The sequence below is a fragment of the Balaenoptera physalus genome (assembly GCF_965194825.1).
Source record: "Balaenoptera physalus genome assembly, contig: HAP1_SCAFFOLD_386, whole genome shotgun sequence".
Lineage (NCBI taxonomy): Eukaryota > Metazoa > Chordata > Mammalia > Artiodactyla > Balaenopteridae > Balaenoptera > Balaenoptera physalus.
The window spans coordinates 716561-788649 of NW_028126299.1; positions in this window are offsets into that span (position 1 = coordinate 716561).

Consider the following 72089-nt stretch of genomic DNA (forward strand, 5'->3'; position numbering starts at 1 on the left):
CATTGTGATGACAGGGGTCATGGAGCTTTGTGATGACAAGGGTCATGGAGCATTGTGATGACACGGTCAAGGAACATTGCGATGACAAGAATTATGGAGCATTGTGATGAAAGGACATGGAGCATTGTGATGAAAGGTGACAAGGAGCATTGAGATGATATGGGCAGAGAACTTTGTGATGACAGGGGTCATGGAGCATTGTGATGAAAAGTGTCATCGAACATTGTACTGACAGGGATCATGGAGCTTTTTGGTAAGAGAGGCCTTGGAGATTTGTGGTGGCAGGCGTCATGGGGCATTGTAATGACAGCGGTCTTGGATCATTGTGATGAAAGGGGTCATGGAGCACTGTGATTACAGGGGCCATGGAGCATTGTGAATACAAAGGCTAGGGAGCATTGAGGTGACAGGTTTCATGGAGCATTGTGATGAAAGTGATCATGGATCATTGTGATGACAAGAGTCCTGGAACCTTGTGATGGCAAGGTTCATGGAGCATTGTGATGACAAGGACCATGGCGAATTGTTATGACATCTGTCATGGGGCATGGTGATGACAGTGGTCATCTAGAATTGTGATGAAAGGTATAATGGAGCACTGTGATGACAGGGGCCATGGAACATTGTGATGACAAAGGCCATGGAGCATTGTGATGACAAGTGTCATGGGGCATTTTGATGACATTGGCATGGAGCATTATGATGACAAGAGTTCTGGAGCATTTTGATGAAAAGGGCATGGAGCATTGTGATGACAGGGGCCATGGAACATTGTGATGGCATAAGCCATGGAGCATTGTGATGACAAGTGTCATGGGACATTTTGATGACATTGGCATGGAGCATTATGATGACAAGAGTTCTGGAGCACTTTGATGACAAGGGCATGGAGCATTGTGATCACAGGGCCCATGGGGCATTGTGATGAAAAGAGCAATGGAGCATTGAGATGACAGGCGTCTTGAGGTGTGGTGATGACAGTGGTCATGGAGCATTGTGATGAAAGAGATCATGGAGCAATATGATAACAGGGGCCATGGAGCATTGTGATGACAGGTGTATTGGAGCATTGTGATGAAAATAGTCATGGATCATTGTGATGACATGTGTCCTGGAACACTGTGATGACACGGTTCATCGAGTATTGTGATGACAAGGGTCATAGCGAATTGTGATGACAGGTGTCATTGGGCATTGTGATGACATTGATCATCTAGGAATTGTGATGAAAGGTATCATGGAGCACTGTGATGACTGGGGGCATGAAGCATTGTTATGAAAATTGTCCTGGATTATTGTGATGACAGCAATCATGGAGAATTGTGATGACAGGGATTATGCAGCATTGTGTTGACAAGGCTATGGACTATTGTGATGACAATGGTCAATGAGCAATGTGATGAAAATTTTCATGGAACATCTTGATGAAAAGTGCCTGGGAGCATTGTGACGATAAAGGCCATGGAGCATTGTGATGACAAGTGTCACGGAGCATTGTAATGAAAGCTTTCATTATGCACTGTGATGACAAGGGGGATGGAGTATTGTGATGAAACTGGTCCTGGCGCATTGTGATAACAAAAGCCATGGAGCATTGTGATGACAGGCATCATGGAGCATGGTGAAGAAAGGGGCCATGGGGAATTGTAATGACAATAGAGAAATGTGATGAAAATGGTCAGCGAGCATAGTGATTAAAGTGGTCATTGAGAATTGTGATGAATAGTGACATAGAGCATTGTGATGACAAAGGTCATGGAGAACTGTGATGACCAGGGTCATGTAGCTTTGTGATGACATGTCCATGGAACATTGTGATGACAAGAATTCTGGAGCATTGTGATGACAAGGGCCGTGGAGCATTGTGATGCCACGGTCATGGAACATTGTGATGACAAAATTCTGGAGCATTGTGAGGAAAAAGGCTTGGAGCATTGTGATTATAGGGGACATGGAGCATTGTGATGACATGGGCAGGGAACACTGTGATGACAGTTGTTATGGAGCAATGTGATGACAGGTGTCATGGAGCATTGTGATGAGAGGGGCCTTGGAGAATTGTGATGACAGGCGTCATGAGGCATTGAGATGGCTGTGTTCATGGAGCATTATGATGAAAGGTGTTATGGAGCACTGTGATTACAGGGGCCATGGAGCATTGTGAATACAAAGGCCATGGGGCATTGAGATGACAGTGGTCATGGAGCATTGTGATGAAAGTGGTAATGGATCATTGTGATGACAAGTGTCCTGGGACCCTGTGATGACATGGTTCATGGAGCATTGTGATGACAATGGTCATGGCGAATTGTGATGACAATGTCATGGGGCATTGTGATGGCACTGGTCATCTAGAAATGTGATTCAAGTTATTATGGAGCACAGTAATGAGAGGGGCCATGGAGCATTGTGATGACAAGTGTCATGGAGCCTTGTGATGACAGGTGTCATGGAGCATCGTGATGACAAATGCCATGGAGAATTGTGATGAGAGGTGGCATTGGGCATTGTGATGAAAGGGGTCATGGAGTACTGGGATTACAGGGGGCATGGAGCATTGTGAAAACAAGTGACATGGTGAATAGTGATGACAGGCTTCATATAGCATTGTGATGACAAGTGCCATTTAGCATTTGGATTTCAGGTTTCATCAGGCATTGTGTTGACGGGAGTCACGTGTCATTGTGATGACAAAGGCCATAGAGCATTGTGATCACAGGGGTCATGGAGCATTGTGATGACATGGGCCATGGAGCATTGTGATGACACTGGCATGAAGCATGGTGATGACAACAGAACTGGAGCATTGTGATGACAAGAGCATGGAGCATTGTGATTACAGGAGACATGGAGCATTGTGATGACATTGGCAGGGATCATTGTGATGACAGGGATCATGGAGCTTTGTGATGACAAAGACCAAGGAACATTTTGATGACAAGTGTCATTGAGCAATGTGATGACACGGGAATGGAGCATTATGATGACAAATGTTCTGGAGCATTGTGATGACAAGCGCATGGAGTATTGTGATTACAGGGGCCATGGAGCATTGTGATGACAATGGCATGGAGCATTGTGATGACAGTGGTCATTGAGCATTGTGATTACAAAGACCATGAGGCATTGTGATGACAGGGAGCTTGGAGCATTGTGATGACAATGGTCATCAAGCATTGTGATGACAGGGGTCATAGAGCATTGTGATGAGAAAGACCATGGAGCATGGTGATGACAGAGGCCATGGAACATTGTGATGACAAGGCCATGTACCATTGTGATGACAAGGGCAGGGAACCTTGTGGTGACCGGGGTCATGGAGCATTTTGATGACAACTTTCATGGAACATTGTGATGACAGGGGTCATGGAGCATCGTGTTGAAAAGGAACATGGAGCAGTGTGATTACAGGGTCCCTGGAACAATGTGAATACATAGGCCATGGAACAATGTGATGACAGGGGTCATGTAGCATTGTGATGACAGGGTCATGGAGCATTGGGATTACAGGGCTTATGGGGCACTGTGATGACAGGGGGCATGGAGCATTGTGATGAAAATTGTCCTGGAGCATTATGATGACAGCAGTCACAGAGGATTGGGATGAAAGGTATCATGCAGCATTGTGATGACAACGGTCATGGATCATTTTGATGACAGGGGTCATGGAACATTGTGATAAGAATGTTCATAAAGCATTTTGATGACAGGGGTCATGAAGCATTGTGTTGACACGGGCATGGAGCATTGTAATGATAGGATATCTGGAGCATTGTGATGAAAAGGGGATGGAGCATTTTGATGACAGGGTCCAAGGAGCATTGTGGTGACAATGGCATGGAGCATTGTGATGAAAAGGGTACTGGAGCACTGTGAGGAAAGGAATCATGGATCATTGTGATGACAGGGGTCATGGAGCTTTGTGATGACAAGGGTCATGGAACATTGTAATGACACGGTCAAGGATCATTGCGATGAGAAGAATTATGGAGCATTGTGATGAAAGGACATGGAGCATTGTGATGAAAGGTGACAAGGAGCATTGTGATGATATGGGCAGAGAACTTTGTGATGACAGGGGTCATGGAGCATTGTGATGAAAAGTGTCATCGAACATTGTACTGACAGGGATCATGGAGCTTTTTGGTAAGAGAGGCCTTGGAGATTTGTGGTGGCAGGCGTCATGGGGCATTGTAATGACAGCAGTCTTGGATCATTGTGATGAAAGGGGTCATGGAGCACTGTGATTACAGGGGCCATGGAGCATTGTGAATACAAAGGCTATGGAGCATTGAGGTGACAGGTTTCATGGAGCATTGTGATGAAAGTGATCATGGATCATTGTGATGACAAGAGTCCTGGAACCTTGTGATGACAAGGTTCATGGAGCATTGTGATGACAAGGACCATGGCGAATTGTTATGACATCTGTCATGGGGCATGGTGATGACAGTGGTCATCTAGAATTGTGATGAAAGGTATAATGGAGCACTGTGATGACAGGGGCCATGGAACATTGTGATGACAAAGGCCATGGAGCATTGTGATGACAAGTGTCATTTTGATGACATTGGCATGGAGCATTATGATGACAAGAGTTCTGGAGCATTTTGATGAAAAGGGCATGGAGCATTGTGATGACAGGGGCCATGGAACATTGTGATGGCATAAGCCATGGAGCATTGTGATGACAAGTGTCATGGGACATTTTGATGACATTGGCATGGAGCATTATGATGACAAGAGTTCTGGAGCACTTTGATGACAAGGGCATGGGGCATTGTGATCACAGGGCCCATGGGGCATTGTGATGAAAAGAGCCATGGAGCATTGAGATGACAGGCGTCTTGAGGTATGGTGATGACAGTGGTCATGGAGCATTGTGATGAAAGAGATCATGGAGCAATATGATAACAGGGGCCATGGAGCATTGTGATGACAGGTGTATTGGAGCATTGTGATGAAAATAGTCATGGATCATTGTGATGACATGTGTCCTGGAACACTGTGATGACACGGTTCATCGAGTATTGTGATGACAAGGGTCATAGCGAATTGTGATGACAGGTGTCATTGGGCATTGTGATGACATTGATCATCTAGGAATTGTGATGAAAGGTATCATGGAGCACTGTGATGACTGGGGGCATGAAGCATTGTTATGAAAATTGTCCTGGATTATTGTGATGACAGCAATCATGGAGAATTGTGATGACAGGGATTATGCAGCATTGTGTTGACAAGGCTATGGACTATTGTGATGACAATGGTCAATGAGCAATGTGATGAAAATTTTCATGGAACATCTTGATGAAAAGTGCCTGGGAGCATTGTGACGATAAAGGCCATGGAGCATTGTGATGACAAGTGTCACGGAGCATTGTAATGAAAGCTTTCATTATGCACTGTGATGACAAGGGGGATGGAGTATTGTGATGAAACTGGTCCTGGCGCATTGTGATAACAAAAGCCATGGAGCATTGTGATGACAGGCATCATGGAGCATGGTGAAGAAAGGGGCCATGGGGAATTGTAATGACAATAGAGAAATGTGATGAAAATGGTCAGCGAGCATAGTGATTAAAGTGGTCATTGAGAATTGTGATGAATAGTGACATAGAGCATTGTGATGACAAAGGTCATGGAGAACTGTGATGACCAGGGTCATGTAGCTTTGTGATGACATGTCCATGGAACATTGTGATGACAAGAATTCTGGAGCATTGTGATGACAAGGGCCGTGGAGCATTGTGATGCCACGGTCATGGAACATTGTGATGACAAAATTCTGGAGCATTGTGAGGAAAAAGGCTTGGAGCATTGTGATTATAGGGGACATGGAGCATTGTGATGACATGGGCAGGGAACACTGTGATGACAGTTGTTATGGAGCAATGTGATGACAGGTGTCATGGAGCATTGTGATGAGAGGGGCCTTGGAGAATTGTGATGACAGGCGTCATGAGGCATTGAGATGGCTGTGTTCATGGAGCATTATGATGAAAGGTGTTATGGAGCACTGTGATTACAGGGGCCATGGAGCATTGTGAATACAAAGGCCATGGGGCATTGAGATGACAGTGGTCATGGAGCATTGTGATGAAAGTGGTAATGGATCATTGTGATGACAAGTGTCCTGGGACCCTGTGATGACATGGTTCATGGAGCATTGTGATGACAATGGTCATGGCGAATTGTGATGACAATGTCATGGGGCATTGTGATGGCACTGGTCATCTAGAAATGTGATTCAAGTTATTATGGAGCACAGTAATGAGAGGGGCCATGGAGCATTGTGATGACAAGTGTCATGGAGCCTTGTGATGACAGGTGTCATGGAGCATCGTGATGACAAATGCCATGGAGAATTGTGATGAGAGGTGGCATTGGGCATTGTGATGAAAGGGGTCATGGAGTACTGGGATTACAGGGGGCATGGAGCATTGTGAAAACAAGTGACACGGTGAATAGTGATGACAGCCTTCATATAGCAATGTGATGACAAGTGCCATTTAGCATTTTGATGTCAGGGTTCATCAGGCATTGTGTTGACGGGGGTCACTTGTCATTGTGATGACAAAGGCCATAGAGCATTGTGATCACAGGGGTCATGGAGCATTGTGATGACATGGGCCATGGAGCATTGTGAAGACAAGATTCATGGAGCATTGTGATGACACTGGCATGAAGCATGGTGATGACAACAGTATTGGAGCATTGTGATGACAAGGGCATGGAGCATTGTGATTACACGAGACATGGAGCATTGTGATGACATTGGCAGGGATCATTGTGATGACAGGGATCATGGAGCATTGTGATGAGAAAGACCAAGGAACATTTTGATGACAAGTGTCATTGAGCAATGTGATGACACGGGAATGGAGCATTATGATGACAAATGTTCTGGAGCATTGTGATGACAAGCGCATGGAGTACTGTGATTACAGGGGCCATGGAGCATTGTGATGACAATGGCATGGAGCATTGTGATGACAGTGGTCATTGAGCATTGTGATTACAAAGACCTTGAGGCATTGTGATGACAGGGAGCTTGGAGCATTGTGATGACAATGGTCATCAAGCATTGTGATGACAGGGGTCATAGAGCATTGTGATGAGAAAGACCATGGAGCATGGTGATGACAGAGGCCATGGAACATTGTGATGACAAGGCCATGTACCATTGTGATGACAAGGGCAGGGAACCTTGTTGTGACCGGGGTCATGGAACATTTTGATGACAACTTTCATGGAACATTGTGATGACAGGGGTCATGGAGCATTGTGTTGAAAAGGAACATGGAGCAGTGTGATTACAGGGTCCCTGGAACAATGTGAATACATAGGCCATGGAACAATGTGATGACAGGGGTCATGTAGCATTGTGATGAGAGGGTCATGGAGCATTGGGATTACAGGGCTTATGGGGCACTGTGATGACAGGGGGCATGGAGCATTGTGATGAAAATTGTCCTGGAGCATTATGATGACAGCAGTCACAGAGGATTGGGATGAAAGGTATCATGCAGCATTGTGATGACAACGGTCATGGATCATTTTGATGACAGGGGTCATGGAACATTGTGATAAGAATGTTCATAAAGCATTTTGATGACAGGGGTCATGAAGCATTGTGTTGACACGGGCATGGAGCATTGTAATGATAGGATATCTGGAGCATTGTGATGAAAAGGGGATGGAGCATTTTGATGACAGGGTCCAAGGAGCATTGTGGTGACAATGGCATGGAGCATTGTGATGAAAAGGGTACTGGAGCACTGTGAGGAAAGGAATCATGGATCATTGTGATGACAGGGGTCATGGAGCTTTGTGATGACAAGGGTCATGGAGCATTGTAATGACACGGTCAAGGATCATTGCGATGACAAGAATTATGGAGCATTGTGATGAAAGGACATGGAGCATTGTGATGAAAGGTGACAAGGAGCATTGTGATGATATGGGCAGAGAACTTTGTGATGACAGGGGTCATGGAGCATTGTGATGAAAAGTGTCATCGAACATTGTACTGACAGGGATCATGGAGCTTTTTGGTAAGAGAGGCCTTGGAGATTTGTGGTGGCTGGCGTCATGGGGCATTGTAATGACAGCGGTCTTGGATCATTGTGATGAAAGGGGTCATGGAGCACTGTGATTACAGGGGCCATGGAGCATTGTGAATACAAAGGCTATGGAGCATTGAGGTGACAGGTTTCATGGAGCATTGTGATGAAAGTGATCATGGATCATTGTGATGACAAGAGTCCTGGAACCTTGTGATGACAAGGTTCATGGAGCATTGTGATGACAAGGACCATGGCGAATTGTTATGACATCTGTCATGGGGCATGGTGATGACAGTGGTCATGTAGAATTGTGATGAAAGGTATAATGGAGCACTGTGATGACAGGGGCCATGGAACATTGTGATGACAAAGGCCATGGAGCATTGTGATGACAAGTGTCATGGGGCATTTTGATGACATTGGCATGGAGCATTATGATGACAAGAGTTCTGGAGCATTTTGATGAAAAGGGCATGGAGCATTGTGATGACAGGGGCCATGGAACATTGTGATGGCATAAGCCATGGAGCATTGTGATGACAAGTGTCATGGGACATTTTGATGACATTGGCATGGAGCATTATGATGACAAGAGTTCTGGAGCACTTTGATGACAAGGGCATGGAGCATTGTGATCACAGGGCCCGTGGGGCATTGTGATGAAAAGAGCCATGGAGCATTGAGATGACAGGCGTCTTGAGGTATGGTGATGACAGTGGTCATGGAGCATTGTGATGAAAGAGATCATGGAGCAATATGATAACAGGGGCCATGGAGCATTGTGATGACAGGTGTATTGGAGCATTGTGATGAAAATAGTAATGGATCATTGTGATGACATGTGTCCTGGAACACTGTGATGACACGGTTCATCGAGTATTGTGATGACAAGGGTCATAGCGAATTGTGATGACAGGTGTCATTGGGCATTGTGATGACATTGATCATCTAGGAATTGTGATGAAAGGTATCATGGAGCACTGTGATGACTGGGGGCATGAAGCATTGTTATGAAAATTGTCCTGGGTTATTGTGATGACAGCAGTCATGGAGAATTGTGATGACGGGGATTATGCAGCATTGTGTTGACAAGGCTATGGACTATTGTGATGACAATGGTCATGGAGCAATGTGATGAAGGTTTTCATGGAACATCATGATGAAAAGTGTCTGGGAGCATTGTGACGATAAAGGCCATGGAGCATTGTGATGACAAGTGTCACGGAGCATTGTAATGAAAGCTTTCATTATGCACTGTGATGACAAGGGGGATGGAGTATTGTGATGAAACTGGTCCTGGCGCATTGTGATAACAAAAGCCATGGAGCATTGTGATGACAGGCATCATGGAGCATGGTGAAGAAAGGGGCCATGGGGAATTGTAATGACAATAGAGAAATGTGATGAAAATGGTCAGCGAGCATTTTGATTAAAGTGGTCATTGAGAATTGTGATGAATAGTGACATAGAGCATTGTGATGACAAAGGTCATGGAGAACTGTGATGACCAGGGTCATGTAGCTTTGTGATGACACGTCCATGGAACATTGTGATGACAAGAATTCTGCAGCATTGTGATGACAAGGGCCATGGAGCACTGTGATGCCACGGTCATGGAACATTGTGATGACAAAATTCTGGAGCATTGTGAGGAAAAAGGCTTGGAGCATTGTGATTATAGGGGACATGGAGCATTGTGATGACATGGGCAGGGAACACTGTGATGACAGTTGTTATGGAGCAATGTGATGACAAGTGTCATGGAGCATTGTGATGAGAGGGGCCTTGGAGAATTGTGATGACAGGCGTCATGAGGCATTGAGATGGCAGTGGTCATGGAGCATTATGATGAAAGGTGTTATGGAGCACTGTGATTACAGGGGCCATGGAGCATTGTGAATACAAAGGCCATGGGGCATTGAGATGACAGTGGTCATGGAGCATTGTGATGAAAGTGGTAATGGATCATTGTGATGACAAGTGTCCTGGGACCCTGTGATGACATGGTTCATGGAGCATTGTGATGACAATGGTCATGGCGAATTGTGATGACAATGTCATGGGGCATTGTGATGGCACTGGTCATCTAGAAATGTGATTCAAGTTATTATGGAGCACAGTAATGAGAGGGGCCATGGAGCATTGTGATGACAAGTGTCATGGAGCATTGTGATGACAGGTGTCATGGAGCATCGTGATGACAAATGCCATGGAGAATTGTGATGAGAGGTGGCATTGGGCATTGTGATGAAAGGGGTCATGGAGTACTGGGATTACAGGGGGCATGGAGCATTGTGAAAACAAGTGACACGGTGAATAGTGATGACAGCCTTCATATAGCATTGTGATGACAAGTGCCATTTAGCATTTTGATGTCAGGGTTCATCAGGCATTGTGTTGACGGGGGTCACGTGTCACTGTGATGACAAAGGCCATAGAGCATTGTGATCACAGGGGTCATGGAGCATTGTGATGACATGGGACATAGAGCATTGTGAAGACAAGATTCATGGAGCATTGGGATGACACTGGCATGAAGCATGGTGATGACAACAGAACTGGAGCATTGTGATGACAAGGGCATGGAGCATTGTGATTACAGGAGACATGGAGCATTGTGATGACATTGGCAGGGATCATTGTGATGACAGGGATCATGGAGCATTGTGATGAGAAAGACCAAGGAACATTTTGATGACAAGTGTCATTGAGCAATGTGATGACACGGGAATGGAGCATTATGATGACAAATGTTCTGGAGCATTGTGATGACAAGCGCATGGAGTATTATGATTACAGGGGCCATGGAGCATTGTGATGACAATGGCATGGAGCATTGTGATGACAGTGGTCATTGAGCATTGTGATTACAAAGACCTTGAGGCATTGTGATGACAGGGAGCTTGGAGCATTGTGATGACAATGGTCATCAAGCATTGTGATGACAGGGGTCATAGAGCATTGTGATGAGAAAGACCATGGAGCATGGTGATGACAGAGGCCATGGAACATTGTGATGACAAGGCCATGTACCATTGTGATGACAAGGGCAGGGAACCTTGTGGTGACCGGGGTCATGGAGCATTTTGATGACAACTTTCATGGAACATTGTGATGACAGGGGTCATGGAGCATTGTGTTGAAAAGGAACATGGAGCAGTGTGATTACAGGGTCCATGGAACAATGTGAATACATAGGCCATGGAACAATGTGATGACAGGGGTCATGTAGCATTGTGATGACAGGGTCATGGAGCATTGGGATTACAGGGCTTATGGGGCACTGTGATGACAGGGGGCATGGAGCATTGTGATGAAAATTGTCCTGGAGCATTATGATGACAGCAGTCACAGAGGATTGGGATGAAAGGTATCATGCAGCATTGTGATGACAACGGTCATGGATCATTTTGATGACAGGGGTCATGGAACATTGTGATAAGAATGTTCATAAAGCATTTTGATGACAGGGGTCATGAAGCATTGTGTTGACACGGGCATGGAGCATTGTAATGATAGGATATCTGGAGCATTGTGATGAAAAGGGGATGGAGCATTTTGATGACAGGGTCCAAGGAGCATTGTGGTGACAATGGCATGGAGCATTGTGATGAAAAGGGTACTGGAGCACTGTGAGGAAAGGAATCATGGATCATTGTGATGACAGGGGTCATGGAGCTTTGTGATGACAAGGGTCATGGAGCATTGTAATGACACGGTCAAGGATCATTGCGATGACAAGAATTATGGAGCATTGTGATGAAAGGACATGGAGCATTGTGATGAAAGGTGACAAGGAGCATTGTGATGATATGGGCAGAGAACTTTGTGATGACATGGGTCATGGAGCATTGTGATGAAAAGTGTCATCGAACATTGTACTGACAGGGATCATGGAGCTTTTTGGTAAGAGAGGCCTTGGAGATTTGTGGTGGCTGGCGTCATGGGGCATTGTAATGACAGCGGTCTTGGATCATTGTGATGAAAGGGGTCATGGAGCACTGTGATTACAGGGGCCATGGAGCATTGTGAATACAAAGGCTATGGAGCATTGAGGTGACAGGTTTCATGGAGCATTGTGATGAAAGTGATCATGGATCATTGTGATGACAAGAGTCCTGGAACCTTGTGATGACAAGGTTCATGGAGCATTGTGATGACAAGGACCATGGCGAATTGTTATGACATCTGTCATGGGGCATGGTGATGACAGTGGTCATCTAGAATTGTGATGAAAGGTATAATGGAGCACTGTGATGACAGGGGCCATGGAACATTGTGATGACAAAGGCCATGGAGCATTGTGATGACAAGTGTCATGGGGCATTTTGATGACATTGGCATGGAGCATTATGATGACAAGAGTTCTGGAGCATTTTGATGAAAAGGGCATGGAGCATTGTGATGACAGGGGCCATGGAACATTGTGATGGCATAAGCCATGGAGCATTGTGATGACAAGTGTCATGGGACATTTTGATGACATTGGCATGGAGCATTATGATGACAAGAGTTCTGGAGCACTTTGATGACAAGGGCATGGAGCATTGTGATCACAGGGCCCGTGGGGCATTGTGATGAAAAGAGCCATGGAGCATTGAGATGACAGGCGTCTTGAGGTATGGTGATGACAGTGGTCATGGAGCATTGTGATGAAAGAGATCATGGAGCAATATGATAACAGGGGCCATGGAGCATTGTGATGACAGGTGTATTGGAGCATTGTGATGAAAATAGTAATGGATCATTGTGATGACATGTGTCCTAGAACACTGTGATGACACGGTTCATCGAGTATTGTGATGACAAGGGTCATAGCGAATTGTGATGACAGGTGTCATTGGGCATTGTGATGACATTGATCATCTAGGAATTGTGATGAAAGGTATCATGGAGCACTGTGATGACTGGGGGCATGAAGCATTGTTATGAAAATTGTCCTGGATTATTGTGATGACAGCAGTCATGGAGAATTGTGATGACAGGGATTATGCAGCATTGTGTTGACAAGGCTATGGAATATTGTGATGACAATGGTCATGGAGCAATGTGATGAAAGTTTTCATGGAACATCGTGATGAAAAGTGCCTGGGAGCATTGTGACGATAAAGGCCATGGAGCATTGTGATTACAAGTGTCACGGAGCATTGTAATGAAAGCTTTCATTATGCACTGTGATGACAAGGGGGATGGAGTATTGTGATGAAACTGGTCCTGGCGCATTGTGATAACAAAAGCCATGGAGCATTGTGATGACAGGCATCATGGAGCATGGTGAAGAAAGGGGCCATGGGGAATTGTAATGACAAGAGAGAAATGTGATGAAAATGGTCAGCGAGCATAGTGATTAAAGTGGTCATTGAGAATTGTGATGAATAGTGACATAGAGCATTGTGATGACAAAGGTCATGGAGAACTGTGATGACCAGGGTCATGTAGCTTTGTGATGACACGTCCATGGAACATTGTGATGACAAGAATTCTGCAGCATTGTGATGACAAGGGCCATGGAGCACTGTGATGCCACGGTCATGGAACATTGTGATGACAAAATTCTGGAGCATTGTGAGGAAAAAGGCTTGGAGCATTGTGATTATAGGGGACATGGAGCATTGTGATGACATGGGCAGGGAACACTGTGATGACAGTTGTTATGGAGCAATGTGATGACAAGTGTCATGGAGCATTGTGATGAGAGGGGCCTTGGAGAATTGTGATGACAGGCGTCATGAGGCATTGAGATGGCAGTGGTCATGGAGCATTATGATGAAAGGTGTTATGGAGCACTGTGATTACAGGGGCCATGGAGCATTGTGAATACAAAGGCCATGGGGCATTGAGATGACAGTGGTCATGAAGCATTGTGATGAAAGTGGTAATGGATCATTGTGATGACAAGTGTCCTGGGACCCTGTGATGACATGGTTCATGGAGCATTGTGATGACAATGGTCATGGCGAATTGTGATGACAATGTCATGGGGCATTGTGATGGCACTGGTCATCTAGAAATGTGATTCAAGTTATTATGGAGCACAGTAATGAGAGGGGCCATGGAGCATTGTGATGACAAGTGTCATGGAGCATTGTGATGACAGGTGTCATGGAGCATCGTGATGACAAATGCCATGGAGAATTGTGATGAGAGGTGGCATTGGGCATTGTGATGAAAGGGGTCATGGAGTACTGGGATTACAGGGGGCATGGAGCATTGTGAAAACAAGTGACATGGTGAATAGTGATGACAGGCTTCATATAGCATTGTGATGACAAGTGCCATTTAGCATTTTGATGTCAGGCTTCATCAGGCATTGTGTTGACGGTGGTCACGTGTCATTGTGATGACAAAGGCCATAGAGCATTGTGATCACAGGGGTCATGGAACATTGTGACGACATGGGCCATGGAGCATTGTGAAGACAAGATTCATGGAGCATTGTGATGACACTGGCATGAAGCATGGTGATGACAACAGAACTGGAGCATTGTGATGACAAGGGCATGGAGCATTGTGATTACAGGAGACATGGAGCATTGTGATGACATTGGCAGGGATCATTGTGATGACAGGGATCATGGAGCATTGTGATGAGAAAGACCAAGGAACATTTTGATGACAAGTGTCATTGAGCAATGTGATGACACGGGAATGGAGCATTATGATGACAAATGTTCTGGAGCATTGTGATGACAAGCGCATGGAGCATTGTGATTACAGGGGCCATGGAGCATTGTGATGACAACGGCATGGAGCATTGTGATGACAGTGGTCATTGAGCATTGTGATTACAAAGACCATGAGGCATTGTGATGACAGGGACCTTGGAGCATTGTGATGACAATGGTCATCAAGCATTGTGATGACAGGGTTCATAGAGCATTGTGATGAGAAAGACCATGGAGCATGGTGATGACAGAGGCCCTCGAACATTGTGATGACAAGGCCATGTACCATTGTGATGACAAGGGCAGGGAACCTCGTGGTGACCGGGGTCATGGAGCATTTTGATGACAACTTTCATGGAATGTTGTGATGACAGGGGTCATGGAGCATTGTGTTGAAAAGGAACATGGAGTAGTGTGATTACAGGGTCCATGGAACATTGTGAATACATAGGCCATGGAACAATGTGATGACAGGGGTCATGTAGCATTGTGATGACAGGGTCATGGAGCATTGGGATTACAGGGCTTATGGGGCACTGTGATGACAGGGGGCATGGAGCATTGTGATGAAAATTGTCCTGGAGCATTATGATGACAGCAGTCACAGAGGATTGGGATGAAAGGTATCATGCAGCATTGTGATGACAACGGTCATGGATCATTTTGATGACAGGGGTCATGGAAAATTGTGATAAGAATGTTCATAAAGCATTTTGATGACAGGGGTCATGAAGCATTGTGTTGACACGGGCATGGAGCATTGTAATGATAGGATATCTTGAGCATTGTGATGAAAAGGGGATGGAGCATTTTGATGACAGGGTCCAAGGAGCATTGTGCTGACAATGGCATGGAGCATTGTGATGAAAAGGGTACTGGAGCACTGTGAGGAAAGGAATCATGGATCATTGTGATGACAGGGGTCATGGAGCTTTGTGATGACAAGGGTCATGGAGCATTGTGATGACACGGTCAAGGAACATTGCGATGACAAGAATTATGCAGCATTGTGATGAAAGGACATGGAGCATTGTGATGAAAGGTGACAAGGAGCATTGTGATGATATGGGCAGAGAACTTTGTGATGACAGGGGTCATGGAGCATTGTGATGAAAAGTGTCATCGAACATTGTACTGACAGGGATCATGGAGCTTTTTGGTAAGAGAGGCCTTGGAGATTTGTGGATGCAGGCGTCATGGGGCATTGTAATGACAGCGGTCTTGGATCATTGTGATGAAAGGGGTCATGGAGCACTGTGATTACAGGGGCCATGGAGCATTGTGAATACAAAGGCTATGGAGCATTGAGGTGACAGGTTTCATGGAGCATTGTGATGAAAGTGATCATGGATCATTGTGATGACAAGAGTCCTGGAACCTTGTGATGACAAGGTTCATGGAGCATGGTGATGACAAGGACCATGGCGAATTTTTATGACAGCTGTCATGGGGCATGGTGATGACAGTGTTCATCTAGAATTGTGATGAAAGTTGTAATGGAGCACTGTGATGACAGGGGCCATGGAACATTGTGATGACAAAGGCCATGGAGCATTGTGATGACAAGTGTCATGGGGCATTTTGATGACATTGGCATGGAGCATTATGATGACAAGAGTTCTGGAGCATTTTGATGAAAAGGGCATGGAGCATTGTGATGACAGGGGCCATGGAAAATTGTGATGGCATAAGCCATGGAGCATTGTGATGACAAGTGTCATGGGACATTTTGATGACATTGGCATGGAGCATTATGATGACAAGAGTTCTGGTGCACTTTGATGACAAGGGCATGGAGCATTGTGATCACAGGGCCCATGGGGCATTTTGATGAAAAGAGCCATAGAGCATTGAGATGACAGGCGTCTTGAGGTATGGTGATGAGAGTGTTCATGGAGCATTGTGATGAAAGTGATCATGGAGCAATATGATAACAGGTGCCATGGAGCATTGTGATGACAGGTGTATTGGAGCAATGTGATGAAAATAGTCATGGATCATTGTGATGACATGTGTCCTGGAACACTGTGATGACACGGTTCATCGAGTATTGTGATGACAAGGGTCATAGCGAATTGTGATGACAGGTGTCATTGGGCATTGTGATGACATTGATCATCTAGGAATTGTGATGAAAGGTATCATGGAGCACTGTGCTGACTGGGGGCATGAAGCATTGTTATGAAAACTGTCCTGGGTTATTGTGATGACAGCAGTCATGGAGAATTGTGATGACAGGGATTATGCAGCATTGTGTTGACAAGGCTATGGACTATTGTGATGACAATGGTCATGGAGCAATGTGATGAAAGTTTTCATGGAACATCGTGATGAAAAGTACCTGGGAGCATTGTGACGATAAAGGCCATGGAGCATTGTGATGACAAGTGTCACGGAGCATTGTAATGAAAGCTTTCATTATGCACTGTGATGACAAGTGGGATGGAGTATTGTGATGAAACTGGTCGTGGCGCAATGTGATAACAAAAGCCATGGAGCATTGTGATGACAGGCATCATGGAGCATGGTGAAGAAAGGGGCCATGGGGAATTGTAATGACAATAGAGAAATGTGATGAAAATGGTCAGCGAGCATAGTAATTAAAGTGGTCATTGAGAATTGTGATGAATAGTGACATAGAGCATTGTGATGACAAAGGTCATGGAGAACTGTGATGACCAGGGTCATGTAGCTTTGTGATGACACGTCCATGGAACATTGTGATGACAAGAATTCTGGAGCATTGTGATGACAAGGGCCGTGGAGCATTGTGATGCCACGGTCATGCAACATTGTGATGACAAAATTCTGGAGCATTGTGAGGAAAAAGGCTTGGAGCATTGTGATTATAGGGGACATGGAGCATTGTTATGACATGGGCAGGGAACACTGTGATGACAGTTGTTATGGAGCAATGTGATGACAAGTGTCATAGAGCATTGTGATGAGAGGGGCCTTGGAGAATTGTGATGACAGGCGTCATGAGGCATTGAGATGGCAGTGGTCATGGAGCATTATGATGAAAGGTGTTATGGAGCACTGTGATTACAGGGGCCATGGAGCATTGTGAATACAAAGGCCATGGGGCATTGAGATGACAGTGGTCATGGAGCATTGTGATGAAAGTGGTAATGGATCATTGTGATGACAAGTGTCCTGGGACCCTGGGATGACATGGTTCATGGAGCATTGTGATGACAATGGTCATGGCGAATTGTGATGACAATGTCATGGGGCATTGTGATGGCACTGGTCATCTAGAAATGTGATTCAAGTTATTATGGAGCACAGTAATGAGAGGGGCCATGGAGCATTGTGATGATAAGTGTCATGGAGCATTGTGATGACAGGTGTCATGGAGCATCGTGATGACAAATGCCATGGAGAATTGTGATGAGAGGTGGCATTGGGCATTGTGATGAAAGGGGTAATGGAGTACTGGGATTACAGGGGGCATGGAGCATTGTGAAAACAAGTGAATGGTGAATAGTGATGACAGGCTTCATATAGCATTGTGAAGACAAGCGCCATTTAGCATTTTGATGTCAGGGTTCATCAGGCATTGTGTTGACAGGGGTCAGGTGTCATTGTGATGACAAAGGCCATAGAGCATTGTGATCACAGGGGTCATGGAGCATTGTGATGACATGGGCCATGGAGCATTGTGAAGACAAGATTCATGGAGCATTGTGATGACACTGGCATGAAGCATGGTGATGACAACAGAACTGGAGCATTGTGATGACAAGGGCATGGAGCATTGTGATTACAGGAGACATGGAACATTGTGATGACATTGGCAGGGATAATTGTGATGACAGGGATCATGGAGCATTGTGATGAGAAAGACCAAGGAACATTTTGATGACAAGTGTCATTGAGCAAAGTGATGACACGGGAATGGAGCATTATGATGACAAATGTTCTGGAGCTTTGTGATGACAAGCGCATGGAGCATTGTGATTACAGGGGCCATGGAACATTGTGATGACAACGGCATGGAGCATTGTGATGACAGTGGTCATTGAGCCTTGTGATTACAAAGACCATGAGGCATTGTGATGACAGGGACCTTGGAGCATTGTGATGAGAAAGACCATGGAGCATGGTGATGACAGAGGCCATGGAACATTGTGAATGCAAGGCCATGTACCATTGTGATGACAAGGGCAGGGATCCTTGTGGTGACCGGGGTCATGGAGCATTTTGATGACAACTTTCATGGAACATTGTGATGACAGGGGTCATGGAGCATTGTGTTGAAAAGGAACATGGAGCAGTGCGATTACAGGGTCCATGGAACATTGTGAATACATAGGCCATGGAACAATGTGATGACAGGGGTCATGTAGCATTGTGATGACAGGGTCATGCAGCATTGGGATTACAGGGCTTATGGGTCACTGTGATGACAGGGGGCATGGAGCATTGTGATGAAAATTGTCCTGGAGCATTATGATGACAGCAGTCACAGAGGATTGGGATGAAAGGTATCATGCAGCATTGTGATGACAACGGTCATGGATCATTTTGATGACAGGGGTCATGGAACATTGTGATAAGAATGTTCATAAAGCATTTTGATGACAGGGTTCATGAAGCATTGTGTTGACACGGGCATGGAGCATTGTAATGATAGGATATCTGGAGCATTGTGATGAAAAGGGGATGGAGCATTTTGATGACAGGGTCCAAGGAGCACTGTGCTGACAATGACATGGAGCATTGTGATGAAAAGGGTACTGGAGCACTGTGAGGAAAGGAATCATGGATCATTGTGATGACAGGGGTCATGGAGCTTTGTGATGATAAGGGTCATGGAGCATTGTGATGACACGGTCAAGGAACATTGCGATGACAAGTATTATGGAGCATTGTGATGAAAGGACATGGAGCATTGTGATGAAAGGTGACAAGGAGCATTGTGATGATATGGGCAGAGAACTTTGTGATGACAGGGGTCATGGAGCATTGTGATGAAAAGTGTCATCGAACATTGTACTGACAGGGATCATGGAGCTTTTTGGTAAGAGAGGCCTTGGAGATTTGTGGTGGCAGGCGTCATGGGGCATTGTAATGACAGCAGTCTTGGATCATTGTGATAAAAAGGGTCATGGAGCACTGAGATTACAGGGGCCATGGAGCATTGTGAATACAAAGGCTATGGAGCATTGAGGTGACAGGTTTCATGGAGAATTTTGATGAAAGTGATCATGGATCATTGTGATGACAAGAGTCCTGGAACCTTGTGATGACAAGGTTCATGGAGCATTGTGATGACAAGGATCATGGCGAATTGTTATGACATCTGTCATGGGGCATGGTGATGACAGTGGTCATCTAGAATTGTGATGAAAGGTATAATGGAGCACTGTGATGACAGGGGCCATGGAACATTGTGATGACAAAGGCCATGGAGCATTGGGATGACAAGTGTCATGGGGCATTTTGATGACATTGGCATGGAGCATTATGATGACAAGAGTTCTGGAGCGTTTTGATAAAAAGGGCATGGAGCATTGTGATGACAGGGGCCATGGAAAATTGTGATGGCATAAGCCATGGAGCATTGTGATGACAAGTGTCATGGGACATTTTGATGACATTGGCATGGAGCATTATGATGACAAGAGCTCTGGCCACTTTGATGACAAGGGCATGGAGCATTGTGATCACAGGGCCCATGGGGCATTGTGATGAAAAGAGCCATGGAGCATTGAGATGACAGGCGTCTTGAGGTATGGTGATGACAGTGGTCATGGAGCATTGTGATGAAAGAGATCATGGAGCAATATGATAACAGGGGCCATGGAGCATTGTGATGACAGGTGTATTGGAGCATTGTGATGAAAATAGTAATGGATCATTGTGGTGACATGTGTCCTGGAACACTGTGATAACACGGTTCATCGAGTATTGTGATGACAAGGGTCATAGCGAATTGTGATGACAGGTGTCATTGGGCATTGTGATGACATTGATCATCTAGGAATTGTGATGAAAGGTATCATGGAGCACTGTGATGACTGGAGGCATGAAGCATTGTTATGAAAATTGTCCTGGGTTATTGTGATGACAGCAGTCATGGAGAATTGTGATTACAGGGATTATGCAGCATTGTGTTGACAAGGCTATAGACTATTGTGATGACAATGGTCATGGAGCAATGTGATGAAAATTTTCATGGAACATCCTGATGAAAACTGCCTGGGAGCATTGTGACGATAAAGGCCATGGAGCATTGTGATGACAAGTGTCACGGAGCATTGTAATGAAAGCTTTCATTATGCACTGTGATGACAAGGGGGATGGAGTATTGTGATGAAACTGGTCCTGGCGCATTGTGATAACAAAAGCCATGGAGCATTGTGATGACAGGCATCATGGAGCATTGTGAAGAAAGGGGCCATGGGGAATTGTAATGACAATAGAGAAATGTGATGAAAATGGTCAGCGAGCATAGTGATTAAAGTGGTCATTGAGAATTGTGATGAATAGTGACATAGAGCATTGTGATGACAAAGGTCATGGAGAACGGTGATGACCAGGGTCATGTAGCTTTGTGATGACACGTCCATGGAACATTGTGATGACAAGAATTCTGGAGCATTGTGATGACAAGGGCCGTGGAGCATTGTGATGCCACGGTCATGGAACATTGTGATGACAAAATTCTGGAGCATTGTGAGGAAAAAGGCTTGGAGCATTGTGATTATAGGGGACATGGAGCATTGTGATGACATGGGCAGGGAACACTGTGATGACAGTTGTTATGGAGCAATGTGATGACAAGTGTCATGGAGCATTGTGATGAGAGGGGCCTTGGAGAATTGTGATGACAGGCGTCATGAGGCATTGAGAAGGCAGTGGTCATGGAGCATTATGATGAAAGGTGTTATGGAGCACTGTGATTACAGGGGCCATGGAGCATTGTGAATACAAAGGCCATGGGGCATTGAGATGACAGTGGTCATGGAGCATTGTGATGAAAGTGGTAATGGATCATTGTGATGACAAGTGTCCTGGGACCCTGTGATGACATGGTTCATGGAGCATTGTGATGACAATGGTCATGGCGAATTGTGATGACAATGTCATGGGGCATTGTGATGGCACTGGTCATCTAGAAATGTGATTCAAGTTATTATGGAGCACAGTAATGAGAGGGGCCATGGAGCATTGTGATGACAAGTGTCATGGAGCATTGTGATGACAGGTGTCATGGAGCATCGTGATGAAAAATGCCATGGAGAATTGTGATGAGAGGTGGCATTGGGCATTGTGATGAAAGGGGTCATGGAGTACTGGGATTACAGGGGGCATGGAGCATTGTGAAAACAAGTGACATGGTGAATAGTGATGACAGGCTTCATATAGCATTGTGATGACAAGTGCCATTTAGCATTTTGATGTCAGGGTTCATCAGGCATTGTGTTGATGGGGGTCACGTTTCATTGTGATGACAAAGGCCATAGAGCATTGTGATCACAGGGGTCATGGAGCATTGTGATGACATGGACCATGGAGCATTGAGAAGACAAGTTTCATGGAGCTTTGTGATGACACTGTCATGAAGCATGGTGATGACAACAGAACTGGAGCATTGTGATGACAAGGGCATGGAGCATTGTGATTACAGGAGACATGGAGCATTGTGATGACATTGGCAGGGATAATTGTGATGACAGGGATCATGGAACATTGTGATGACAAAGACCAAGGAACATTTTGATGACAAGTGTCATTGAGCAATGTGATGACACGGGAATGGAGCATTATGATGACAAATGTTCTGGAGCATTGTGATGACAAGCGCATGGAGCATTGTGATTACAGGGGCCATGAATCATTGTGATGACAACGGCATGGAGCATTGTGATGACAGTGGTCATTGAGCATTGTGATTACAAAGACCATGAGGCATTGTGATGACAGGGACCTTGGAGCATTGTGATGACAATGGTCATCAAGCATTGTGATGACAGGGGTCATAGAGCATTGTGATGAGAAAGACCATGGAGCATGGTGATGACAGAGGCCATGGAACATTGTGATGACAAGGCCATGTACCATTGTGATGACAAGGGCAGGGAACCTTGTGGTGACCGGGGTCATGGAGCATTTTGATGACAACTTTCATGGAACATTGTGATGACAGGGGTCATGGAGCATTGTGTTGAAAAGGAACATGGAGCAGTGTGATTACAGGGTCCATGGAACATTGTGAATACATAGGCCATGGAACAATGTGATGACAGGGGTCATGTAGCATTGTGATGACAGGGTCATGCAGCATTGGGATTACAGGGCTTATGGGGCACTGTGATGACAGGGGGCATGGAGCATTGTGATGAAAATTGTCCTGGAGCATTATGATGACAGCAGTCACAGAGGATTGGGATGAAAGGTATCATGCAGCATTTTGATGACAACGGTCATGGATCATTTTGATGACAGGGGTCATGGAACATTGTGATAAGAATGTTCATAAAGCATTTTGATGACAGGGGTCATGAAGCATTGTGTTGACACGGGCATGGAGCATTGTAATGATAGGATATCTGGAGCATTGTGATGAAAAGGGGATGGAGCATTTTGATGACAGGGTCCAAGGAGCATTGTGCTGACAATGACATGGAGCATTGTGATGAAAAGGGTACTGGAGCACTGTGAGGAAAGGAATCATGGATCATTGTGATGACAGGGGTCATGGAGCTTTGTGATGACAAGGGTCATGGAGCATTGTGATGACACGGTCAAGGAACATTGCGATGACAAATATTATGGAGCATTGTGATGAAAGGACATGGAGCATTGTGATGAAAGGTGACAAGGAGCATTGTGATGATATGGGCAGAGAACTTTGTGATGACAGGGGTCATGGAGTATTGTGATGAAAAGTGTCATCGAACATTGTACTGACAGGGATCATGGAGCTTTTTGGTAAGAGAGGCCTTGGAGATTTGTGGTGGCAGGCGTTATGGGGCATTGTAATGACAGCAGTCTTGGATCATTGTGATGAAAAGGGTCATGGAGCACTGAGATTACAGGGGCCATGGAGCATTGTGAATACAAAGGCTATGGAGCATTGAGGTGACAGGTTTCATGGAGAATTGTGATGAAAGTGATCATGGATCATTGTGATGACAAGAGTCCTGGAACCTTGTGATGACAAGGTTCATGGAGCATTGTGATGACAAGGACCATGGCGAATTGTTATGACATCTGTCATGGGGCATGGTGATGACAGTGGTCATCTAGAATTGTGATGAAAGGTATAATGGAGCACTGTGATGACAGGGGCCATGGAACATTGTGATGACAAAGGCCATGGAGCATTGGGATGACAAGTGTCATGGGGCATTTTGATGACATTGGCATGGAGCATTATGATGACAAGAGTTCTGGAGCGTTTTGATAAAAAGTGCATGGAGCATTGTGATGACAGGGGCCATGGAAAATTGTGAGGGCATAAGCCATGGAGCCTGGTGATGACAAGTGTCATGGGACATTTTGATGATATTGGCATGGAGCATTATGATGACAAGAGCTCTGGCCACTTTGATGACAAGGGCATGGAGCATTGTGATCACAGGGCCCATGGGGCATTGTGATGAAAAGAGCCATGGAGCATTGAGATGACAGGCGTCTTGAGGTATGGTGATGACAGTGGTCATGGAGCATTGTGATGAAAGAGATCATGGAGCAATATGATAACAGGGGCCATGGAGCATTGTGATGACAGGTGTATTGGAGCATTGTGATGAAAATAGTAATGGATCATTGTGATTACATGTGTCCTGGAACACTGTGATAACACGGTTCATCGAGTATTGTGATGACAAGGGTCATAGCGAATTGTGATGACAGGTGTCATTGGGCATTGTGATGACATTGATAATCTAGGAATTGTGATGAAAGGTATCATGGAGCACTGTGATGACTGGAGGCATGAAGCACTGTTATCAAAATTGTCCTGGGTTATTGTGATGACAGCAGTCATGGAGAATTGTGATGACAGGGATTATGCAGCATTGTGTTGACAAGGCTATGGACTATTGTGATGACAATGGTCATGGAGCAATGTGATGAAAGTTTTCATGGAACATCGTGATGAAAACTGCCTGGGAGCATTGTGACGATAAAGGCCATGGAGCATTGTGATGACAAGTGTCACGGAGCATTGTAATGAAAGCTTTCATTATGCACTGTGATGACAAGGGGGATGGAGTATTGTGATGAAACTGGTCCTGGCGCATTGTGATAACAAAAGCCATGGAGCATTGTGATGACAGGCATCATGGAGCATTGTGAAGAAAGGGGCCATGGGGAATTGTAATGACAATAGAGAAATGTGATGAAAATGGTCAGCGAGCATAGTGATTAAAGTGGTCATTGAGAATTGTGATGAATAGTGACATAGAGCATTGTGATGACAAAGGTCATGGAGAACTGTGATGACCAGGGTCATGTAGCTTTGTGATGACACGTCCATGGAACATTGTGATGACAAGAATTCTGGAGCATTGTGATGACAAGGGCCGTGGAGCATTGTGATGCCACGGTCATGGAACATTGTGATGACAAAATTCTGGAGCATTGTGAGGAAAAAGGCTTGGAGCATTGTGATTATAGGGGACATGGAGCATTGTGATGACATGGGCAGGGAACACTGTGATGACAGTTGTTATGGAGCAATGTGATGACAAGTGTCATGGAGCATTGTGATGAGAGGGGCCTTGGAGAATTGTGATGACAGGCGTCATGAGGCATTGAGATGGCAGTGGTCATGGAGCATTATGATGAAAGGTGTTATGGAGCACTGTGATTACAGGGGCCATGGAGCATTGTGAATACAAAGGCCATGGGGCATTGAGATGACAGTGGTCATGGAGCATTGTGACGAAAGTGGTAATGGATCATTGTGATGACAAGTGTCCTGGGACCCTGTGATGACATGGTTCATGGAGCATTGTGAGGACAATGGTCATGGCGAATTGTGATGACAATGTCATGGGGCATTGTGATGACACTGGTCATCTAGAAATGTGATTCAAGTTATTATGGAGCACAGTAATGAGAGGAGCCATGGAGCATTGTGATGACAGGTGTCATGGAGCATCGTGATGACAAATGCCATGGAGAATTGTGATGAGAGGTGGCATTGGGCATTGTGATGAAAGGGGTCATGGAGTACTGGGATTACAGGGGGCATGGAGCATTGTGAAAACAAGTGACATGGTGAATAGTGATGACAGGCTTCATATAGCATTGTGATGACAAGTGCCATTTAGCATTTTGATGTCAGGGTTCATCAGGCATTGTGTTGACGGGGGTCACGTGTCATTGTGATGACAAAGGCCATAGAGCATTGTGATCACAGGGGTCATGGAGCATTGTGATGACATGGGCCATGGAGCATTGTGAAGACAAGAGGCATGGAGCATTGTGATGACACTGGCATGAAGCATGGTGATGACAACAGAACTGGAGCATTGTGATGACAAGGGTATGGAGCATTGTGATTACAGGAGACATGGAGCATTGTGATGACATTGGCAGGGATCATTGTGATGACAGGGATCATGGAGCATTGTGATGACAAAGACCAAGGAACATTTTGATGACAAGTGTCATTGAGCAATGTGATGACACGGGAATGGAGCATTATTATGATACATGTTCTGGAGCATTGTGATGACAAGCGCATGGAGCATTGTGATTACAGGGGCCATGGAGCATTGTGATGACAACGGCATGGAGCATTGTGATGACAGTGGTCATTGAGCATTGTGATTACAAAGACCATGAGGCATTGTGATGACAGGGACCTTGGAGCATTGTGATGACAATGGTCATCAAGCATTGTGATGACAGGGGTCATAGAGCATTGTGATGAGAAAGACCATGGCGCATGGTGATGACAGAGGCCATGGAACATTGTGATGACAAGGCCATGTACCATTGTGATGACAAGGGCAGGGAACCTTGTGGTGACCGGGGTCATGGAGCATTTTGATGACAACTTTCATGGAACATGGTGATGACAGGGGTCATGGAGCATTGTGTTGAAAAGGAACATGGAGCAGTGTGATTACAGGGTCCATGGAACATTGTGAATACATAGGCCATGGAACAATGTGATGACAGGGGTCATGTAGCATTGTGATGACAGGGTCATGGAGCATTGGGATTACAGGGCTTATGGGGCACTGTGATGACAGGGGGCATGGAGCATTGTGATGAAAATTGTCCTGGAGCATTATGATGACAGCAGTCACAGAGGATTGGGATGAAAGGTATCATGCAGCATTGTGATGACAACGGTCATGGATCATTTTGATGACAGGGGTCATGGAACATTGTGATAAGAATGTTCATAAAGCATTTTGATGACAGGGGTCATGAAGCATTGTGTTGACACGGGCATGGAGCATTGTAATGATAGGATATCTGGAGCATTGTGATGAAAAGGGGATGGAGCATTTTGATGACAGGGTCCAAGGAGCATTGTGGTGACAATGGCATGGAGCATTGTGATGAAAAGGGTACTGGAGCACTGTGAGGAAAGGAATCATGGATCATTGTGATGACAGGGGTCATGGAGCATTGTGATGAAAGAGATCATGGAGCAATATGATAACAGGGGCCATGGAGCATTGTGATGACAGGTGTATTGGAGCATTGTGATGAAAATAGTAATGGATCATTGTGATGACATGTGTCCTGGAACACTGTGATGACACGGTTCATCGAGTATTGTGATGACAAGGGTAATAGCGAATTGTGATGACAGGTGTCATTGGGCATTGTGATGACATTGATCATCTAGGAATTGTGATGAAAGGTATCATGGAGCACTGTGATGACTGGGGGCATGAAGCATTGTTATGAAAATTGTCCTGGATTATTGTGATGACAGCAGTCATGGAGAATTGTGATGACAGGGATTATGCAGCATTGTGTTGACAAGGCTATGGACTATTGTGATGACAATGGTCATGGAGCAATGTGATGAAAGTTTTCATGGAACATCGTGATGAAAAGTGTCTGGGAGCATTGTGACGATAAAGGCCATGGAGCATTGTGATGACAAGTGTCACGGAGCATTGTAATGAAAGCTTTCATTATGCACTGTGATGACAAGGGTGATGGAGTATTGTGATGAAACTGGTCCTGGCGCATTGTGATAACAAAAGCCATGGAGCATTGTGATGACAGGCATCATGGAGCATGGTGAAGAAAGGGGCCAAGGGGAATTGTAATGACAATAGAGAAATGTGATGAGAATGGTCAGCGAGCATAGTGATTAAAGTGGTCATTGAGAATTGTGATGAATAGTGACATAGAGCATTGTGATGACAAAGGTCATGGAGAACTGTGATGACCAGGGTCATGTAGCTTTGTGATGACACGTCCATGGAACATTGCGATGACAAGAATTCTGGAGCATTGTGATGACAAGGGCCGTGGAGCATTGTGATGCCACGGTCATGGAACATTGTGATGACAAAATTCTGGAGCATTGTGAGGAAAAAGGCTTGGAGCATTGTGATTATAGGGGACATGGAGCATTGTGATGACATGGGCAGGGAACACTGTGATGACAGTTGTTATGGAGCAATGTGATGACAAGTGTCATGGAGCACTGTGATTACAGGGGCCATGGAGCATTGTGAATACAAAGGCCTTGGGGCATTGAGATGACAGTGGTCATGGAGCATTGTGATGAAAGTGGTAATGGATCATTGTGATGACAAGTGTCCTGGGACCCTGTGATGACATGGTTCATGGAGCATTGTGAGGACAATGGTCATGGCGAATTGTGATGACAATGTCATGGGGCATTGTGATGGCACTGGTCATCTAGAAATGTGATTCAAGTTATTATGGAGCACAGTAATGAGAGGGGCCATGGAGCATTGTGATGACAAGTGTCATGGAGCATTGTGATGACAGGTGTCATGGAGCATCGTGATGACAAATGCCATGGAGAATTGTGATGAGAGGTGGCATTGAGCATTGTGATGAAAGGGGTCATGGAGTACTGGGATTACAGGGGGCATGGAGCATTGTGAAAACAAGTGACATGGTGAATAGTGATGACAGGCTTCATATAGCATTGTGATGACAAGTGCCATTTAGCATTTTGATGTCAGGGTTCATCAGGCATTGTGTTGACGGGGGTCACGTGTCATTGTGATGACAAAGGCCATAGAGCATTGTGATCACAGGGGTCATGGAGCACTGTGATGACATGGGCCATGGAGCATTGTGAAGACAAGATTCATGGAGCTTTGTGATGACACTGGCATGAAGCATGGTGATGACAACAGAACTGGAGCATTGTGATGACAAGGGCATGGAGCATTGTGATTACAGGAGACATGGAGCATTGTGATGACATTGGCAGGGATCATTGTGATGACAGGGATCATGGAGCATTGTGATGACAAAGACCAAGGAACATTTTGATGACAAGTGTCATTGAGCAATGTGATGACACGGGAATGGAGCATTATGATGACAAATGTTCTGGAGCATTGTGATGACAAGTGCATGGAGCATTGTGATTACAGGGGCCATGGAGCATTGTGATGACAACGGCATGGAGCATTGTGATGACAGTGGTCATTGAGCATTGTGATTACAAAGACCATGAGGCATTGTGATGACAGGGACCTTGGAGCATTGTGATGACAATGGTCATCAAGCATTGTGATGACAGGGGTCATAGAGCATTGTGATGAGAAAGACCATGGCGCATGGTGATGACAGAGGCCATGGAACATTGTGATGACAAGGCCATGTACCATTGTGATGACAAGGGCAGGGAACCTTGTGGTGACCGGGGTCATGGAGCATTTTGATGACAACTTTCATGGAACATGGTGATGACAGGGGTCATGGAGCATTGTGTTGAAAAGGAACATGGAGCAGTGTGATTACAGGGTCCATGGAACATTGTGAATACATAGGCCATGGAACAATGTGATGACAGGGGTCATGTAGCATTGTGATGACAGGGTCATGGAGCATTGGGATTACAGGGCTTATGGGGCACTGTGATGACAGGGGGCATGGAGCATTGTGATGAAAATTGTCCTGGAGCATTATGATGACAGCAGTCACAGAGGATTGGGATGAAAGGTATCATGCAGCATTGTGATGACAACGGTCATGGATCATTTTGATGACAGGGGTCATGGAACATTGTGATAAGAATGTTCATAAAGCATTTTGATGACAGGGGTCATGAAGCATTGTGTTGACACGGGCATGGAGCATTGTAATGATAGGATATCTGGAGCATTGTGATGAAAAGGGGATGGAGCATTTTGATGACAGGGTCCAAGGAGCATTGTGGTGACAATGGCATGGAGCATTGTGATGAAAAGGGTACTGGAGCACTGTGAGGAAAGGAATCATGGATCATTGTGATGACAGGGGTCATGGAGCATTGTGATGAAAGAGATCATGGAGCAATATGATAACAGGGGCCATGGAGCATTGTGATGACAGGTGTAATGGAGCATTGTGATGAAATTAGTAATGGATCATTGTGATGACATGTGTCCGGAACACTGTGATGACACGGTTCATCGAGTATTGTGATGACAAGGGTCATAGCGAATTCTGATGACAGGTGTCATTGGGCATTGTGATGACATTGAACATCTAGGAATTGTGATGAAAGGTATCATGGAGCACTGTGATGACTGGGGGCATGAAGCATTGTTATGAAAATTGTCCTGGATTATTGTGATGACAGCAGTCATGGAGAATTGTGATGACAGGGATTATGCAGCATTGTGTTGACAAGGCTATGGACTATTGTGATGACAATGGTCATGGAGCAATGTGATGAAAGTTTTCTTGGAACTTCGTGATGAAAAGTGCCTGGGAGCATTGTGACGATAAAGGCCATGGAGCATTGTGATGACAAGTGTCACGGAGCATTGTAATGAAAGCTTTCATTATGCACTGTGATGACAAGGGTGATGGAGTATTTTGATGAAACTGGTCCTGGCGCATTGTGATAACAAAAGCCATGGAGCATTGTGATGACAGGCATCATGGAGCATTGTGAAGAAAGGGGCCAAGGGGAATTGTAATGACAATAGAGAAATGTGATGAGAATTGTCAGCGAGTATAGTGATTAAAGTGGTCATTGAGAATTGTGATGAATAGTGACATAGAGCATTGTGATGACAAAGGTCATGGAGAACTGTGATGACCAGGGTCATGTAGCTTTGTGATGACACGTCCATGGAACATTGTGATTACAAGAATTCTGGAGCATTGTGATGACAAGGGCCGTGGAGCATTGTGATGCCACGGTCATGGAACATTGTGATGACAAAATTCTGGAGCATTGTGAGGAAAAAGGCTTGGAGCATTGTGATTATAGGGGACATGGAGCATTGTGATGACATGGGCAGGGAACACTGTGATGACAGTTGTTATGGAGCAATGTGATGACAAGTGTCATGGAGCACTGTGATTACAGGGGCCATGGAGCATTGTGAATACAAAGGCCTTGGGGCATTGAGATGACAGTGGTCATGGAGCATTGTGATGAAAGTGGTAATGGATCATTGTGATGACAAGTGTCCTGGGACCCTGTGATGACATGGTTCATGGAGCATTGTGAGGACAATGGTCATGGCGAATTGTGATGACAATGTCATGGGGCATTGTGATGGCACTGGTCATCTAGAAATGTGATTCAAGTTATTATGGAGCACAGTAATGAGAGGGGCCATGGAGCATTGTGATGACAAGTGTCATGGAGCATTGTGATGACAGGTGTCATGGAGCATCGTGATGACAAATGCCATGGAGAATTGTGATGAGAGGTGGCATTGAGCATTGTGATGAAAGGGGTCATGGAGTACTGGGATTACAGGGGGCATGGAGCATTGTGAAAACAAGTGACATGGTGAATAGTGATGACAGGCTTCATATAGCATTGTGATGACAAGTGCCATTTAGCATTTTGATGTCAGGGTTCATCAGGCATTGTGTGGACGGGGGTCACGTGTCATTGTGATGACAAAGGCCATAGAGCATTGTGATCACAGGGGTCATGGAGCACTGTGATGACATGGGCCATGGAGCATTGTGAAGACAAGATTCATGGAGCTTTGTGATGACACTGGCATGAAGCATGGTGATGACAACAGAACTGGAGCATTGTGATGACAAGGGCATGGAGCATTGTGATTACAGGAGACATGGAGCATTGTGATGACATTGGCAGGGATCATTGTGATGACAGGGATCATGGAGCATTGTGATGACAAAGACCAAGGAACATTTTGATGACAAGTGTCATTGAGCAATGTGATGACACGGGAATGGAGCATTATGATGACAAATGTTCTGGAGCATTGTGATGACAAGTGCATGGAGCATTGTGATTACAGGGGCCATGGAGCATTGTGATGACAACGGCATGGAGCATTGTGATGACAGTGGTCATTGAGCATTGTGATTACAAAGACCATGAGGCATTGTGATGACAGGGACCTTGGAGCATTGTGATGACAATGGTCATCAAGCATTGTGATGACAGGGGTCATAGAGCATTGTGATGAGAAAGACCATGGCGCATGGTGATGACAGAGGCCATGGAACATTGTGATGACAAGGCCATGTACCATTGTGATGACAAGGGCAGGGAACCTTGTGGTGACCGGGGTCATGGAGCATTTTGATGACAACTTTCATGGAACATGGTGATGACAGGGGTCATGGAGCATTGTGTTGAAAAGGAACATGGAGCAGTGTGATTACAGGGTCCATGGAACATTGTGAATACATAGGCCATGGAACAATGTGATGACAGGGGTCATGTAGCATTGTGATGACAGGGTCATGGAGCATTGGGATTACAGGGCTTATGGGGCACTGTGATGACAGGGGGCATGGAGCATTGTGATGAAAATTGTCCTGGAGCATTATGATGACAGCAGTCACAGAGGATTGGGATGAAAGGTATCATGCAGCATTGTGATGACAACGGTCATGGATCATTTTGATGACAGGGGTCATGGAACATTGTGATAAGAATGTTCATAAAGCATTTTGATGACAGGGGTCATGAAGCATTGTGTTGACACGGGCATGGAGCATTGTAATGATAGGATATCTGGAGCATTGTGATGAAAAGGGGATGGAGCATTTTGATGACAGGGTCCAAGGAGCATTGTGGTGACAATGGCATGGAGCATTGTGATGAAAAGGGTACTGGAGCACTGTGAGGAAAGGAATCATGGATCATTGTGATGACAGGGGTCATGGAGCATTGTGATGAAAGAGATCATGGAGCAATATGATAACAGGGGCCATGGAGCATTGTGATGACAGGTGTATTGGAGCATTGTGATGAAAATAGTAATGGATCATTGTGATGACATGTGTCCTGGAACACTGTGATGACACGGTTCATCGAGTATTGTGATGACAAGGGTAATAGCGAATTGTGATGACAGGTGTCATTGGGCATTGTGATGACATTGATCATCTAGGAATTGTGATGAAAGGTATCATGGAGCACTGTGATGACTGGGGGCATGAAGCATTGTTATGAAAATTGTCCTGGATTATTGTGATGACAGCAGTCATGGAGAATTGTGATGACAGGGATTATGCAGCATTGTGTTGACAAGGCTATGGACTATTGTGATGACAATGGTCATGGAGCAATGTGATGAAAGTTTTCATGGAACATCGTGATGAAAAGTGCCTGGGAGCATTGTGACGATAAAGGCCATGGAGCATTGTGATGACAAGTGTCACGGAGCATTGTAATGAAAGCTTTCATTATGCACTGTGATGACAAGGGGGATGGAGTATTGTGATGAAACTGGTCCTGGCGCATTGTGATAACAAAAGCCATGGAGCATTGTGATGACAGGCATCATGGAACATGGTGAAGAAAGGGGCCATGGGGAATTGTAATGACAATAGAGAAATGTGATGAAAATGGTCAGCGAGCATAGTGATTAAAGTGGTCATTTTGAATTGTGATGAATAGTGACATAGAGCATTGTGATGACAAAGGTCATGGAGAACTGTGATGACCAGGGTCATGTAGCTTTGTGATGACACGTCCATGGAACATTGGGATGTCAAGAATTCTGGAGCATTGTGATGACAAGGGCCGTGGAGCATTGTGATGCCACGGTCATGCAACATTGTGATGACAAAATTCTGGAGCATTGTGAGGAAAAAGGCTTGGAGCATTGTGATTATAGGGGACATGGAGCATTGTGATGACATGGGCAGGGAACACTGTGATGACAGTTGTTATGGAGCAATGTGATGACAAGTGTCATAGAGCATTGTGATGAGAGGGGCCTTGGAGAATTGTGATGACAGGCGTCATGAGGCATTGAGATGGCAGTGGTCATGGAGCATTATGATGAAAGGTGTTATGGAGCACTGTGATTACAGGGGCCATGGAGCATTGTGAATACAAAGGCCATGGGGCATTGAGATGACAGTGGTCATGGAGCATTGTGATGAAAGTGGTAATGGATCATTGTGATGACAAGTGTCCTGGGACCCTGGGATGACATGGTTCATGGAGCATTGTGATGACAATGGTCATGGCGAATTGTGATGACAATGTCATGGGGCATTGTGATGGCACTGGTCATCTAGAAATGTGATTCAAGTTATTATGGAGCACAGTAATGAGAGGGGCCATGGAGCATTGTGATGACAAGTGTCATGGAGCATTGTGATGACAGGTGTCATGGAGCATCGTGATGACAAATGCCATGGAGAATTGTGATGAGAGGTGGCATTGGGCATTGTGATGAAAGGGGTCATGGAGTACTGGGATTACAGGGGGCATGGAGCATTGTGAAAACAAGTGAATGGTGAATAGTGATGACAGGCTTCATATAGCATTGTGAAGACAAGCGCCATTTAGCATTTTGATGTCAGGGTTCATCAGGCATTGTGTTGACAGGGGTCAGGTGTCATTGTGATGACAAAGGCCATAGAGCATTGTGATCACAGGGGTCATGGAGCATTGTGATGACATGGGCCATGGAGCATTGTGAAGACAAGATTCATGGAGCATTGTGATGACACTGGCATGAAGCATGGTGATGACAACAGAACTGGAGCATTGTGATGACAAGGGCATGGAGCATTGTGATTACAGGAGACATGGAACATTGTGATGACATTGGCAGGGATAATTGTGATGACAGGGATCATGGAGCATTGTGATGAGAAAGACCAAGGAACATTTTGATGACAAGTGTCATTGAGCAATGTGATGACACGGGAATGGAGCATTATGATGACAAATGTTCTGGAGCTTTGTGATGACAAGCGCATGGAGCATTGTGATTACAGGGGCCATGGAGCATTGTGATGACAACGGCATGGAGCATTGTGATGACAGTGGTCATTGAGCCTTGTGATTGCAAAGACCATGAGGCATTGTGATGACAGGGACCTTGGAGCATTGTGATGAGAAAGACCATGGAGCATGGTGATGACAGAGGCCATGGAACATTGTGAATGCAAGGCCATGTACCATTGTGATGACAAGGGCAGGGATCCTTGTGGTGACCGGGGTCATGGAGCATTTTGATGACAACTTTCATGGAACATTGTGATGACAGGGGTCATGGAGCATTGTGTTGAAAAGGAACATGGAGCAGTGTGATTACAGGGTCCATGGAACATTGTGAATACATAGGCCATGGAACAATGTGATGACAGGGGTCATGTAGCATTGTGATGTCAGGGTCATGCAGCATTGGGATTACAGGGCTTATGGGTCACTGTGATGACAGGGGGCATGGAGCATTGTGATGAAAATTGTCCTGGAGCATTATGATGACAGCAGTCACAGAGGATTGGGATGAAAGGTATCATGCAGCATTGTGATGACAACGGTCATGGATCATTTTGATGACAGTGGTCATGGAACATTGTGATAAGAATGTTCATAAAGCATTTTGATGACAGGGTTCATGAAGCATTGTGTTGACACGGGCATGGAGCATTGTAATGATAGGATATCTGGAGCATTGTGATGAAAAGGGGATGGAGCATTTTGATGACAGGGTCCAAGGAGCATTGTGCTGACAATGACATGGAGCATTGTGATGAAAAGGGTACTGGAGCACTGTGAGGAAAGGAATCATGGATCATTGTGATGACAGGGGTCATGGAGCTTTGTGATGATAAGGGTCATGGAGCATTGTGATGACACGGTCAAGGAACATTGCGATGACAAGTATTATGGAGCATTGTGATGAAAGGACATGGAGCATTGTGATGAAAGGTGACAAGGAGCATTGTGATGATATGGGCAGAGAACTTTGTGATGACAGGGGTCATGGAGCATTGTGATGAAAAGTGTCATCGAACATTGTACTGACAGGGATCATGGAGCTTTTTGGTAAGAGAGGCCTTGGAGATTTGTGGTGGCAGGCGTCATGGGGCATTGTAATGACAGCAGTCTTGGATCATTGTGATAAAAAGGGTCATGGAGCACTGAGATTACAGGGGCCATGGAGCATTGTGAATACAAAGGCTATGGAGCATTGAGGTGACAGGTTTCATGGAGAATTTTGATGAAAGTGATCATGGATCATTGTGATGACAAGAGTCCTGGAACCTTGTGATGACAAGGTTCATGGAGCATTGTGATGACAAGGATCATGGCGAATTGTTATGACATCTGTCATGGGGCATGGTGATGACAGTGGTCATCTAGAATTGTGATGAAAGGTATAATGGAGCACTGTGATGACAGGGGCCATGGAACATTGTGATGACAAAGGCCATGGAGCATTGGGATGACAAGTGTCATGGGGCATTTTGATGACATTGGCATGGAGCATTATGATGACAAGAGTTCTGGAGCGTTTTGATAAAAAGGGCATGGAGCATTGTGATGACAGGGGCCATGGAAAATTGTGATGGCATAAGCCATGGAGCATTGTGATGACAAGTGTCATGGGACATTTTGATGACATTGGCATGGAGCATTATGATGACAAGAGCTCTGGCCACTTTGATGACAAGGGCATGGAGCATTGTGATCACAGGGCCCATGCGGCATTGTGATGAAAAGAGCCATGGAGCATTGAGATGACAGGCGTCTTGAGGTATGGTGATGACAGTGGTCATGGAGCATTGTGATGAAAGAGATCATGGAGCAATATGATAACAGGGGCCATGGAGCATTGTGATGACAGGTGTATTGGAGCATTGTGATGAAAATAGTAATGGATCATTGTGGTGACATGTGTCCTGGAACACTGTGATAACACGGTTCATCGAGTATTGTGATGACAAGGGTCATAGCGAATTGTGATGACAGGTGTCATTGGGCATTGTGATGACATTGATCATCTAGGAATTGTGATGAAAGGTATCATGGAGCACTGTGATGACTGGAGGCATGAAGCATTGTTATGAAAATTGTCCTGGGTTATTGTGATGACAGCAGTCATGGAGAATGGTGATTACAGGGATTATGCAGCATTGTGTTGACAAGGCTGTAGACTATTGTGATGACAATGGTCATGGAGCAATGTGATGAAAATTTTCATGGAACATCGTGATGAAAACTGCCTGGGAGCATTGTGACGATAAAGGCCATGGAGCATTGTGATGACAAGTGTCACGGAGCATTGTAATGAAAGCTTTCATTATGCACTGTGATGACAAGGGGGATGGAGTATTGTGATGAAACTGGTCCTGGCGCATTGTGATAACAAAAGCCATGGAGCATTGTGATGACAGGCATCATGGAGCATTGTGAAGAAAGGGGCCATGGGGAATTGTAATGACAATAGAGAAATGTGATGAAAATGGTCAGCGAGCATAGTGATTAAAGTGGTCATTGAGAATTGTGATGAATAGTGACATAGAGCATTGTGATGACAAAGGTCATGGAGAACTGAGATGACCAGGGTCATGTAGCTTTGTGATGACACGTCCATGGAACATTGTGATGACAAGAATTCTGGAGCATTGTGATGACAAGGGCCGTGGAGCATTGTGATGCCACGGTCATGGAACATTGTGATGACAAAATTCTGGAGCATTGTGAGGAAAAAGGCTTAGAGCATTGTGATTATAGGGGACATGGAGCATTGTGATGACATGGGCAGGGAACACTGTGATGACAGTTGTTATGGAGCAATGTGATGACAAGTGTCATGGAGCATTGTGATGAGAGGGGCCTTGGAGAATTGTGATGACAGGCGTCATGAGGCATTGAGAAGGCAGTGGTCATGGAGCATTATGATGAAAGGTGTTATGGAGCACTGTGATTACAGGGGCCATGGAGCATTGTGAATACAAAGGCCATGGGGCATTGAGATGACAGTGGTCATGGAGCATTGTGATGAAAGTGGTAATGGATCATTGTGATGACAAGTGTCCTGGGACCCTGTGATGACATGGTTCATGGAGCATTGTGAGGACAATGGTCATGGCGAATTGTGATGACAATGTCATGGGGCATTGTGATGGCACTGGTCATCTAGAAATGTGATTCAAGTTATTATGGTGCACAGTAATGAGAGGGGCCATGGAGCATTGTGATGACAAGTGTCATGGAGCATTGTGATGACAGGTGTCATGGAGCATCGTGATGAAAAATGCCATGGAGAATTGTGATGAGAGGTGGCATTGGGCATTGTGATGAAAGGGGTCATGGAGTACTGGGATTACAGGGGGCATGGAGCATTGTGAAAACAAGTGACATGGTGAATAGTGATGACAGGCTTCATATAGCATTGTGATGACAAGTGCCATTTAGCATTTTGATGTCAGGGTTCATCAGGCATTGTGTTGATGGGGGTCACGTTTCATTGTGATGACAAAGGCCATAGAGCATTGTGATCACAGGGGTCATGGAGCATTGTGATGACATGGACCATGGAGCATTGAGAAGACAAGTTTCATAGAGCTTTGTGATGACACTGTCATGAAGCATGGTGATGACAACAGAACTGGAGCATTGTGATGACAAGGGCATGGAGCATTGTGATTACAGGAGACATGGAGCATTGTGATGACATTGGCAGGGATAATTGTGATGACAGGGATCATGGAACATTGTGATGACAAAGACCAAGGAACATTTTGATGACAAGTGTCATTGAGCAATGTGATGACACGGGAATGGAGCATTATGATGACAAATGTTCTGGAGCATTGTGATGACAAGCGCATGGAGCATTGTGATTACATGGGCCATGAATCATTGTGATGACAACGGCATGGAGCATTGTGATGACAGTGGTCATTGAGCATTGTGATTACAAAGACCATGAGGCATTGTGATGACAGGGACCTTGGAGCATTGTGATGACAATGGTCATCAAGCATTGTGATGACAGGGGTCATAGAGCATTGTGATGAGAAAGACCATGGAGCATGGTGATGACAGAGGCCATGGAACATTGTGATGACAAGGCCATGTACCATTGTGATGACAAGGGTAGGGAACCTTGTGGTGACCGGGGTCATGGAGCATTTTGATGACAACTTTCATGGAACATTGTGATGACAGGGGTCATGGAGCATTGTGTTGAAAAGGAACATGGAGCAGTGTGATTACAGGGTCCATGGAACATTGTGAATACATAGGCCATGGAACAATGTGATGACAGGGGTCATGTAGCATTGTGATGACAGGGTCATGGAGCATTGGGATTACAGGGCTTATGGGGCACTGTGATGACAGGGGGCATGGAGCATTGTGATGAAAATTGTCCTGGAGCATTATGATGACAGCAGTCACAGAGGATTGGGATGAAAGGTATCATGCAGCATTGTGATGACAACGGTCATGGATCATTTTGATGACAGGGGTCATGGAACATTGTGATAAGAATGTTCATAAAGCATTTTGATGACAGGGGTCATGAAGCATTGTGTTGACACGGGCATGGAGCATTGTAATGATAGGATATCTGGAGCATTGTGATGAAAAGGGGATGGAGCATTTTGATGACAGGGTCCAAGGAGCATTGTGGTGACAATGGCATGGAGCATTGTGATGAAAAGGGTACTGGAGCACTGTGAGGAAAGGAATCATGGATCATTGTGATGACAGGGGTCATGGAGCATTGTGATGACAAGGGTCATGAGACATTTTGATGACATTGGGATGGAGCATTATGATGACAAGAGTTCTGGAGCACTTTGATGACAAGGGAATGGAGCATTGTGATCACAGGGCCCATGGGGCATTGTGATGAAAAGAGCCATGGAGCATTGAGATGACAGGCGTCTTGAGGTATGGTGATGATAGTGGTCATGGAGCATTGTGATGAAAGAGATCATGGAGCAATATGATAACAGGGTCCATGGTGCATTGTGATGACAGGTGTATTGGAGCATTGTGATGAAAATAGTCATGGATCATTGTGATGACATGTGTCCTGGAACACTGTGATGACACGGTTCATGAGTATTGTGATGACAAGGGTCATAGCGAATTGTGATGACAGGTGTCATTGGGCATTGTGATGACATTGATCATCTAGGAATTGTGATGAAAGGTATCATGGAGCACTGTGATGACTGGGGGCATGAAGCATTGTTATGAAAATTGTCCTGGATTATTGTGATGACAGCAGTCATGGAGAATTGTGATGACAGGGATTATGCAGCATTGTGTTGACAAGGCTATGGACTATTGTGATGACAATGGTCATGGAGCAATTTGATGAAAGTTTTCATGGAACATCTTGATGAAAAGTGCCTGGGAGCATTGTGACGATAAAGGCCATGGAGCATTGTGATGACAAGTGTCACGGAGCATTGTAATGAAAGCTTTCATTATGCACTGTGATGACAAGGGGGATGGAGTATTGTGATGAAACTGGTCCTGGCGCATTGTGATAACATAAGCCATGGAGCATTGTGATGACAGGCATCATGGAGCATGGTGAAGAAAGGGGCCATGGGGAATTGTAATGACAATAGAGAAATGTGATGAAAATGGTCAGCGAACATAGTGATTAAAGTGGTCATTGAGAATTGTGATGAATAGTGACATAGAGCATTGTGATGACAAAGGTCATGGAGAACTGTGATGACCAGGGTCATGTAGCTTTGTGATGACACGTCCATGGAACATTGTGATGACAAGAATTCTGGAGCATTGTGATGACAAGGGCCGTGGAGCATTGTGATGCCACGGTCATGGAACATTGTGATGACAAAATTCTGGAGCATTGTGAGGAAAAAGGCTTGGAGCATTGTGATTATAGGGGACATGGAGCATTGTGATGACATGGGCAGGGAACACTGTGATGACAGTTGTTATGGAGCAATGTGATGACAGGTGTCATGGAGCATTGTGATGAGAGGGGCCTTGGAGAATTTTGATGACAGGCGTCATGGGGCATTGAGATGGCAGTGGTCATGGAGCATTATGATGAAAGGTGTTATGGAGCACTGTGATTACAGGGGCCATGGAGCATTGTGAATACAAAGGCCATGGGGCATTGAGATGACAGTGGTCATGGAGCATTGTGATGAAAGTGGTAAAGGATCATTGTGATGACAAGTGTCCTGGGACCCTGTGATGACATGGTTCATGGAGCATTGTGATGACAATGGTCATGGCGAATTGTGATGACAATGTCATGGGGCATTGTGATGGCACTGGTCATCTAGAAATGTGATTCAAGTTATTATGGAGCACAGTAATGAGAGGGGCCATGGAGCATTGTGATGACAAGTGTCATGGAGCCTTGTGATGACAGGTGTCATGGAGCATCGTGATGACAAATGCCATGGAGAATTGTGAATGAGAGGTGGCATTGGGCATTGTGATGAAAGGGGTCATGGAGTACTGGGATTACAGGGGGCATGGAGCATTGTGAAAACAAGTGACATGGTGAATAGTGATGACAGGCTTGATATAGCATTGTGATGACAAGTGCCATTTAGCATTTTGATGTCAGGGTTCATCAGGCATTGTGTTGACGGGAGTCACGTGTCATTGTGTTGACAAAGGCCATAGAGCATTGTGATCACAGGGGTCATGGAGCATTGTGATGACATGGGCCATGGAGCATTGTGAAGACAAGATTCATGGAGCATTGTGATGACACTGGCATGAAGCATGGTGATGACAACAGAACAGGAGCATTGTGATGACAAGGGCATGGAGCATTGTGATTACATGAGACATGGAGCATTGTGATGACATTGGCAGGGATCATTGTGATGACAGGGATCATGGAGCATTGTGATGACAAAGAACAAGGAACATTTTGATGACAAGTGTCATTGAGCAATGTGATGACACGGGAATGGAGCATTATGATGACAAATGTTCTGGAGCAGTGTGATGACAAGCGCATGGAGCATTGTGATTACAGGGGCCATGGAGCATTGTGATGACAATGGCATGGAGCATTGTGATGACAGTGGTCATTAAGCATTGTGATTACAAAGACCATGAGACATTGTGATGACAGGGACCTTGGAGCATTGTGATGACAATGGTCATCAAGCATTGTGATGACAGGGGTCATAGAGCATTGTGATGAGAAAGACCATGGAGCATGGTGATGACAGAGGCCATGGAACATTGTGATGACAAGGCCATGTACCATTGTGATGACAAGGGCAGGGAACCTTGTGGTGACCGGGGTCATGGAGCATTTTGATGACAACTTTCATGGAACATGGTGATGACAGGGGTCATGGAGCATTGTGTTGAAAAGGAACATGGAGCAGTGTGATTACAGGGTCCATGGAACATTGTGAATACATAGGCCATGGAACAATGTGATGACAGGGGTCATGTAGCATTGTGATGACAGGGTCATGGAGCATTGGGATTACAGGGCTTATGGGGCACTGTGATGACAGGGGGCATGGAGCATTGTGATGAAAATTGTCCTGGAGCATTATGATGACAGCAGTCACAGAGGATTGGGATGAAAGGTATCATGCAGCATTGTGATGACAACGGTCATGGATCATTTTGATGACAGGGGTCATGGAACATTGTGATAAGAATGTTCATAAAGCATTTTGATGACAGGGGTCATGAAGCATTGTGTTGACACGGGCATGGAGCATTGTAATGATAGGATATCTGGAGCATTGTGATGAAAAGGGGATGGAGCATTTTGATGACAGGGTCCAAGGAGCATTGTGCTGACAATGGCATGGAGCATTGTGATGAAAAGGGTACTGGAGCACTGTGAGGAAAGGAATCATGGCTCATTGTGATGACAGGGGTCATGGAGCTTTGTGATGACAAGGGTCATGGAGCATTGTGATGACACGGTCAAGGAACATTGCGATGACAAGAATTCTGGAGCATTGTGATGAAAGGACATGGAGCATTGTGATGAAAGGTGACAAGGAGCATTGTGATGATATGGGCAGAGAACTTTGTGATGACAGGGGTCATGGAGCATTGTGATGAAAAGTGTCATCGAACATTGTACTGACAGGGATCATGGAGCTTTTTGGTAAGAGAGGCCTTGGAGATTTGTGGTGGCTGGCGTCATGGGGCATTGTAATGACAGCGGTCTTGGATCATTGTGATGAAAGGGGTCATGGAGCACTGTGATTACAGGGGCCATGGAGCATTGTGAATACAAAGGCTATGGAGCATTGAGGTGACAGGTTTCATGGAGCATTGTGATGAAAGTGATCATGGATCATTGTGATGACAAGAGTCCTGGAACCTTGTGATGACAAGGTTCATGGAGCATTGTGATGACAAGGACCATGGCGAATTGTTATGACATCTGTCATGGGGCATGGTGATGACAGTGGTCATCTAGAATTGTGATGAAAGGTATAGTGGAGCACTGTGATGACAGGGGCCATGGAACATTATGATGACAAAGGCCATGGAGCATTGTGATGACAAGTGTCATGGGGCATTTTGATGACATTGGCATGGAGCATTATGATGACAAGAGTTCTGGAGCATTTTGATGAAAAGGGCATGGAGCATTGTGATGACAGGGTCCATGGAACATTGTGATGGCATAAGCCATGGAGCATTGTGATGACAAGTGTCATGGGACATTTTGATGACATTGGCATGGAGCATTATGATGACAAGAGTTCTGGAGCACTTTGATGACAAGGGCATGGAGCATTGTGATCACAGGGCCCATGGGGCATTGTGATGAAAAGAGCCATGGAGCATTGAGATGACAGGCGTCTTGAGGTATGGTGATGATAGTGGTCATGGAGCATTGTGTTGAAAGAGATCATGGAGCAATATGATAACAGGGTCCATGGTGCATTTTGATGACAGGTGTATTGGAGCATTGTGATGAAAATAGTCATGGATCATTGTGATGACATGTGTCCTGGAACACTGTGATGACACGGTTCATCGAGTATTGTGATGACAAGGGTCATAGCGAATTGTGATGACAGGTGTCATTGGGCATTGTGATGACATTGATCATCTAGGAATTGTGATGAAAGGTATCATGGAGCACTGTGATGACTGGGGGCATGAAGCATTGTTATGAAAATTGTCCTGGATTATTGTGATGACAGCAGTCATGGAGAATTGTGATGACAGGGATTATGCAGCATTGTGTTGACAAGGCTATGGACTATTGTGATGACAATGGTCATGGAGCAATGTCATGAAAGTTTTCATGGAACATCTTGATGAAAAGTGCCTGGGAGCATTGTGACGATAAAGGCCATGGAGCATTGTGATGACAAGTGTCACGGAGCATTGTAATGAAAGCTTTCATTATGCACTGTGATGACAAGGGGAATGGAGTATTGTGATGAAACTGGTCCTGGCGCATTGTGATAACATAAGCCATGGAGCATTGTGATGACAGGCATCATGGAGCATGGTGAAGAAAGGGGCCATGGGGAATTGTAATGACAATAGAGAAATGTGATGAAAATGGTCAGCGAACATAGTGATTAAAGTGGTCATTGAGAATTGTGATGAATAGTGACATAGAGCATTGTGATGACAAAGGTCATGGAGAACTGTGATGACCAGGGTCATGTAGCTTTGTGATGACACGTCCATGGAACATTGTGATGACAAGAATTCTGGAGCATTGTGATGACAAGGGCCGTGGAGCATTGTGATGCCACGGTCATGGAACATTGTGATGACAAAATTCTGGAGCATTGTGAGGAAAAAGGCTTGGAGCATTGTGATTATAGGGGACATGGAGCATTGTGATGACATGGGCAGGGAACACTGTGATGACAGTTGTTATGGAGCAATGTGATGACAGGTGTCATGGAGCATTGTGATGAGAGGGGCCTTGGAGAATTTTGATGACAGGCGTCATGGGGCATTGAGATGGCAGTGGTCATGGAGCATTATGATGAAAGGTGTTATGGAGCACTGTGATTACAGGGGCCATGGAGCATTGTGAATACAAAGGCCATGGGGCATTGAGATGACAGTGGTCATGGAGCATTGTGATGAAAGTGGTAAAGGATCATTGTGATGACAAGTGTCCTGGGACCCTGTGATGACATGGTTCATGGAGCATTGTGATGACAATGGTCATGGCGAATTGTGATGACAATGTCATGGGGCATTGTGATGGCACTGGTCATCTAGAAATGTGATTCAAGTTATTATGGAGCACAGTAATGAGAGGGGCCATGGAGCATTGTGATGACAAGTGTCATGGAGCCTTGTGATGACAGGTGTCATGGAGCATCGTGATGACAAATGCCATGGAGAATTGTGAATGAGAGGTGGCATTGGGCATTGTGATGAAAGGGGTCATGGAGTACTGGGATTACAGGGGGCATGGAGCATTGTGAAAACAAGTGACATGGTGAATAGTGATGACAGGCTTGATATAGCATTGTGATGACAAGTGCCATTTAGCATTTTGATGTCAGGGTTCATCAGGCATTGTGTTGACGGGAGTCACGTGTCATTGTGATGACAAAGACCATAGAGCATTGTGATCACAGGGGTCATGGAGCATTGTGATGACATGGGCCATGGAGCATTGTGATGACACTGGCATGAAGCATGGTGATGACAACAGAACTGGAGCATTGTGATGACAAGGGCATGGAGCATTGTGATTACAGGAGACATGGAGCATTGTGATGACATTGGCAGGGATCATTGTGATGACTGGGGTCATGGAGCTTTGTGATGACAAAGACCAAGGAACATTTTGATGACAAGTGTCATTGAGCAATGTGATGACACGGGAATGGAGCATTATGATGACAAATGTTCTGGAGCATTGTGATGACAAGCGCATGGAGCATTGTGATTACAGGGGCCATGGAGCATTGTGATGACAACGGCATGGAGCATTGTGATGACAGTGGTCATTGAGCATTGTGATTACAAAGACCATGAGGCATTGTGATGACAGGGACCTTGGAGCATTGTGATGACAATGGTCATCAAGCATTGTGATGACAGGGGTCATAGAGCATTGTGATGAGAAAGACCATGGAGCATGGTGATGACAGAGGCCATGGAACATTGTGATGACAAGGCCATGTACCATTGTGATGACAAGGGCAGGGAACCTTGTGGTGACCGGGGTCATGGAGCATTTTGATGACAACTTTCATGGAACATTGTGACGACAGGGGTCATGGAGCATTGTTTTGAAAAGGAACATGGAGCAGTGTGATTACAGGGTCCATGGAACATTGTGAATACATAGGCCATGGAACAATGTGATGACAGGGGTCATGTAGCATTGTGATGACAGGGTCATGGAGCATTGGGATTACAGGGCTTATGGGGCACTCTGATGACAGGGGGCATGGAGCATTGTGATGAAAATTATCCTGGAGCATTATGAAGACAGCCGTCACAGAGGTTTGGGAGGAAAGGTATCATGCAGCATTGTGATGACAACGGTCATGGATCATTTTGATGACAGGGGTCATGGAACATTGTGATAAGAATGTTCATAAAGCATTTTGATGACCGGGGTCAAGAAGCATTGTGTTGACACGGGCATGGAGCATTGTAATGATAGGATATCTGGAGCATTGTGATGAAAAGGGGATGGAGCATTTTGATGACAGGGTCCAAGGAGCATTGTGCTGACAATGGCATGGAGCATTGTGATGAAAAGGGTACTGGAGCACTGTGAGGAAAGGAATCATGGATCATTGTGATGACAGGGGTCATGGAGCTTTGTGATGACAAGGGTCATGGAGCATTGTGATGACACGGTCAAGGAACATTGCGATGACAAGAATTCTGGAGCATTGTGATGAAAGGACATGGAGCATTGTGATGAAAGGTGACAAGGAGCATTGTGATGATATGGGCAGAGAACTTTGTGATGACAGGGGTCATGGAGCATTGTGATGAAAAGTGTCATCGAACATTGTACTGACAGGGATCATGGAGCTTTTTGGTAAGAGAGGCCTTGGAGATTTGTGGTGGCAGGCGTCATGGGGCATTGTAATGACAGCGGTCTTGGATCATTGTGATGACAGGGGCTATGGAACATTGTGATGGCATAAGCCATGGAGCATTGTGATGACAAGTGTCATGGGACATTTTGATGACATTGGCATGGAGCATTATGATGACAAGAGTTCTGGAGCACGTTGATGACAAGGGCATGGAGCATTGTGATCACAGGGCCCATGGGGCTTTTGATGAAAAGAGCCATGGAGCATTGAGATGACAGGCGTCTTGAGGTATGGTGATGACAGTGGTCATGGAGCATTGCGATGAAAGAGATCATGGAGCAATATGATAACAGGGGCCATGGAGCATTGTGATGACAGGTGTATTGGAGCATTGTGATGAAAATAGTCATGGATCATTGTGATGACATGTGTCCTGGAACACTGTGATGACACGGTTCATCGAGTATTGTGATGACAAGGGTCATAGCGAATTGTGATGACAGGTGTCATTGGGCATTGTGATGACATTGATCATCTAGGAATTGTGATGAAAGGTATCATGGAGAACTGTGATGACTGGGGGCATGAAGCATTGTTATGAAAATTGTCCTGGGTTATTGTGATGACAGCAGTCATGGAGAATTGTGATGACAGGGATTATGCAGCATTGTGTTGACAAGGCTATGGACTATTGTGATGACAATGGTCATGGAGCAATGTGATGAAAGTTTTCATGGAACATCGTGATGAAAAGTGCCTGGGAGCATTGTGAAGATAAAGGCCATGGAGCATTGTGATGACAAGTGTCACGGAGCATTGTAATGAAAGCTTTCATTATGCACTGTGATGACAAGGGGGATGGAGTATTGTGATGAAACTGGTCCTGGCGCATTGTGATAACAAAAGCCATGGAGCATTGTGATGACAGGCATCATGGAGCATGGTGAAGAAAGGGGCCATGGGGAATTGTAATGACAATAGAGAAATGTGATGAAAATGGTCAGCGAGCATAGTGATTAAAGTGGTCATTGAGAATTGTGATGAATAGTGACATAGAGCATTGTGATGACAAAGGTCATGGAGAACTGTGATGACCAGGGTCATGTAGCTTTGTGATGACACGTCCATGGAACATTGTGATGACAAGAATTCTGGAGCATTGTGAGGAAAAAGGCTTGGAGCATTCTGATTATAGGGGACATGGAGCATTGTGATGACATGGGGAGGGAACACTGTGATGACAGTTGTTATGGAGCAATGTGATGACAAGTGTCATGGAGCATTGTGATGAGAGGGGCCTTGGAGAATTGTGATGACAGGCGTCATGAGGCATTGAGATGGCAGTGTTCATGGAGCATTATGATGAAAGGTGTTATGGAGCACTGTGATTACAGGGGCCATGGAGCATTGTGAATACAAAGGCCATGGGGCATTGAGATGACAGTGGTCATGGAGCATTGTGATGAAAGTGGTAATGGATCATTGTGATGACAAGTGTCCTGGGACCCTGTGATGACATGGTTCATGGAGCATTGTGATGACAATGGTCATGGCGAATTGTGATGACAATGTCATGGGGCATTGTGATGGCACTGGTCATCTAGAAATGTGATTAAAGTTATTATGGAGCACAGTAATGAGAGGGCCCATGGAGCATTGTGATGACAAGTGTCATGCAGCATTGTGTTGACAGGTGTCATGGAGCATCGTGATGACAAATGCCATGGAGAATTGTGATGAGAGGTGGCATTGGGGATTGTGATGAAAGGGGTCATGGAGTACTGGGATTACAGGGGGCATGGAGCATTGTGAAAACAAGTGACATGGTGAATAGTGATGACAGGCTTCATATAGCATTGTGATGACAAGTGCCATTTAGCATTTTGATGTCAGGGTTCATCAGGTATTGTGTTGACGGGGGTCACGTGTCATTGTGATGACAAAGGCCATAGAGCATTGTGATCACAGGGGTCATGGAGCATTGTGATGACAAGGTTCATGGAGCATTGTGATGACAAGGACCATGGCGAATTGTTATGACAACTGTCATGGGGCATGGTGATGACAGTGGTCATCTAGAATTGTGATGAAAGGTATAATGGAGCACTGTGATGACAGGGGCCAGGGAAAATTGTGATGACAAAGGCCATGGAGCATTGTGATGACAAGTGTCATGGGACATTTGGATGACATTGGCATGGAGCATTATGATGACAAGAGTTCTGGAGCACTTTGATGAAAAGGGCATGGAGCATTGTGATCACAGGGCCCATGGGGCATTGAGATGAAAAGAGCCATGGAGCATTGAGATGACAGGCGTCTTGAGGTATGGTGATGACAGTGGTCATGGAGCATTGTGATGAAAGAGATCATGGAGCAATATGATAACAGGGGCCATGGAGCATTGTGATGACAGGTGTATTGGAGCATTGTGATGAAAATAGTCATGGATCATTGTGATGACATGTGTCCTGGAACACTGTGATGACACGGTTCATCGAGTATTGTGATGACAAGGGTCATAGCGAATTGTGATGACAGGTGTCATTGGGCATTGTGATGACATTGATCATCTAGGAATTGTGATGAAAGGTATCATGGAGCACTGTGATGACTGGGGGCATGAAGCATTGTTATGAAAATTGTCCTGGATTATTGTGATGACAGCAGTCATGGAGAATTGTGATGACAGGGATTATGCAGCAATGTGTTGGCAAGGCTATGGACTATTGTGATGACAATGGTCATGGAGCAATGTGATGAAAGTTTTCATGGAACATCGTGATGAAAAGTGCCTGGGAGCATTGTGACGATAAAGGCCATTGAGCATTGTGAAGACAAGATTCATGGAGCATTGTGATGACACTGGCATGAAGCATGGTGATGAAAACAGAACTGGAGCATTGTGATGACAAGGGCATGGAGCATTGTAATTACAGGAGACATGGAGCTTTGTGATGACAAAGACCAAGGAAAATTTTGATGACAAGTGTCATTGAGCAATGTGATGACACGGGAATGGAGCATTATGATGACAAATGTTCTGGAGCATTGTGATGACAAGCGCATGGAGCATTGTGATTACAGGGGCCATGGAGCATTGTGATGACAGTGGTCATTGAGCATTGTGATTACAAAGACCATGAGGCATTGTGATGACAGGGACCTTGAAGCATTGTGATGACAATGGTCATCAAGCATTGTGATGACAGGGGTCATAGAGCATTGTGATGAGAAAGACCAAGGAACATTTTGATGACAAGTGTCTTTGAGCAATGTGATGACACAGGAATGGAGCATTATGATGACAAATGTTCTGGAGCATTGTGATGACAAGCGCATGGAGCATTGTGATTACAGGGGCCATGGAGCATTGTGATGACAACGGCATGGAGCATTGGGATGACAGTGGTCATTGAGCATTGTGATTACAAAGACCATGAGGCATTGTGATGACAGGGACCTTGGAGCATTGTGATGACAATGGTCATCAAGCATTGTGATGACAGGGGTCATAGAGCATTGTGATGAGAAAGACCATGGAGCATGGTGATGACAGAGGCCATGGAACATTGTGATGACAAGGCCATGTACCATTGTGATGACAAGGGCAGGGAACCTTGTGGTGACCGGGGTCATGGAGCATTTTGATGACAACTTTCATGGAACATTGTGATGACAGGGGTCATGGAGCATTGTGTTGAAAAGGAACATGGAGCAGTGTGATTACAGGGTCCATGGAACATTGTGAATACATAGGCCATGGAACAATGTGATGACAGGGGTCATGTAGCATTGTGATGACAGGGTCATGGAGCATTGGAATTACAGGGCTTATGGGGCACTGTGATGACAGGGGGCATGGAGCATTGTGATGAAAATTGTCCTGGAGCATTATGATGACAGCAGTCACAGAGGATTGGGATGAAAGGTATCATGCAGCATTGTGATGACAATGGTCATGGATCATTTTGATGACAGGGGTCATGGAACATTGTGATAAGAATATTCATAAAGCATTTTGATGACAGGGGACATGAAGCATTGTGTTGACATGGGCATGGAGCATTGTAATGATAGGATATCTGGAACATTGTGATGAAAAGGGGATGGAGCCTTTTGATGACAGGGTCCAAGGAGCATTGTGCTGACAATGGCATGGAGCATTGTGATGAAAAGGGTACTGGAGCACTGTGAGGAAAGGAATCATGGATCATTGTGATGACAGGGGTCATGGAGCTTTGTGATGACAAGGGTCATGGAGCATTGTGATGACACGGTCAAGGAACATTGCGATGACAAGAATTATGGAGCATTGTGATGAAAGGTCATGGAGCATTGTGATGAAAGGTGACAAGGAGCATTGTGATGATATGGGCAGAGAACTTTGTGATGACAGGGGTCATGGAGCATTGTGATGAAAAGTGTCATCGAACATTATACTGACAGGGATCATGGAGCTTTTTGGTAAGAGAGGCCTTGGAGATTTGTGGTGGCAGGCGTCATGGGGCATTGTAATGAGAGCAGTCTTGGATCATTGTGATGAAAGGGGTCATGGAGCACTGTGATTACAGGGGCCATGGAGCATTGTGAATACAAAGGCTATGGAGCATTGAGGTGACAGGTTTCATGGAGCATTGTGATGAAAGTGATCATGGATCATTGTGATGACAAGAGTCCTGGAACCTTGTGATGACAAGGTTCATGGAGCATTGTGATGACAAGGACCATGGCGAATTGTTATGACATCTGTCATGGGGCATGGTGATGACAGTGGTCATCTAGAATTGTGATGAAAGGTATAATGGAGCACTGTGATGACAGGGGCCATGGAACATTGTGATGACAAAGGCCATGGAGCACTGTGATGACAAGTGTCATGGGGCATTTTGATGACATTGGCATGGAGCATTATGATGACAAGAGTTCTGGAGCATTTTGATGAAAAGGGCATGGAGAATTGTGATGACAGGGGCCATGGAACATTGTGATGGCATAAGCCATGGAGCATTGTGATGACAAGTGTCATGGGACATTTTGATGACATTGGCATGGAGCATTATGATGACAAGAGTTCTGGAGCACTTTGATGACAAGGGCATGGAGCATTGTGATCACAGGGCCCATGGGGCATTGTGATGAAAAGAGCCATGGAGCATTGAGATGACAGGCGTCTTGAGGTATGGTGATGACAGTGGTCATGGAGCATTGTGATGAAAGAGATCATGGAGCAATATGATAACAGGGGCCATGGAGCATTGTGATGACAGGTGTATTGGAGCATTGTGATGAACATAGTCATGGATCATTGTGATGACATGTGTCCTGGAACACTGTGATGACACGGTTCATCGAGTATTGTGATGACAAGGGTCATAGCGAATTGTGATGACAGGTGTCATTGGGCATTGTGATGACATTGATCATCTAGGAATTGTGATGAAAGGTATCATGGAGCACTGTGATGACTGGGGGCATGAAGCATTGTTATGAAAATTGTCCTGGATTATTGTGATGACAGCAGTCATGGAGAATTGTGATGACAGGGATTATGCAGCATTGTGTTGACAAGGCTATGGACTATTGTGATGACAATGGTCAGGGAGCAATGTGATGAAAGTTTTCATGGAACATCTTGATGAAAAGTGCCTGGGAGCATTGTGACGATAAAGGCCATGGAGCATTGTGATGACAAGTGTCACGGAGCATTGTAATGAAAGCTTTCATTATGCACTGTGATGACAAGGGGGATGGAGTATTGTGATGAAACTGATCCTGGCGCATTGTGATAACAAAAGCCATGGAGCATTGTGATGACAGGCATCATGGAGCATGGTGAAGAAAGGGGTCATGGGGAATTGTAATGACAATAGAGAAATGTGATGAAAATGGTCAGTGAGCATAGTGATTAAAGTGGTCATTGAGAATTGTGATGAATAGTGACATAGAGCATTGTGATGACAAAGGTCATGGAGAACTGTGATGACCAGGGTCATGTAGCTTTGTGATGACACGTCCATGGAACATTGCGATGAAAAGAATTCTGGAGCATTGTGATGACAAGGGCCGTGGAGCATTGTGATGCCACGGTCATGGAACATTGTGATGACAAAATTCTGGAGCATTGTGAGGAAAAAGGCTTGGAGCATTGTGATTATAGGGGACATGGAGCATTGTGATGACATGGGCAGGGAACACTGTGATGACAGTTGTTATGGAGCAATGTGATGACAGGTGTCATGGAGCATTGTGATGAGAGGGGCCTTGGAGAATTGTGATGACAGGCGTCATGAGGCATTGAGATGGCAGTGTTCATGGAGCATTATGATGAAAGGTGTTATGGAGCACTGTGATTACAGGGGCCATGGAGCATTGTGAATACAAAGGCCATGGGGCATTGAGATGACAGTGGTCATGGAGCATTGTGATGAAAGTGGTAGTGGATCATTGTGATGACAAGTGTCCTGGGACCCTGTGATGACATGGTTCATGGAGCATTGTGATGACAATGGTCATGGCGAATTGTGATGACAATGTCATGGGGCATTGTGATGACACTGGTCATCTAGAAATGTGATTCAAGTTATTATGGAGCACAGTAATGAGAGGGGCCATGGAGCATTGTGATGACAAGTGTCATGGAGCCTTGTGATGAGAGGTGTCATGGAGCATCGTGATGACAAATGCCATGGAGAATTGTGATGAGAGGTGGCATTGGGCATTGTGATGAAAGGGGTCATGGAGTACTGGGATTACAGGGGGCATGGAGCATTGTGAAAACAAGTGACATGGTGAATAGTGATGACAGGTTTCATATAGCATTGTGATGACAAGTGCCATTTAGCATTTGGATGTCAGGGTACATCAGGCATTGTGTTGACGGGAGTCACGTGTCGTTGTGATGACAAAGGCCATAGAGCATTGTGATCACAGGGGTCATGGAGCATTGTGATGACATGGGCCATGGAGCATTGTGATGACACTGGCATGAAGCATGGTGATGACAACAGAACTGGAGCATTGTGATGACAAGGGCATGGAGCATTGTGATTACAGGAGACATGGAGCATTGTGATGACATTGGCAGGGATCATTGTGATGACTGGGGTCATGGAGCATTGTGATGACAAAGACCAAGGAACATTTTGATGACAAGTGTCATTGAGCAATGTGGTGACACGGGAATGGAGCATTATGATGACAAATGTTCTGGAGCATTGTGATGACAAGCGCATGGAGCATTGTGATTACAGGGGCCATGGAGCATTGTGATGACAACGGCATGGAGCATTGTGATGACAGTGGTCATTGAGCATTGTGATTACAAAGACCATGAGGCATTGTGATGACAGGGACCTTGGAGCATTGTGATGACAATGGTCATCAAGCATTGTGATGACAGGGGTCATAGAGCATTGTGATGAGAAAGACCATGGAGCATGGTGATGACAGAGGCCATGGAACATTGTGATGACAAGGCCATGTACCATTGTGATGACAAGGGCAGGGAACCTTGTGGTGACCGGGGTCATGGAGCATTTTGATGACAACTTTCATGGAACATTGTGATGACAGGGGTCATGGAGCATTGTTTTGAAAAGGAACATGGAGCAGTGTGATTACAGGGTCCATGGAACATTGTGAATACATAGGCTATGGAACAATGTGATGACAGGGGTCATGTAGCATTGTGATGACAGGGTCATGGAGCATTGGGATTACAGGGCTTATGGGGCACTCTGATGACAGGGGGCATGGAGCATTGTGATGAAAATTATCCTGGAGCATTATGAAGACAGCCGTCACAGAGGTTTGGGAGGAAAGGTATCATGCAGCATTGTGATGACAACGGTCATGGATCATTTTGATGACAGGGGTCATGGAACATTGTGATAAGAATGTTCATAAAGCATTTTGATGACAGGGGTCATGAAGCATTGTGTTGACACGGGCATGGAGCATTGTAATGATAGGATATCTGGAGCATTGTGATGAAAAGGGGATGGAGCATTTTGATGACAGGGTCCAAGGAGCATTGTGCTGACAATGGCATGGAGCATTGTGATGAAAAGGGTACTGGAGCACTGTGAGGAAAGGAATCATGGATCATTGTGATGACAGTTGTTATGGAGCAATGTGATGACAGGTGTCATGGAGCATTGTGATGAGAGGGGCCTTGGAGAATTGTGATGACAGGCGTCATGAGGCATTGAGATGGCAGTGTTCATGGAGCATTATGATGAAAGGTGTTATGGAGCACTGTGATTACAGGGGCCATGGAGCATTGTGAATACAAAGGCCATGGGGCATTGAGATGACAGTGGTCATGGAGCATTGTGATGAAAGTGGTAGTGGATCATTGTGATGACAAGTGTCCTGGGACCCTGTGATGACATGGTTCATGGAGCATTGTGATGACAATGGTCATGGCGAATTGTGATGACAATGTCATGGGGCATTGTGATGACACTGGTCATCTAGAAATGTGATTCAAGTTATTATGGAGCACAGTAATGAGAGGGGCCATGGAGCATTGTGATGACAAGTGTCATGGAGCCTTGTGATGAGAGGTGTCATGGAGCATCGTGATGACAAATGCCATGGAGAATTGTGATGAGAGGTGGCATTGGGCATTGTGATGAAAGGGGTCATGGAGTACTGGGATTACAGGGGGCATGGAGCATTGTGAAAACAAGTGACATGGTGAATAGTGATGACAGGCTTCATATAGCATTGTGATGACAAGTGCCATTTAGCATTTGGATGTCAGGGTACATCAGGCATTGTGTTGACGGGAGTCACGTGTCATTGTGATGACAAAGGCCATAGAGCATTGTGATCACAGGGGTCATGGAGCATTGTGATGACATGGGCCATGGAGCATTGTGATGACACTGGCATGAAGCATGGTGATGACAACAGAACTGGAGCATTGTGATGACAAGGGCATGGAGCATTGTGATTACAGGAGACATGGAGCATTGTGATGACATTGGCAGGGATCATTGTGATGACTGGGGTCATGGAGCATTGTGATGACAAAGACCAAGGAACATTTTGATGACAAGTGTCATTGAGCAATGTGGTGACACGGGAATGGAGCATTATGATGACAAATGTTCTGGAGCATTGTGATGACAAGCGCATGGAGCATTGTGATTACAGGGGCCATGGAGCATTGTGATGACAACGGCATGGAGCATTGTGATGACAGTGGTCATTGAGCATTGTGATTACAAAGACCATGAGGCATTGTGATGACAGGGACCTTGGAGCATTGTGATGACAATGGTCATCAAGCATTGTGATGACAGGGGTCATAGAGCATTGTGATGAGAAAGACCATGGAGCATGGTGATGACAGAGGCCATGGAACATTGTGATGACAAGGCCATGTACCATTGTGATGACAAGGGCAGGGAACCTTGTGGTGACCGGGGTCATGGAGCATTTTGATGACAACTTTCATGGAACATTGTGACGACAGGGGTCATGGAGCATTGTTTTGAAAAGGAACATGGAGCAGTGTGATTACAGGGTCCATGGAACATTGTGAATACATAGGCCATGGAACAATGTGATGACAGGGGTCATGTAGCATTGTGATGACAGGGTCATGGAGCATTGGGATTACAGGGCTTATGGGTCACTGTGATGACAGGGGGCATGGAGCATTGTGATGAAAATTATCCTGGAGCATTATGAAGACAGCCGTCACAGAGGTTTGGGAGGAAAGGTATCATGCAGCATTGTGATGACAACGGTCATGGATCATTTTGATGACAGGGGTCATGGAACATTGTGATAAGAATGTTCATAAAGCATTTTGATGACAGGGGTCATGAAGCATTGTGTTGACACGGGCATGGAGCATTGTAATGATAGGATATCTGGAGCATTGTGATGAAAAGGGGATGGAGCATTTTGATGACAGGGTCCAAGGAGCATTGTGCTGACAATGGCATGGAGCATTGTGATGAAAAGGGTACTGGAGCACTGTGAGGAAAGGAATCATGGATCATTGTGATGACAGGGGTCATGGAGCTTTGTGATGACAAGGGTCATGGAGCATTGTGATGACACGGTCAAGGAACATTGCGATGACAAGAATTATGGAGCATTGTGATGAAAGGACATGGAGCATTGTGATGAAAGGTGACAAGGAGCATTGTGATGATATGGGCAGAGAACTTTGTGATGACAGGGGTCATGGAGCATTGTGATGAAAAGTGTCATCGAACATTGTACTGACAGGGATCATGGAGCTTTTTGGTAAGAGAGGCCTTGGAGATTTGTGGTGGCAGGCGTCATGGGGCATTGTAATGACAGCGGTCTTGGATCATTGTGATGACAGGGGCTATGGAACATTGTGATGGCATAAGCCATGGAGCATTGTGATGACAAGTGTCATGGGACATTTTGATGACATTGGCATGGAGCATTATGATGACAAGAGTTCTGGAGCACGTTGATGACAAGGGCATGGAGCATTGTGATCACAGGGCCCATGGGGCTTTTGATGAAAAGAGCCATGGAGCATTGAGATGACAGGCGTCTTGAGGTATGGTGATGACAGTGGTCATGGAGCATTGTGATGAAAGAGATCATGGAGCAATATGATAACAGGGGCCATGGAGCATTGTGATGACAGGTGTATTGGAGCATTGTGATGAAAATAGTCATGGATCATTGTGATGACATGTGTCCTGGAACACTGTGATGACACGGTTCATCGAGTATTGTGATGACAAGGGTCATAGCGAATTGTGATGACAGGTGTCATTGGGCATTGTGATGACATTGATCATCTAGGAATTGTGATGAAAGGTATCATGGAGAACTGTGATGACTGGGGGCATGAAGCATTGTTATGAAAATTGTCCTGGGTTATTGTGATGACAGCAGTCATGGAGAATTGTGATGACAGGGATTATGCAGCATTGTGTTGACAAGGCTATGGACTATTGTGATGACAATGGTCATGGAGCAATGTGATGAAAGTTTTCATGGAACATCGTGATGAAAAGTGCCTGGGAGCATTGTGAAGATAAAGGCCATGGAGCATTGTGATGACAAGTGTCACGGAGCATTGTAATGAAAGCTTTCATTATGCACTGTGATGACAAGGGGGATGGAGTATTGTGATGAAACTTGTCATGGCGCATTGTGATAACAAAAGCCATGGAGCATTGTGATGACAGGCATCATGGAGCATGGTGAAGAAAGGGGCCATGGGGAATTGTAATGACAATAGAGAAATGTGATGAAAATGGTCAGCGAGCATAGTGATTAAAGTGGTCATTGAGAATTGTGATGAATAGTGACATAGAGCATTGTGATGACAAAGGTCATGGAGAACTGTGATGACCAGGGTCATGTAGCTTTGTGATGACACGTCCATGGAACATTGTGATGACAAGAATTCTGGAGCATTGTGAGGAAAAAGGCTTGGAGCATTGTGATTATAGGGGACATGGAGCATTGTGATGACATGGGGAGGGAACACTGTGATGACAGTTGTTATGGAGCAATGTGATGACAAGTGTCATGGAGCATTGTGATGAGAGGGGCCTTGGAGAATTGTGATGACAGGCGTCATGAGGCATTGAGATGGCAGTGTTCATGGAGCATTATGATGAAAGGTGTTATGGAGCACTGTGATTACAGGGGCCATGGAGCATTGTGAATACAAAGGCCATGGGGCATTGAGATGACAGTGGTCATGGAGCATTGTGATGAAAGTGGTAATGGATCATTGTGATGACAAGTGTCCTGGGACCCTGTGATGACATGGTTCATGGAGCATTGTGATGACAATGGTCATGGCGAATTGTGATGACAATGTCATGGGGCATTGTGATGGCACTGGTCATCTAGAAATGTGATTAAAGTTATTATGGAGCACAGTAATGAGAGGGCCCATGGAGCATTGTGATGACAAGTGTCATGCAGCATTGTGTTGACAGGTGTCATGGAGCATCGTGATGACAAATGCCATGGAGAATTGTGATGAGAGGTGGCATTGGGGATTGTGATGAAAGGGGTCATGGAGTACTGGGATTACAGGGGGCATGGAGCATTGTGAAAACAAGTGACATGGTGAATAGTGATGACAGGCTTCATATAGCATTGTGATGACAAGTGCCATTTAGCATTTTGATGTCAGGGTTCATCAGGTATTGTGTTGACGGGGGTCACGTGTCATTGTGATGACAAAGGCCATAGAGCATTGTGATCACAGGGGTCATCGAGCATTGTGATGACAAGGTTCATGGAGCATTGTGATGACAAGGACCATGGCGAATTGTTATGACAACTGTCATGGGGCATGGTGATGACAGTGGTCATCTAGAATTGTGATGAAAGGTATAATGGAGCACTGTGATGACAGGGGCCAGGGAAAATTGTGATGACAAAGGCCATGGAGCATTGTGATGACAAGTGTCATGGGACATTTGGATGACATTGGCATGGAGCATTATGATGACAAGAGTTCTGGAGCACTTTGATGAAAAGGGCATGGAGCATTGTGATCACAGGGCCCATGGGGCATTGTGATGAAAAGAGCCATGGAGCATTGAGATGACAGGCGTCTTGAGGTATGGTGATGACAGTGGTCATGGAGCATTGTGATGAAAGAGATCATGGAGCAATATGATAACAGGGGCCATGGAGCATTGTGATGACAGGTGTATTGGAGCATTGTGATGAAAATAGTCATGGATCATTGTGATGACATGTGTCCTGGAACACTGTGATGACACGGTTCATCGAGTATTGTGATGACAAGGGTCATAGCGAATTGTGATGACAGGTGTCATTGGGCATTGTGATGACATTGATCATCTAGGAATTGTGATGAAAGGTATCATGGAGCACTGTGATGACTGGGGGCATGAAGCATTGTTATGAAAATTGTCCTGGATTATTGTGATGACAGCAGTCATGGAGAATTGTGATGACAGGGATTATGCAGCAATGTGTTGGCAAGGCTATGGACTATTGTGATGACAATGGTCATGGAGCAATGTGATGAAAGTTTTCATGGAACATCGTGATGAAAAGTGCCTGGGAGCATTGTGACGATAAAGGCCATTGAGCATTGTGAAGACAAGATTCATGGAGCATTGTGATGACACTGGCATGAAGCATGGTGATGAAAACAGAACTGGAGCATTGTGATGACAAGGGCATGGAGCATTGTAATTACAGGAGACATGGAGCTTTGTGATGACAAAGACCAAGGAAAATTTTGATGACAAGTGTCATTGAGCAATGTGATGACACGGGAATGGAGCATTATGATGACAAATGTTCTGGAGCATTGTGATGACAAGCGCATGGAGCATTGTGATTACAGGGGCCATGGAGCATTGTGATGACAGTGGTCATTGAGCATTGTGATTACAAAGACCATGAGGCATTGTGATGACAGGGACCTTGAAGCATTGTGATGACAATGGTCATCAAGCATTGTGATGACAGGGGTCATAGAGCATTGTGATGAGAAAGACCATGGAGCATGGTGATGACAGAGGCCATGGAATATTGTGATGACAAGGCCATGTACCATTGTGATGACAAGGGCAGGGAACCTCGTGGTGACCTGGGTCATGGAGCATTTTGATGACAACTTTCATGGAACATTGTGATGACAGGGGTCATGGAGCATTGTGGTGAAAAGGAACATGGAGCAGTGTGATTACAGGGTCCATGGAACATTGTGAATACATAGGCCATGGAACAATGTGATGACAGGGGTCATGTAGCATTGTGATGACAGGGTCATGGAGCATTGGGATTACAGGGCTTATGGGGCACTGTGATGAAAGGGGGCATGGAGCATTGTGATGAAAATTGTCCTGGAGCATTATGATGACAGCAGTCACAGAGGATTGGGATGAAAGGTATCATGCAGCATTGTGATGACAACGGTCATGGATCATTTTGATGACAGGGGTCATGGAACATTGTGATAAGAATGTTCATAAAGCATTTTGATGACAGGGGTCATGAAGCATTGTGTTGACACGGGCATGGAGCATTGTAATGATATGATATCTGGAGCATTGTGATGAAAAGGGGATGGAGCATTTTGATGACAGGGTCCAAGGAGCATTGTGCTGACAATGGCATGGAGCATTGTGATGAAAAGGGTACTGGAGCACTGTGAGGAAAGGAATCATGGATCATTGTGATGACAGGGGTCATGGAGCTTTGTGATGACAAGGGTCATGGAGCATTGTGATGACACGGTCAAGGAACATTGCGATGACAAGAATTATGGAGCATTGTGATGAAAGGACATGGAGCATTGTGATGAAAGGTGACAAGGAGCATTGTGATGATATGGGCAGAGAACTTTGTGATGACAGGGGTCATGGAGCATTGTGATGAAAAGTGTCATCGAACATTGTACTGACAGGGATCATGGAGCTTTTTGGTAAGAGAGGCCTTGGAGATTTGTGGTGGCAGGCGTCATGGGGCATTGTAATGACAGCGGTCTTGGATCATTGTGATGAAAGGGGTCATGGAGCACTGTGATTACAGGGGCCATGGAGCATTGTGAATAAAAAGGCTAGGGAGCATTGAGGTGACAGGTTTCATGGAGCATTGTGATGAAAGTGATCATGGATTATTGTGATGACAAGAGTCCTGGAACCTTGTGATGACAAGGTTCATGGAGCATTGTGATGACAAGGACCATGGCGAATTGCTTTGACAACTGTCATGGGGCATGGTGATGACAGTGGTCATCTAGAATTGTGAGGAAAGGTATAATGGAGCACTGTGATGACAGGGGCCAGGGAACATTGTGATGACAAAGGCCATGGAGCATTGTGATGACAAGTGTCATGGGACATTTGGATGACATTGGCATGGAGCATTATGATGACAAGAGTTCTGGAGCACTTTGATGACAAGGACATGGAGCATTGTGATCACAGGGCCCATGGGGCATTGTGATGAAAAGAGCCATGGAGCATTGAGATGACAGGCGTCTTGAGGTATGGTGATGACAGTGGTCATGGAGCATTGTGATGAAAGAGATCATGGAGCAATATGATAACAGGGGCCATGGAGCATTGTGATGACAGGTGTATTGGAGCATTGTGATGAAAATAGTCATGGATCATTGTGATGACATGTGTCCTGGAACACTGTGATGACACGGTTCATCGAGTATTGTGATGACAAGGGTCATAGCGAATTGTGATGACAGGTGTCATTGGGCATTGTGATGACATTGATCATCTAGGAATTGTGATGAAAGGTATCATGGAGCACTGTGATGACTGGGGGCATGAAGCATTGTTATGAAAATTGTCCTGGATTATTGTGATGACAGCAGTCATGGAGAATTGTGATGACAGGGATTATGCAGCAATGTGTTGGCAAGGCTATGGACTATTGTGATGACAATGGTCATGGAGCAATGTGATGAAAGTTTTCATGGAACATCGTGATGAAAAGTGCCTGGGAGCATTGTGACGATAAAGGCCATGGAGCATTGTGAAGACAAGATTCATGGAGCATTGTGATGACACTGGCATGAAGCATGGTGATGACAACAGAACTGGAGCATTGTGATGACAAGGGCATGGAGCATTGTGATTACAGGAGACATGGAGCATTGTGATGACATTGGCAGGGATCACTGTGATGACAGGGATCATGGAGCATTGTGATGACAAAGACCAAGGAACATTTTGATGACAAGTGTCATTGAGCAATGTGATGACACGGGAATGGAGCATTATGATGACAAATGTTCTGGAGCATTGTGATGACAAGCGCATGGAGCATTGTGATTACAGGGGCCATGGAGCATTGTGATGACAACGGCATGGAGCATTGTGATGACAGTGGTCATTGAGCATTGTGATTACAAAGACCATGAGGCATTGTGATGACAGGGACCTTGGAGCATTGTGATGACAATGGTCATCAAGCATTGTGATGACAGGGGTCATAGAGCATTGTGATGAGAAAGACCATGGAGCATGGTGATGACAGAGGCCATGGAACATTGTGATGACAAGGCCATGTACCATTGTAATGACAAGGGCAGGGAACCTCGTGGTGACCGGGGTCATGGAGCATTTTGATGACATCTTTCATGGAACCTTGTGATGACAGGGGTCATGGAGCATTGTGTTGAAAAGGAACATGGAGCAGTGTGATTACAAGGTCCATGGAACATTGTGAATACATAGGCCATGGAACAATGTGATGACAGGGGTCATGTAGCATTGTGATGACAGGGTCATGGAGCATTGGGATTACAGGGCTTATGGGGCACTGTGATGACAGGGGGCATGGAGCATTGTGATGAAAATTGTCCTGGAGCATTATGATGACAGCAGTCACAGAGGATTGGGATGAAAGGTATCATGCAGCATTGTGATGACAACGGTCATGGATCATTTTGATGACAGGGTCATGGAACATTGTGATAAGAATATTCATAAAGCATTTTGATGACAGGGGTCATGAAGCATTGTGTTGACACGGGCATGGAGCATTGTCATGATAGGATATCTGGAGCATTGTGATGAAAAGGGGATGGAGCATTTTGATGACAGGGTCCAAGGAGCATTGTGCTGACAATGGCATGGAGCATTGTGATGAAAAGGGTACTGGAGCACTGTGAGGAAAGGAATCATGGATCATTGTGATGACAGGGGTCATGGAGCTTTGTGATGACAAGGGTCATGGAGCATTGTGATGACACGGTCAAGGAACATTGCGATGACAAGAATTATGGAGCATTGTGATGAAAGGACATGGAGCATTGTGATGAAAGGTGACAAGGAGCATTGTGATGATATGGGCAGAGAACTTTGTGATGACAGGGGTCATGGAGCATTGTGATGAAAAGTGTCATCGAACATTGTACTGACAGGGATCATGGAGCTTTTTGGTAAGAGAGGCCTTGGAGATTTGTGGTGGCAGGCGTCATGGGGCATTGTAATGACAGCGGTCTTGGATCATTGTGATGAAAGGGGTCATGGAGCACTGTGATTACAGGGGCCATGGAGCATTGTGAATACAAAGGCTATGGAGCATTGAGGTGACAGGTTTCATGGAGCATTGTGATGAAAGTGATCATGGATCATTGTGATGACAAGAGTCCTGGAACCTTGTGATGACAAGGTTCATGGAGCATTGTGATGACAAGGACCATGGCGAATTGTGATGACAGGTGTCATTGGGCATTGTGATGACATTGATCATCTAGGAATTGTGATGAAAGGTATCATGGAGCACTGTGATGACTGGGGGCATGAAGCATTGTTATGAAAATTGACCTGGATTATTGTGATGACAGCAGTCATGGAGAATTGTGATGACAGGGATCATGCAGCATTGTGTTGACAAGGCTATGGACTATTGTGATGACAATGGTCATGGAGCAATGTGATGAAAGTTTTCATGGAACATCGTGATGAAAAGTGCCTGGGAGCATTGTGAAGATAAAGGCCATGGAGCATTGTGATGACAAGTGTCATGGAGCATTGTAATGAAAGCTTTCATTATGCACTGTGATGACAAGGGTGATGGAGTATTGTGATGAAACTGGTCCTGGCGCATTGTGATAACAAAAGCCATGGAGCATTGTGATGACAGGCATCATGGAGCATTGTGAAGAAAGGGGCCATGGGGAATTGTAATGACAATAGAGAAATGTGATGAAAATGGTCAGCGAGCATAGTGATTAAAGTGGTCATTGACAATTGTGATGAATAGTGACATAGAGCATTGTGATGACAAAGGTCATGGAGAAATGTGATGACCAGGGTCATGTAGCCTTGTGATGACACGTCCATGGAACATTGTGATGACAAGAATTCTGGAGCATTGTGATGACAAGGGCCGTGGAGCATTGTGATGCCACGGTCATGGAACATTGTGATGACAAAATTCTGGAGCATTGTGAGGAAAAAGGCTTGGAGCATTGTGATTATAGGGGACATGGAACATTGTGATGACATGGGCAAGGAACACTGTGATGACAGTTGTTATGGAGCAATGTGATGACAAGTGTCATGGAGCATAGTGATGAGAGGGGCCTTGGAGAATTGTGATGACAGGAGTCATGAGGCATTGAGATGGCAGTGTTCATGGAGCATTATGATGAAAGGTTTTATGGAGCACTGTGATTACAGGGGCCATGGAGCATTATGAATACAAAGGCCATGGGGCATTGAGATGACAGTGGTCATGGAGCATTGTGATGAAAGTGGTAATGGATCATTGTGATGACAAGTGTCCTGGGACCCTGTGATGACATGGTTCATGGAGCATTGTGATGACAATGGTCATGGCGAATTGTGATGACAAAGTCATGGGGCATTGTGATGGCACTGGTCATCTAGAAATGTGATTCAAGTTATTATGGAGCACAGTAATGAGAGGGGCCATGGAGCATTGTGATGACAAGTGTCATGCAGCATTGTGTTGACAGGTGTCATGGAGCATCGTGATGACAAATGCAATGGAGAATTGTGATGAGAGGTGGCATTGGGGATTGTGATGAAAGGGGTCATGGAGTACTGGGATTACAGGGGCCATGGAGCATTGTGAAAACAAGTGACATGGTGAATAGTGATGACAGGCTTCATATAGCATTGTGATGACAAGTGCCATTTAGCATTTTGATGTCAGGGTTCATCAGGCATTGTGTTGACGGGGGTCACGTGTCATTGTGATGACAAAGGCCATAGAGCATTGTGATCACAGGGGTCATGGAGCATTGTGATGACATGGGCCCTGGAGCATTGTGAAGACAAGATTCATGGAGCATTGTGATGACACTGGCATGAAGCATGGTGATGACAACAGAACTGGAGCATTGTGATGACAAGGGTATGGAGCATTGTAATTACAGGAGACATGGAGCATTGTGATGACATTGGCAGGGATCATTGTGATGACAGGGATCATGGAGCATTGTGATGACAAAGACCAAGGAACATTTTGATGACAAGTGTCATTGAGCAATGTGATGACACGGGAATGGAGCATTATGATGACAAAAGTTCTGGAGCATTGTGATGACAAGCGCATGGAGCATTGTGATTACAGGAGCCATGGAGCATTGTGATGACAGTGGTCATTGAGCATTGTGATTACAAAGACCATGAGGCATTGTGATGAGAGGGACCTTTGAGCATTGTGATGACAATGGTCATCAAGCATTGTGATGACAGGTGTCATAGAGCATTGTGATGAGAAAGACCATGGAGCATGGTGATGACAGAGGCCATGGAACATTGTGATGACAAGGCCATGTACCATTGTGATGACAAGGGCAGGGAACCTTGTGGTGACCGGGGTCATGGAGCATTTTGATGACAACTTTCATGGAACATTGTGATGACAGGGGTCATGGAGCATTGTGTTGAAAAGGAACATGGAGCAGTGTGATTACAGGGTCCATGGAACATTGGGAATACATAGGCCATGGAACAATGTGATGACAGGGGTCATGTAGCATTGTGATGACAGGGTCATGGAGCATTGGGATTACAGGGCTTATGGGGCACTGTGATGACAGGGGGCATGGAGCATTGTGATGAAAATTGTCCTGGAGCATTATGATGACAGCAGTCACAGAGGATTGGGATGAAAGGTATCATGCAGCATTGTGATGACAACGGTCATGGATCATTTTGATGACAGGGGTCATGGAACATTGTGATAAGAATGTTCATAAAGCATTTTGATGACAGGGGTCATGAAGCATTGTGTTGACACGGGCATGGAGCATTGTAATGATAGGATATCTGGAGCATTGTGATGAAAAGGGGATGGAGCATTTTGATGACAGGGTCCAAGGAGCATTGTGCTGACAATGGCATGGAGCATTGTGATGAAAAGGGTACTGGAGCACGGTGAGGAAAGGAATCATGGATCATTGTGATGACAGGGGTCATGGAGCTTTGTGATGACAAGGGTCATGGAGCATTGTGATGACACGGTAAAGGAACATTGCGATGACAAGAATTATGGAGCATTGTGATGAAAGGACATGGAGCATTGTGATGAAAGGTGACAAGGAGCATTGTGATGATATGGGCAGAGAACTTTGTGATGACAGGGGTCATGGAGCATTGTGATGAAAAGTGTCATCGAACATTGTACTGACAGGGATCATGGAGCTTTTTGGTAAGAGAGGCCTTGGAGATGTGTGGTGGCAGGCGTCATGGGGCATTGTAATGACAGCGGTCTTGGATCATTGTGATGAAAGGGGTCATGGAGCACTGTGATTACAGGGGCCATGGAGCATTGTGCATACAAAGGCTATGGAGCATTGAGGTGACAGGTTTCATGGAGCATTGTGATGAAAGTGATCATGGATAATTGTGATGACAAGAGTCCTGGAACCTTGTGATGACAAGGTTCTGGAGCATTGTGATGACAAGGACCATGGCGAATTGTTATGACATCTGTCATGGGGCATTGTGATGACAGTGGTCATCTAGAATTGTGATGAAATGTATCATGGAGCTCTGTGATGACAGGGGCCATGGAACATTGTGATGACAAAGGCCATGGAGCATTGTGATGACAAGTGTCATGGGGCATTTTGATGACATTGGCATGGAGCATTATGATGACAAGAGTTCTGGAGCATTTTGATGAAAAGGGCATGGAGCATTGTGATGACAGGGGCCATGGAAAATTGTGATGGCATAAGCCATGGAGCATTGTGATGACAAGTGTCATGGGACATTTTGATGACATTGGCATGGAGCATTATGATGACAAGAGTTCTGGAGCACTTTGAGGACAAGGGCATGGAGCATTGTGATCACAGGGCCCATGGGGCATTGTGATGAAAAGAGCCATGGAGCATTGAGATGACAGGCGTCTTGAGGTATGGTGATGACAGTGGTCATGGAGCATTGTAATGAAAGAGATCATGGAGCAATATGATAACAGGGGCCATGGAGCATTGTGATGACAGGTGTATTGGAGCATTGTGATGAAATTAGTAATGGATCATTGTGATGACGTGTCCTGGAACACTGTGATGACACGGTTCATCGAGTATTGTGATGACAAGGGTCATAGCGAATTGTGATGACAGGTGTCATTGGGCATTGTGATGACATTGATCATCTAGGAATTGTGATGAAAGGTATCATGGAGCACTGTGATGACTGGGGGCATGAAGCATTGTTATGAAAATTGTCCTGGATTATTGTGATGACAGCAGTCATGGAGAATTGTGATGACAGGGATTATGCAGCATTGTGTTGACAAGGCTATGGACTATTGTGATGACAATGGTCATGGAGCAATGTGATGAAAGTTTTCATGGAACATCGTGATGAAAAGTGCCTGGGAGCATTGTGGCGATAAAGGCCATGGAGCATTGTGATGACAAGTGTCACGGAGCATTGTAATGAAAGCTTTCATTATGCACTGTGATGACAAGGGGGATGGAGTATTGTGATGAAACTGGTCCTGGCGCATTGTGATAACAAAAGCCATGGAGCATTGTGATGACAGGCATCATGGAGCATGGTGAAGAAAGGGGCCATGGGGAATTGTAATGACAATAGAGAAATGTGATGAAAATGGTCAGCGAGCATAGTGATTAAAGTGGTCATTGAGAATTGTGATGAATAGTGACATAGAGCATTGTGATGACAAAGGTCATGGAGAACTGTGATGACCAGGGTCATGTAGCTTTGTGATGACACGTCCATGAAACATTGTGATGACAAGAATTCTGGAGCATTGTGATGACAAGGGCCGTGGAGCACTGTGAAGCCACGGTCATGGAACATTGTGATGACAAAATTCTGGAGCATTGTGAGGAAAAAGGCTTGGAGCATTGTGATTATAGGGGACATGGAGCATTGTGATGACATGGGCAGGGAACACTGTGATGACAGTTGTTATGGAGCAATGTGATGACAAGTGTCATGGAGCATTGTGATGAGAGGGGCCTTGGAGAATTGTGATGACAGGCATCATGAGGCATTGAGATGGCAGTGGTCATGGAGCATTATGATGAAAGGTGTTATGGAGCCCTGTGATTACAGGGGCCATGGAGCATTGTGAATACAAAGGCCATGGGGCATTGAGATGACAGTGGTCATGGAGCATTGTGATGAAAGTGGTAATGGATCATTGTGATGACAAGTGTCCTGGGACCCTGTGATGACATGGTTCATGGAGCATTGTGATGACAATGGTCATGGCGAATTGTGATGACAATGTCATGGGGCTTTGTGATGGCACTGGTCATCTAGAAATGTGATTCAAGTTATTATGGAGCACAGTAATGAGAGGGGCCATGGAGCATTGTGATGACAAGTGTCATGGAGCATTGTGATGACAGGTGTCATGGAGCATCGTGATGACAAATGCCATGGAGAATTGTGATGAGAGGTGGCATTGGGCATTGTGATGAAAGGGGTCATGGAGTACTGGGATTACAGTGGCCATGGAGCATTGTGAAAACAAGTGGCATGGTGAGTAGTGATGACAGGCTTCATATAGCATTGTGATGACAAGTGCCATTTAGCATTTTGACGTCAGGGTTCATCAGGCATTGTGTTGACGGGGGTCACGTGTCATTGTGATGACAAAGGCCATAGAGCATTGTGATCACAGGGGTCATGGAGCATTGTGATGACATGGGCCATGGAGCATTGTGAAGACAAGATTCATGGAGCATTGTGATGACACTGGCATGAAGCATGGTGATGACAACAGAACAGGAGCATTGTGATGACAAGGGCATGGAGCATTGTGATTACAGGAGACATGGAGCATTGTGATGACATTGGCAGGGATCATTGTGATGACAGGGATCATGGAGCATTGTGATGACAAAGACCAAGGAACATTTTGATGACAAGTGTCATTGAGCAATGTGATGACACGGGAATGGAGCATTATGATGACAAATGTTCTGGAGCATTGTGATGACAAGCGCATGGAGCATTGTGATTACAGGGGCCATGGAGCATTGTGATGACAACGGCATGGAGCATTGTGATGACAGTGGTCATTGAGCATTGTGATTACAAAGACCATGAGGCATGGTGATGACAGGTACCTTGGAACATTGAGATGACAATGGTCATCAAGCATTGTGATGACAGGGGTCATAGAGCATTGTGATGAGAAAGACCATGGAGCATGGTGATGACAGAGGCCATGGAACATTGTGATGACAAGGCCATGTACCATTGTGATGCCAAGGGCAGGGAACCTTGTGGTGACCGGGGTCATGGAGCATTTTGATGACAACTTTCTTGGAACATTGTGATGACAGGGGTCATGGAGCATTGTGTTGAAAAGGAACATGGAGCAGTGTGATTACAGGGTCCATGGAACATTGTGAATACATAGGCCATGGAACAATGTGATGACAGGGGTCATGTAGCATTTTGATGACAGGGTCATGGAGCATTGGGATTACAGGGCTTATGGGGCACTGTGATGACAGGGGGCATGGAGCATTGTGATGAAAATTGTCCTGGAGCATTATGATGACAGCAGTCACAGAGGATTGGGATGAAAGGTAGAATGCAGCATTGTGATGACAATGGTCATGGATCATTTTGATGACAGGGGTCATGGAACATTGTGATAAGAATGTTCATAAAGCATTTTGATGACAGGGGTCATGAAGCATTGTGTTGACACGGGCATGGAGCATTGTAATGATAGGATATCTGGAGCATTGTGATGAAAAGGGGATGGAGCATTTTGATGACAGGGTCCAAGGAGCATTGTGCTGACAATGGCATGGAGCATTGTGATGAAAAGGGTACTGGAGCACTGTGAGGAAAGGAATCATGGATCATTGTGATGACAGGGGTCATGGAGCTTTGTGATGACAAGGGTCATGGAGCATTGTGATGACACGGTCAAGGAACATTGCGATGACAAGAATTCTGGAGCATTGTGATTAAAGGACATGGAGCATTGTGATGAAAGGTGACAAGGAGCATTGTGATGATATGGGCAGAGAACTTTGTGATGACAGGGGTCATGGAGCATTGTGATGAAAAGTGTCATCGAACATTGTACTGACAGGGATCATGGAGCTTTTTGGTAAGAGAGGCCTTGGAGATTTGTGGTGGCAGGCGTCATGGGGCATTGTAATGACAGCGGTCTTGGATCATTGTGATGAAAGGGGTCATGGAGCACTGTGATTACAGGGGCCATGGAGCATTGTGAATACAAAGGCTATGGAGCATTGAGGTGACAGGTTTCATGGAGCATTGTGATGAAAGTGATCATGGATCATTGTGATGACAAGAGTCCTGGAACCTTGTGATGACAAGGTTCATGGAGCATTGTGATGACAAGGACCATGGCGAATTGTTATGACATCTGTCATGGGGCATGGTGATGACAGTGGTCATCTAGAATTGTGATGAAAGGTATAATGGAGCACTGTGATGACAGGGGCCATGGAGCATTGTGATGACAAGTGTCATGGGGAATTTTGATGACATTGGCATGGAGCATTATAATGACAAGAGTTCTGGAGCATTTTGATGAAAAGGGCATGGAGCATTGTGATGACAGGGGCCATGGAAAATTGTGATGGCATAAGCCATGGAGCATTGTGATGACAAGTGTCATGGGACATTTTGATGACATTGGCATGGAGCATTATGATGACAAGAGTTCTGGAGCACTTTGATGACAAGGGCATGGAGCATTGTGATCACAGGACCTATGGGGCATTGTGATGAAAAGAGCCATGGAGCATTGAGATGACAGGCGTCTTGAGGTATGGTGATGACAGTGGTCATGGAGCATTGTGATGAAAGAGATCATGGAGCAATATGATAACAGGGGCCATGGAGCATTGTGATGACAGGTGTATTGGAGCATTGTGATGAAAATAGTCATGGATCATTGTGATGACATGTGTCCTGGAACACTGTGATGACACGGTTTATCAAGTATTGTG